This window comes from Myodes glareolus, unplaced genomic scaffold (assembly GCF_982192425.1).
Source record: "Myodes glareolus unplaced genomic scaffold, mMyoGla1.1 HAP1_SCAFFOLD_156, whole genome shotgun sequence".
Taxonomy (NCBI): domain Eukaryota; kingdom Metazoa; phylum Chordata; class Mammalia; order Rodentia; family Cricetidae; genus Myodes; species Myodes glareolus.
In genome coordinates this window covers 41,151-113,239 of record NW_028263306.1, presented here as the reverse complement: position 1 = coordinate 113,239, position 72,089 = coordinate 41,151, and the positions used below count along the sequence as shown (strand labels likewise).

The 72,089-nt window shown below is 39.9% G+C and overlaps 1 protein-coding gene and 1 pseudogene across 1 annotated transcript in view; one reads left to right on the top strand and one right to left on the bottom strand.

Moving 5' to 3' along the window:
- LOC148117050 (NACHT, LRR and PYD domains-containing protein 1a allele 5-like) overlaps positions 1–14,492 on the top strand; it is a 16,884-nt gene extending 2,392 nt beyond the window's left edge. The window contains exons 3-5 of the mRNA XM_087903245.1: positions 826–967; positions 10,148–10,192; positions 13,799–14,492. Coding sequence (XP_087759371.1) covers positions 826–967; positions 10,148–10,192; positions 13,799–14,112 — 501 coding nt within the window. The 3' untranslated portion in view covers positions 14,113–14,492. The remainder of the gene's footprint in view (positions 1–825; positions 968–10,147; positions 10,193–13,798) is intronic.
- A 22,086-nt stretch (positions 14,493–36,578) lies between these two features.
- Positions 36,579–37,876, bottom strand: LOC148117049 (poly(rC)-binding protein 2 pseudogene; annotated as a pseudogene).
- Positions 37,877–72,089: the final 34,213 nt, after the last annotated feature.

The window sequence follows — 72,089 nt, the reverse complement described above, 5'->3', positions numbered from 1 at the left end:
TTCAATGTCAGGTGCCAGGCTTGGGAAACTAGTTCAGCAGGTTACAAGGCTTCACAGTAAATTGAAATTAGGGAGAAAGCAATTGGAACTGGGATGAACAAGTATACATCAAAGTTTGGTGGAAAGCAAGTTAAAGAATCACACATTAATATAGAAGGCCTGAATAAATGAGGAATTTGAATCAATAAGGCACAGAGAAGTGTTCAGCGTAACAAGGCTTAGAGAAAAAGCCCAGGCTCAGGCTGTGTGAGCAGGACTTGCAGACTGAGCTCTCAGTCATCCATGGATTAGGATTTGAATCTGAAATGTCTCCTACAGGTGTAATTGTTTAAACATATGGTCTCCAGACAGTGGTAGTATTTTGGAAGTTTTTGGAAACAAAAGGTCTGAGACCTGGCTATTAGAAGCCACAAATTAGTGGCAAGCTTTGAATGCTTGTAGTCATGACTTGGTCCCCATATCAGACTTTCTGATTCCTGATCCTCTAAGATATAACAAGCTGTGCCCCAAGCTCCTGCAACCAAGAGTGGAATTCCAGCTTCCATGCATTCCCTCATCATAAAACTAAACAAAAAACCCTTCCTTGAGTTGCTTCCTTTCAGGATGTTTGTCAGTGATGAAAAAAGTAAAGAGAATGATGGTGATTCTAGCTGAGTCCTCAACCTTCAGAATGAAGATGTGTGCTCAAAACAGTGTGTTACTTCAGTGCAAAAGATATACAAAGGATAATGTGATGTGCAAGATCACAAAAATTTGAGAGTGTGAATAGCCCTCCTTCATGGGATGAGTATTAGATGCTCACAGTACAACTTTTTCTTTCTTCAGGAACTGGTGTTGTGCTACAGGAGCCCCAGAGAAACCCAGCTCTTCTCTGAGATTTATGTTGGCCACATGGGTTCAGGGATTAAGCTACAAATCAGAGACAAGAAGTACAGGAATATCTTATGGGAAGTCTTTTTGAAACCAGGTAAAGTTAGTTTAGTTCCAGATACCTGAAATGTTGAAGAAAGGAAATGAGTGGGGGAGGTGTATTTTCATCTTTTTTTTTTTTTTTTTTTTTTTTTTTACCATGAAACAGCCAGGATAGTTATATGGGTTATACTAGATCTATAACAGGTGGTCTGACTACAGTTTAAACTCTGATGTGCGTTAGTCAGCTTTTCCCAATAGTGACAAAATACATGGGATAAACAATTCTTTAAACAAATTCCTCTTGAAAAGAAAAAATATTTGCTTTGATTCATGGTCTTAGAACCAAATGTCAATCCGTGGTCAGCTGCCTCCATCTCTTTGAACCAGAGGTGAGACAGGATATCATGGACTGGGAGCTTATAAGAGAGGGGCCTGTTCACCTGGTAGCTCCAAAGCAGAGGGGAGAGAGAGTGAGAGATAAAAAGGCACTGGGAGAGAAAGAGGAAGAGGAAGAAGAGTGTGGAAGAAGACCATGCAAGATATTCTATTCCAGGAAATGCCTCAGGTGGTCTACTTCCTCCAACTGTACAGTTTGATATAGTGTCCACTAATGACCTTAGTACTCATGCAATTATGAGAGCATTAGCATATGAGTTCATTCATAAAATTACAGCCCTCATGATCAGTCACCTCTGAATACTGATGCAGGACTAATCCTTCAACACATGATCATTATCAGAAAACACATCAACACATCATATTGAAAACATCTCATACCCTAAGTCCTATTTTCTCCTGTATCCTGATTTCCTCCCCCACTGCCCTTAAAGTGATAGATTTGGAGATGCACAAAGTATTTGACTCCAGTTCACATAGTAATTCAACTTTAAAATGAAGAGATTTTGTCAATATTAGATACTCATTCTTGAATCCATTCAGAATTTTTATTAATAAATGTTGTCATTGACAATTTTATGAAAGCATACAATGCATTTTGTAACTCCACCCAAAACACACATTATTATATTCTTCCTATTTCTGATAGCACCTCTTCTTCAACATAAATCTCTTCTCTACATTCATAAAGTTTTGTTTTGCACCTCACAGAGTTTAACTGGTACCATTCATTTGGTCTTGGGTTTTGTATCATCTAGCAGAACGTAGTGAGCTCACCAGCAGGTATACAGATGGATTGTATACTCCCCTTTCCCCAATAATCAATTAGTTTCCAAAAAAATAGCAGTAAGTGGTACTGTTTCTGTGGCTGCTTCTCCATGCTAGCTGACTGATGGGCAGGTCCTACTTGTGTGGGTTCAGAGACTATGAGTTCATGATTTCCATGGTCATGTCAAGGTTTGAAGAGAGCACTTCACAACTCTTCTCCATAACTTCTGTTGCTGCATTTTTCTGCATCTTCTACAATGTTCCTAGAGCATTAAGGGTGTAAAATAAATATCTACTTATACATATGATTACTCAACCATCCCTTTATTTTCAGTATCCTGCACAGCTGTAGGTATCTGCCTTAACCTCCATTCACAGCAAAGAGAGGCTTTTTTGATGAAAGCTGAAAGGAGCCTTTGTATGTGGTATAAGCATTGATACTTGGAAAGGCATTGATACTATGTCCATTTAACTAGGCAGCAACAGTATTTCTCTCAAGGGACCAAAACCTCCACAGATATGGTTTTGTGTGTGTGTATGTGTATGTGTGTGTGTGTGCGTGCTTACTAACTTTATAGTGATAGGGATGGATACTATCTTGTGAAGTGGGCCTGAAATGTATTCAGGGAGCTACTGGTTGCTATGCCATTATTACAGCAGTGGGACCATCATGCCTGACACGATGGTTTGAAGATCATAGAGTATATAGCTGTTGTTGATGCCTTTTCTTCTTTAGCAGCCAGTACAACACTATGAAACCTTAGTAACTGGAAGCTTCCAACTCAGTTCCAGCTTGAATTCTCTATACCATGTTTCTAAGATATATGGGGTCATCAGCAATAAGGTATTATTCACCAGTTTTAATGGGTAATAAAGTAGAATGAATGTACCTGTATTGTCTTGGTAACCTCCAGGACCTCCCTGCTCAAAAGCTCCTATGTGGTTTTCCATGCCTGGAACTGTTTTTTCTTTTTTGTTCAGAAACTACTTCTAAAACCTCCCATTTTAAGCATCATAGGTTGTCTTGTAAGCAAATTATTTCATGATTTTTATACTGAGTTACCAAATAATAGGGTTCCTTGTGGTTTTTATATACTGTCTTCATTTTTAATACAGCATCATGCTTATCCTCTCATCTCTTCTATCTCCCACCCCACTTCCTGTTTGAATATTTCTGCCCCCATTACTCCCCTCTCTAGCCCCATTTTCCCTCTACCGCTACCCTCATGACACTACTGTTCTCCTTTCCTCCCTAAGGCCCTGCCCCTTTCTAGTCTTCTGGTTACCATGGCACATTATGTTAACACCACACAAATAAAGACTCCAGGGCAAAAACTGATATGATAGACATGGTGGTTTTTTTTCTGGGCCTGAGTTATTTAATTCAATATTTTTCCTATTTTGTATACTTAATTTTCATAATGTCATTTTCACATCTGAATAAAATTTCTTGGTATATATGTGGCACATGTTCATTATCTAATCATCTGTAATGGACATCTAGGCTGATTATGTTTCCTAGCTGCTGTGAACAGGATATTATTGAATGAGTATGATTGTGCAAAAAATTTCATGATGGGATATAAATTCCCTTAGATATATTACTGGTAATGTTAAGGTTGAGTTAGATAGTAGTTTTATTTTTAGTACTTAGGAAGATTCCAGGTTGATTTCCCCAGAGGCTATATAAATTTACACTCCCAGTGACAATGTATAAGTGTTCCTCTTTCCCCACATATACTTGAGTATTTATTATCATTTGTATTCCTGATATTGGATATCAGGATATGAGGATATTCTCAAGATATGAGTAAATTAACCTGCGTATCTTTACTAGCTAAGTGTTTTCTAGTCATATGTTTTCCTCCTTTGAGAATTTTCTGGTTGCTCCTATGCCCCCCTTTATAATTAGGTTATTTCCTTAAAATTTAGATAATTTTAGTTTTGTGTACATTTCTGTTAGTAATCTTCTGTTATATGTTAGTTGAGAAATAATTTATCCCACTCTTGGCTGCATTTCACTCAATTAAGTTTTCTTTGCTATACAGAACTTTTTTAGTGTAATTAGATCTGATTTATCAGTCATTGGTTTAAATTCCTGCGCTATCAGAGTGTAACCACCCGGTTCTGTGGCACCCTCTCCCAGTATGGTTCCATACCGATCACGAGCTTGGGGCAAAGGCCTGGGGATTGAAATAAAGACACACACAAAGAGACCTGGGTCATTCGTCAAGAGATAGCTGAATGCCACTTTATTTAGCTTTCTGCAAAGTTAATATACCTTTGCCCCAGTAGTGGAAATCCCCTCCCAGACAGATGGGAAAGCACAGCGCAAGGAACCTGGTGCTTTGTGGGGATTTCTTCCCAGGCAGGGGGTCCGAGGCAGAGAGCTCAGCTACAGACAGTGAAGAGGGACCTTGGTGCAGTGTGATCTCCCGGAAAGGTGGGAAATTACCATACCAAAGGTGGACTGAGCCCTGCAGCTAAATCACCAGGCTAGCAGAGGTGAGCACAGGAATTAGCAGGAAGCTTAGTTGGCTAACCAAAACAGTTCTTGCGATTTGCACCTCAAAGAGCAGGGGAAAACCCGGGATCCTACAATCAGAGTCTTACTCAAACAATTCTTACTTAAGCTGCTGTGTTGAAACTACTTCCCACTTTTTCTTCTACCAGTTTCAGAGTATTATATCTTGTAATGAGGCTTTTAATCATTTGGAGTTGATTTCTAAAGGTGAGATATAGGCACCTATTTTAATTCTTCCATGTGTTACTGTGTAGATTTTTCAGTTTCATTCATTGTTTTCCTATTCTTCATCAAAGACCAGGTAGTTGTGGATTTGAGGACTTTTTATCTAGGTCCTCTATTCTATTCCTGGGGGTTTTGTGCACATATCATGCTGTTATATTTACCATGGCTGTAGTATTAATTTAAAATCTGATGTTCTGATGCATCCCACAAAGTTCTTTTTGTTAAGGATTAGCTTAGACATCTTTTATCTCTAGTAGTGCCATATGTATTTCAGAACTTTTTTATCTTCTGTTTGTAAAGAATGACTTGTATCTTGATTTGGACTATTTTGAGTGTGTAGTATGCTTTTATTAAGGTGCCTAGTTTCACAATATTGATTCTTCCAAATGAAGAGCTTGGTGGAGGTATCTTTCCATCTTCTAAATCCTTCCTCAAGATGTTTACTTGATGTATATATATCTTAAAGTTTTTTTAATTCTTTCATTTCCATAGTTATACTTTTTAAACAGAATGTTTTGTATTTGTGTGTTTGCTTGTTTCTCTGCCTATACATTTAGTTGTTTACTTGCTTAATGGCTATTGCAAGTCATCCATATTTTCAAGTTTGACATGGAGAAAAGAAAACCAAACAGAGAACTTTCTTTAGTGAAATACAGTACAATAAATAGTTAAATGCCCATAATGCCGAAACAAAGCTCCCATAATCAGTATCTCTGGGGATGCCCAACCTTGTCAGCTATCACACAGTGGTGGTTTCTTCTTCTGAGCTGCTAAAAACAGGCTATAGCAGGTGGTCAATGAATAGTCTTTGTTCTGTCTTGGCTTGAGTGAGCCACAGGTGGAGAACTGATCTGCACAGCAGAAGACCAGGATTTAAATCTCACTCAAGCACTTATTCATCAGAAAACTACAACTCATTTTTTCTTCCTTATTAAAAATTTTTAAATAAATCTTTTCTCATTTTACATAGCTGTCCCCATTCCCACTCTCTCCCCTCCTGCTGCCCCAACCTTCATCAGATCCAGCCCCCATCCACTCCTAGAAAGGATAATCTCATCCTCATCCACCCCATGAGGAGTTAAAAAAGTCTGACACTTCACTTTGAGACAAGACCAAGGGTACCCCTTCAAAGAAAATGTGTTTCTAGAGGTCAGTTCAAGCACAAGGGATAAATACTGGTCCCACTGCCAGTGGCCCCACAGACTGTCCAAGCTTTGCCCTGGGCCTTTTTTTATTTGGGAGACTTTTGATGACCACTTCTATTTCCTAAGGAGTTAAAAATCTATTTAAATTGTTTATCTGTTCTTGCTTTAATTTTGGTACATGGTACTTATCCATAAAATTAACTATTTCCTTTAGATTTTCCAATTTCGTGGAGTTTAGGCTTCTTAAGTATGACCTGATGATTCTCTGGATTTCCTCTGTGTCTGTTATGTTTCCCTTTTCATTTCTGATTTTGTTAATTTCCATATTCCCTCTCTGCCTTTTGGTTAGTTTAAATGAGGATATGTCTGTCTTGTTGATTTTCTCAAAGAATCAACTCTTTGTCTCATTGTTTCTTTATATTGCTTTCTTTGTTTCTATTTTATTTATTTCAGCCCTCAGTTTGGTTATTTCCCATCATCTACTCCTCCTGGGTGAATTTGTATCTTTTTGTTCTAAAGCTTTCAGATGTGCTTTTAAGAAGGTAGTGCGAGATTTCCCCAGATGCTTTGTGTAGGCACTTCGTGTTATGAAACTTCCTATTAACATTGCTTTCAAAGTGCCCAATAAATTTGGGCATGCTGTGCATTCATTTTCATTGATTTCTAGAAAGTCTTTAATTACTTTCTTTAATTCTTTCTTGACCCAAGAGTGATTCATGTGAGCATTGTTAAATTTCCTTGAGTTTGTAGGCTTATACTAATAGTATTATTGTTGAATTCTAACTTTAAGCCATAGTGATCTGATAAAATACAGGGGGTTATTCCAATTTTTTGTATCTGTTGAGGCTTCCTTTGTGACCAGGCTTGTGGTCAATCTATGAGATACTAAGAAGGTTTATTTCTTTGTGTTTGGGTGGAATGTTCTATAGATGTCTATAAGTTCATTTGAGTCATGGCATTTATTAGTTCTCTTATTTCTGTTAAGTTTCTTCTGGATGACCTGTCCATTGGTCAGAGTAGGGGGTTTGATGTGCAATTTAAATTTTAGTAACATTTCTTTTACATATAAAGGTGCTCTTGTATTTGGGGCATAGACATTTAGAGTTGAGACTTCATCTGGATAAATTTCTCCTGTGATGAGTATGAGGTGTCCTCCTCCATCTCTTTTTATTGACTTTAGTTTGAAGTCTAATTTGTTAACTATTAGGATAACTATGCCTGCTTGTTTCTTAGGTCCATTTGATTGAAAAATCTTTTCTCAATCATCCTTTTACTCTGAGGTAGTGTTTGTCTTTGAGGTTGAGATGCATTTCTTGTTTCACAAAAGGATGGATCCTGTTTTTCTATCCATTCTGTTAAGCTGTGTCTTTTTATAGGTGAATTGAGCCCATTGATATTAAGAGATATTAATTCCTGTTATTTTTGGCAATCGTGTTTGGGTGCTTCTCTTCTTTGGGGTTTACTATTGTGAGATTACTTATTTCTGTATTTCTGTGGGTGCAGCTAACTTCCTTGAATTTCAGTCATCATTTTAGTACTTTCTTTAATACTGGATTTGTGGATAGGGAATGTTTAAATTTTGTTTTGTCATGGGATATTTTATTTTCTCCATTTATGATGATTGACAGTTTTCCTATTATAATAATCTGGGCTTGCATCCGTGATCTTAATGTCTGCAGGATCTCTGACCAGGACCTTCTGGCTTTCAGAATTTCCATTGAGAAATCTGATAAGTCTGCCTTTATATGTTACTTGGCCTTTTTCCCTTTGCAGCTCTTAATATTCTTTTCTTTTATTCTTTAAGTTTAGTATTTTGATTATTACATGGCAAAGGAGTTTTCTTTTCTGGTCCAGTCTATTTGTGGTTTTGTAAGCTTCTTCCACCTTCAAAGGGATATCCTTCTTTAGTCTGGCAAAGTATTCTTCTATGATTTTGTTGAATATATTTTCTGTGCCTTTGAGTTGGACTTCTTCTATCCCTATTTTTCTTAGGTTTGGTCTTTTCATGGTGTCCCAGATTTCCTGGATGTTTTGTATTAAGGATTTGTTGAATTTATCATTTTCTTTGACCAGTAAATTTAATTGATCTATCATATCTTCAACTTCTAAGGTTCTCTCTTCCATCTCTTGCATTCTGTTGGCTGTGCTTGCATTTATAGTTCCTATTTGTTTGCCAAGATTTTACATTTCCAGAATTCCCTCAGTTTGTGTTTTCCTTATTGTCTTTATCTCAATTTTTAAGTCTTGAAATATTTGAGCCTCTTGCTTCACTGTTTCATTATGTTTTCTTGGGTTTCTTTAAGAGATTTATTGATTTCTTCCAAATTTTTGTCTCTTTTCTTTCATTTTTAAGGGATTTTTTCATTTCCTCTTTAGGGGTCTCTATCATCTTCATAAAGTTATACCACAGGTCATTTTCCTTTGGTTATTCTGGGATAGGATGTTCAGATATTCCTGTTGTAGTACCACTAGGTTCTGGTGGTGCCATATTCGTCTTTATGTTGTTGGATATGTACTTACACTGCCATCTGCCCATCTCTTCCTCCAGAGGGTGCAGGTGGGGCCTGTGTTTCAGAGAGTCTCTCTTCCTCCAATCAGTGAGGGTGGGGCCTGTGACTTAGATAGTTGCTCTTCCTTTCAGTGCTGGCCGGTTTATGCCTCTAGTGGATGCTGATAAAGTTCTGGGTCTCCTCTTCAGGGTCAGTCTGAATTAAGATTCTATCCATGGGTATCCTAGCCCAAAGATTTGTCCAGAGGTAGTCTGAGTTAAGGCTCTGGTGGTCAGAATTGATGGAGGATGGTAGTAGGTATGTGGAGGATGTTCAGTGTCTCCAATGGGGCATGGGTTGTACCTCCCAGGGTAAGTGCCTAGAGAGCTGAGCCCTCCTAGTGGGAACCCAGATGCTTATCTCTATAGGTGTAGTCTGGGTCAAGGCTTCTGTGGTCACAGATGTGGTGGAGGATGGTAGCAGGTGTGTGTGGAGGCTGCTTGGTGGGTGGGATTGGGCATGGGATATTCTTCCCAGGGCAAAAGCCTAGAGAACTGAGCATCCCACATGAGAACCCAGATGTTTACCTCCCAGGGGTAGCCTGGCCCAAGGCTCCAGTAGTCACAGATGTGGTGGAGGTTGATAAGAGGTCATAAAAACTCATTTGAGTCTGACATTCTTCATCTATAATCTGAAAGTCAGAGTGAATAACTGTTAAGATAATTAGAAAGGTTTAAATGCTGTTCATATACAGGTCATGATGTGATCCTTAACTGATGGAAGCAATTATATATATTGAACATATATATATAAGTACACATATTAAACCAAACTCTTCCACATATTTTTCTTAGTTCCGTTCTTTAGGACTCATTAAGATCTATACCTTTCCATGTGAGAAAGTATTGCAACACTAGATTATAATCATGGACCTCTTGTGTCTTCAGTCTTATATTTTAGCTTTTAAATTCATTGTCATTCAATCACTTTCTTCATTAGATGCTTCAGTTTATCTACATGTCAGAATGCATAAAGATGGTCTAGGTAGAATGGAGTGTAAGCAATATCATCCTTCCTTCATACAAATGAAACCACAGCTTCTAATACTTACAAACTTGTCCTTCAGCTGACTTCCCTAGATTGTTAGATGCAATTAGTTTAGGGTCTTCTCACAACCTTGAGGCTTACACATGAGCTGTAATTTATTAATCTCCTTCACTGTTAAAATTGATCTCCTTCACTTCTAAAATAAGCTCACTGTTCCCACATACTCAGTCTTGCTTCATCTTGGTTCTGCCATCAAATAAAGAAAACACATGTATGGCATGTGATTATAGGAGGTCAAACAAGAGCAAGAAAGTAGCTTTCTACCAATAAATAGATGTCAAATGATTTAAGCCTTCTATCAAGGGACTTAGTTTGTTATCCACAGAGAATTCTATCTAGGATAAAATTGAGACATAATCATATGGGGAAAATGTCTATTTTTCATTCTTCTCTTTCAGTGATGATAGCCCTGGTGTCTAGATTCCTTGTTTAAATAAGGTAATATTGATATACCTTCAAGATTATGCAAGAATTTCTGTAGTTCATTCTTAAAATCTTAAGCATGGTTGAGAGTTTCACAGAGTCTACTGAGTGTTGGTGACAGTCCTCATTACAGATCCTTCATCTCTTTTTTCTTCCAGGGGACCTCAGACCTGCACCGCCCATAATCCCTACAGCCCACAAAGGTCAGTAACAACTATACAAGGCAAGAGAAGCCAATAGTATTCTGCTGGTAGGTCATCTGATCCTTGAAAGAAGGGCAGTGAGAAAGGAGAGAGCCTTGCTTTGCAAATATCACCATAACTGGTAGAAAAGGTGCATGCCTAGGTTAGAGTTCCTCTTCTGTCCCTTGCTGCTTCCCATGTTGATAGTAACTCCACCCACTCCCACCTTAAAACCCTACTATAAAACCCTCCTCCTGGTCGGAGTATCCAACTAGTAATTGGCCTCAAGAAGGGTAAATGTATTTTTTCAAATGATCTTCTGTGGCCAAGCCCTAATGTCTTCCTTGGGGGAAGGGGTAAGAAGGCACAACATCAATGGATATAGATGCTGGGAGTCCAGTGAAAGGGATACAGCAAAGTTGCTTATTTAGCAACAGGGAAAACCTTATATACCCTCTTAGTGCCCAGTTGTTTCAATCTGTTGGCAAGGCATGGTTGCCCCTCATTGGCTAGGTATGGTTAGAACCTCTGACAGTGCCTGTTGCTAGGCTCTCAGGCAGCATTTTATGGTCACCCCTCATTAGCTAGTCATGATCAGAACTTCAAACAGTGCCAGACAGACTCCAGGTTGGCTGCTCTTAGTTTAGTAGGCTTTACCTTCCTACTCCTCTTTTCATTGTTGGAGAGCCCCACTTGCCCATGCATCAAGGTTAGGCTTACTCATGCGGCTTGAGATCTATTACAAAATGTTGTGGCCATTCTAGCTACCTCCAGCCTGCAGCACCATGACCCTCAGAAACTCTTGTTGGCAATGATCCTCTGGACACCCAGGAGGTTTGGGGGAGCATTATGGCAACTTGGGCCCCTATTATGGATACTGTAGGAGGAAGAACGGGCTGCATCATGGCCGGCCAGCTAGCTTGCACCTGGGCCAGCGGGCTGCTTGTTGGGGTTTCTGTCCTGCCCAGTTCCCACAGCCAGCAATCTCAAAGAAAATCACACAGAGGTCTCCATAAGATTATAAACTGATTGGACCATTAGCTCAGGTTTTTATTAGCTCTTGTAACTTATATTAACCCATTATTCTAGTATATGTTAGTCACATGGCTCAGTACCTTTTTCAGCAGGGCAGGTCACATCCTGCTTCTTTGGTGATCTGGGCAGGACTGGGAGGAATGGGCTTCCTCCTTCCTAGAATTAGCCTGTTCTCATCGCCGCACCTCTACTTCCTCTCTGGTTGAGGATATATCAATCACATTCTAATCTGTGTAAAGTCACCTTTAAGTTTGATCAATCCTTCCAACTTGGCCTTAAGGCTTGAATACAGGCATGGAGAGCATACGTATGAGAGCCAGATAAACTTGTCTTCCTCTTTTCTTTAAAGAATACCCAGTCCCTCTGGGTGGACTCTATCTCATTCCAGGAAATGGTTGTAAGATTCACAGGAAATATTGACAATCACTTGCCCCCAAACAAGATCTTAGCATGGTTATCTACATTTCCGACAAAGGTACAGCCCCATGCAGTTCCCTGCTCCACTCCCATCCCTCTCACCACCCTGGCCTTTGCAGATTACAATAAAAACAGATATGGTGTTCTTATCCAGCATCATGGCTCCAAAAATGTTACATGTATTATCCCTAACCCTGGTTCCATACAATTGTGTGAGCTATTGAACCTCCTCAAGATTCTAGTGGAATGCCAGACTGAGCCTATTAACATTTTTTTTCTTACAGCCAGAATACTGTACAGGCAATTTGTGCCCTGCCCTTTTCTTGACTCACAAGCACCAAATCCTCTGGAGTTACTCAGGCTGAGCAATCTGCCAGAATTTCAGCATCCATGACTCCCTCTCCCATCCCAAAGCCCAGGATGCTGTTTGGGATGCTGAACCCACCTGCCAACTCTTCCTACCATGCCACCCCTGGCCCAGCTTGTTTTGCCCCATGTTTAAGTCTATTTTTATGACCGCAACGCAAAGAAAAAGCCATCTAGCTCCTCAGTCACCACTACAATTTTGTCTATCATTTTTGCAAACTTAAATATGTTCATGTGATAATAAATACATGTTCCTCCTTTGTTTATGCCCTCACCCTTTCTGGGGAGAAAGTCATAAATGCTACCAAGGCCCTCAAGTTGGCCATAGTATTTATATGGGTACCTTCAGCACATAAGACTGATATGCCTATGCCTCTCAAAAATTTAATAACTTTCTGGGGTCTTGGAAAGTTTTGCATACCACTGGCATTCCCTGCAATCTTCAGAGAGAATATATTGTGTAAAGAACCAACAGAGATCTTAAGGAGCCAGTACTATTTCAGCAGAGGTTAGGAGAGATCCTCATCTGCCTTAACAGACATTCTTTTCCATATGATTTTTCTCAGTTTTGGTACCAAGGGGCTCAGCCAAGCTTATAAGCACTGGGCTTCTCTGCCAATTCATACACCTCTGTCCCTGGTGAGATGGAGAGGTCCTATCTCTCTGTAGTGGCAGCCACCAGCTCGCTGCTAACCTGTGGGAGATGGTTTGCTTGTGTTTTTCCTCAGACTGCCATGATACCAATATGGGTCCTGGTAAGAGATGTTCACCTGGGTACAGATCAGTCTACTTTTACCAAGGAGGAAATAATCCATGATGGGTAATATTCCTCTTTCTTGTTCTTATTGACCCCCCCCAAACAAAATGATTTATTAAGGACAGAATTTATTAAGGGCCTTTGACAATTCATGTTTTGAAAAAGTTTGCTGTATTATAAAAGGTTATTTGATCTCCCATGGATGCTCACATATGCATTAATTGGTAGAGTTGTATTGTTAATCCTTATTCTTTTTGAATGTATCCTGCAGCAGATCCAACAGCGGTGGACAACATGTGCTTTTTTAGGTATTAATAGCTCTTTGGCATCCTTCTCCCAGTTTTTCAGAGGAAGTTATGCATATCTGGTCATATGTAATTCAAAAGGCATAGTCTCCCCACCCTGACACCTCTCCAAGAATGAATGCTCTTCAAGGGCAGAAGGTCAATTATGGGTAAGAGCTTGTTCAGCAGGCCAGCATAAGACAGGCACAGTTCAGTTGCTGAGCCCTCCTGAGATGGGGTCAACAAAGCCTGAGCAAAGAATTCTAGAATCTACTGAGTACCCATGTAATAAATAAAAAAAAAAATGTGAATGTGTAGGAAGTTAAGGCTTACCAGACCAAGAGGAGCCAACCTGAAATCTGCCTGATGCTATCAGAGGTCCTGATCATGCTGAGCCAATGAGGGGCAACCATGTAATGCTGCCTAAGGGCCTAGTAACAGGTGCTGTCAGAGGTCCTGATTGTGCCTAGCTAATGAGGGGTAACCATGTGATGTCAATGGATTGAAACACCTGGATGCTGGGAGAATATATAAGGTATTCCTTGTTGCTAAATAAATGAGTCTATTGTATACCTTCTACCTGACCCTCCATGTCTGAACCATTGACATTATGTGCGTTCTCACCCACTTCCCTGAGGAATACATTAGGATTCAGCTACAAACTTCAAGAGGAAAAAGGGAGTCAGGGGTACAGATGAGGTATGTGAAAAGAATAAGTAGTTGGCCAACAGTGGGAGATCCCATGGAGAAATTTTCTTTGCTCAGTAGCAGGCTCATCCTCACCCCAAGATGTTGCTGCCTCACTACACTTCTTGGATCAGAACCGGGAGCAGCTGGTGGCCCGAGTTACATCAGTGGACCCTCTCTTGGACAAGCTGCATGGTCTGGTGCTCAGTGAAGAGGAGTATGAAGCAGTGCAGGCTAAATCCACCAATCAAGACAAGATGCGGAAGCTTTTCAGCCTCAGACGGTCCTGGAGCTGGACCAACAAAGACCGGGTCTACCAAGCTCTGAAGGAGACACACCCTTATCTGATCATGGACCTCCTTGAGCAGTCAGGCAGTCTCTCTGTGAGGTCCTGACATCTTAGTGTCTGGGGAGTGAGCATTCTCCCTTGAGTCCCGGTGGTCTGAACTTCCTTTGGCCCTTAGTTTCTCCATTTATAAACCAAGGGACATCTGAGTTGATTTTCTGAGGGCACTGTTTCGAGGACACCATTTGGGAATGCAGACGTTCCCTCTTGGCCTTTCCCAGCCAGATATTCATGTGGGATGATAACCTCTATAAATGGTCAGTGGAGCCAGTAAGTCTATAAAGGCCTTATCAAAACCACCTAATCCACCACGATACAAGCAGGATTGAGGAGAATGGAAATGGAGACAATAGGATGATACTTTCCCTGAAAAATAAATGCCTTATGAATATGAAAGAAAGGGGGCTTATTAAACATTTTCCACCCTCAGTTTGGGAGTTTTTATTGTTTCTATTTCTATTTTCAGATCTTGAGTAGCTTTAATCATTTTCTTTCTACCACATGTGCTTTTCTGGATTTTTTTTTTTTGGTTTTTCGAGACAGAGATTTTTCTGGATTTTTAAAGAACTCTATTTCCTCACACTGTTTATTGATGGTTTCCAGGATTTCTTTGAGGAATTTATTACTTTCTTCTCTGGGGACCCTTATCATCTTCTTCATAAATGCTTGAAGGTCATTTTCTTGTGCTTTAATTTTGTTGGAATATTCAGGGCCTGCTGTAGTAGGAATAGTGGGATCTAGTAGAGACACTTTTACCTAGTTATTATTGATTGTGTTTTATGCTGACATCTAGGAATCTGGAATTGAGATATTTATAGGTCTAGGTGCTGATTTCTGAATTTGTTTTTGTTTGGACAGGTTTTTTTTCCCCTTGGTTTCTGTTTTTCTCTGTATTTGAGCAGAGTGTGATAGCTATTTGCTTTCTGGTAGGAAATATTATAGACCTGATATGTGTGGTCACTGGTATATCCTGATAAAATGTATTACTGATCACTGGAAGCTGATGCTTAGGAATGAGCATAGGCTAAGAGTCTAAAGGAGTTCACAGGAGGGAGGAGATCACAGTGTTCAACAAAGATCAGCTTATTTGATCTCTTTGAAATGAAGGGAGGGACAGTGAAGAGTGGTCAGTTCAGAATGTCTGTTATAGCACTGGGCTGAAGCTGGAGGATTTGATCTAGAAGAGAAAAAAAAAAGGAAAAGCTATAGAGAGGTTACCTGCTTGCCTGTTAGGAGTACTCTATGGGCTATCAGCATGCCTGCTAGAATTGGGGGCTGGGATAAGGTAACAAGTGAGGAAATGTGGGTTGGAAGGGGAAGGTCTATGGCCTCCACAGGAGGTTTGGACAGAGCACGAAGAAAGGCTGCAGCAGGTGCTCTGTGGAAAATATAGGGATGATACTAGGGGATTGGATTTGGAGGGAAGGAGGGAGTGTTGAAGGCGTTCAATTATCTTACCTCTTTCCATGACTGCTTAGCTGGTGTATTCACAGGTAATGAATGTCTGCTGGTTTGGAGGCTGAGATACTGTGATGCATTTGGGGGAAGGAAAGTTAGAGGAGAAGATCTTTGAAATTTGAAGAAACTAGAATCAGAGGCGAACGGAGACTACAGCAGCTGTTCTGCTACAGAGTTGGAGATGAGGTTGAGGGTACTAGACCTGAGGAGAAGAAGGAGACCTGCAGTCAGTCTAGCACCAGGGAGTATGCCTTCTTCTCTACAGCTCATGGAATTTTTTCAAAATTCAAACCAAAGCAATCCTCAACAGGTAAGGAAAAATGAAATGAAATAAGTGCCTGAATCCTATCAAACAACCATGGACTAAAGCTGAATATCAACAACAACAGAATGCTTACAAACTCATGGAAACTGAATACAAATAAAATGGGTCACAACAAAAATAAAAAAGGAAGTTAAAGACTTTCTAGAACTCAATGAAAACGAATCCACAATATAACTAAACTTTTGGAATACTAAAAGGCAAGTTGATAGTGCTAAGTGCCTACATAAAAAGAAATTCCTAGAGAAATCTAATACTGGAAACTTAATAGCACACCTGGTAGTTATAGAATAACAACAAAAAGTAATCAAATTCAAGAGGAGAGGATGACAAGAAATAAACTCAGGCTGAAATAAATAAAACAGAAACAAAGAGAAAAATATAAAGAATCAATGAAACAAAAAGTTTGCTCTTTGAGAAAATCAGTAAGATTGAAAAATCCTTATCCAAACTAACTAAAAGGCTGAAATAGAATATCCAAATTAATAAAATCAGAAATGAAAAGGGAGATATTGTTGTGAAATAATGATCTTGTACACTGGAAAGATTTGTCACTCATATTGTTTTAACAAAACCCTGATTGTTCAGTAGCCAGGCAGGAAGTATAAACAGAGCAACCAGACTAGGAAAATTCTAGGAAGAGAAATGGAAAGATAGTCACCAGTCAGATCCAGAGGAAGCAATATGAGAATGCCTCACTGATAGCAGTTTCCAAGCCACGTGGCTAAACATAGATAAGAATTATGAGTTAATTTAAATTTTGAGAACTAGTTAATGATAAACCTAAACTAATAGGACAAACAGTTTATAATTAATATAAGCCTCTGTGTATTTCTTTGGGACTGAATGGCTGTGGGACCACGAGGGACAGAAACAAATGTCTGTCTACAAATAGCACCCAAATGTTTGGCAAGAATTTCTACATAAAGCCTGAGAAAACTTTAAAAAAGGATTCTAGACAAACAAGAACAGAGTCAAGAATAGCTTCTTGGTAACGGTCTTTTCTTCAGAAGGCTCTGTTTGCTAGAGGCAAGTAGAGGTGTGGCTACTTTAAGAGAGGATTCCTGATTCAACTTTAGCTGCAAAAACCACACAGCTCTTTTAAGATTTCCTGCCACCAAATACTTAAATAGTGTTCATGTGCAGTCAGCAGCATGCTTCTTGCTAGTGGCAGGAAACTTGAAACTCCCCAGAGTTGTGGCAATAAACATGGCTCCCTCCAGTACCTCTGCCATGAAGTTAGACTCTCAGAAAGCTAAGCAATGGGGTAGAGCCAGGTGCCAAAGACACAGCTTTAATCCTAGCCATGCTGCTTAGCAGATTTAAACCTTGTGTGCTCAGAAAAAAAGATATACAGTAAAGAGAGATTCAGATGGAAAAATATCCTCAAAATGGTTTATAGTGTGTTTCACAATATAGGTAGGATTGGGAGAGAAAAGAAAAAGGATAGAAAGAGTCATTTGAAAAAGAAAGAGTAGCAGGGCATGGTGGGCACATGTCTTTAATCCCAGCACTTGGGAAGCAAAGGAAGATAGATCTCTGTGAGTTCAAGGCCAGCCTTGTCTACAGAGTGAGTTCCAGGACAGCCAAAGATACACAGAGAAACCCTGCCTCACACACACACACAAAAAAAAAAAACAACAAAACAAAACCAAAAACAACCCACCAAAAAATAAAAACAAAATAGAAAAGAAAGGTACAACAGACAATGGAAAATACATAGAGAATCTGGATACTGTATGTTATTGTGTATTGTGTTGTCTTTGAATTGTTTGACTGCTGAGGAAGGAGCAACAGCTGCTAAAAGACATTTGGTTATAAATATTGCTGGATTAAACAAACCTATATATTTTGAAAATGACTTAACTTCAAAATTTAAGTCAAAGATATGTTTCAAAGAAACTACAATCTACATGGCATAAAAGCAGATACCTAGGATATCTAGATAATCTAAAGCATACTTTTAAAAACCAGTACTCTGCCAAAATAAAAGAAATTGATAATTTTCTCAACTTAACTTTACCTTACTGAAGCTAAATCAAGATCAGATAAGCAATTTGAACTGTAACCCCTAGTAAAATAGAGGCTAGCATTAAAATTCCCCAACCCTACAAAAAAAAAAAAAAAAAAGGCTAGGGTCAGATAGTTAGAAACATTGCCCAAATTATTTTATGAATCCACAGTTACCATGATACCCAAACTACAAAAAGTCTCAACAAAGAAAGAGAATTACAGACCAATTTCCCTTATGAACATTAGTACAAAAATACTTATAAAATTCTTGTAAGTCAAATATAAGGACACATCAAAAAGATCACCAACAATGATCAAATATACTTCATTATAGAGTTGCAAGGATGGTTTAATATATGAATATCAATAAAGGTAATACACCATATAAACAAACTAACAGATTATAAAAAGAAAACACAAAAAATTAAAATTAAATAAAAGAAAATACATGATCATTTCATTAGAAGCATAAAAGACCTTTGACAAAATTCTGCTTCCTGATAAAAGTTCTGGAGACATTAGGGGCATAAGGAACATATCTAAACATAATAAAGGCAGTTTACAATATGCCAATAGGCAGTATCGACTTAAATGGAGAGAAATTCAAAGCAATTGCACTAAAATCAGGAACAAGACAAGGTTATCTACTTTCTTTATACTTATTCTTTGTGGTATTTGAAGTCCTAATTTGAGCAATAAGACAACTGAAAGATATCAAGGGAATATTATAAAAAAAGGAAGAATCCAAAATATATTTATTTTCAGATTATATGATAGTATACATGAGTGACCCTAAAAATTTCACAGGGAAACTCCTACAGCTGATACACACTTTCATCAAAGTGGCTGAGTACAAAATTGATGGGGGTCATGTGGATTCTTTGAGCAACAAGTTCTAAGAATATCATGAATGGCTGTCCTTGTGGCAAGACCCTGGAGAACCTGACCCACTAGGCAAGGATCTTTGAACAATTCACTTCACAATTCTGGCCATGTCTCCATGAATGTATGTGCCACATGGTCTCTTTACTTTCTCTATGCTAGCCATATGATTGCCCTGAATAAGTAACATTATGAGGTTTAATATTACATTTTTGCGAAACTGTTCTGGAAAGAATGGTTTTAACCACAAGAGTCTTTGAGAAATATTGCTAAATAGATAATATAAAGAATTGGAACAGTCTAGGAACAGAGAACGAAGCAGAATCACAGAAACCCATGATTCCCTCATTTATAATAACTGTATCAATATCCTATAAAGTTAAGAAAGATAGACATAAGAACAAGGGATGGACAGTTTAAGAAAAAGTTTACAGGTTATGTTGCCTATAGGATAAAAGGAAAAACCTGGTATATTCTCAGAAGATATGAAGTAGTACAGAATATAGAATGAGTTGATCTAGCTTTGACTTGTGAGGTAATTATGAGAACCCAGACCCTACCAGATATAAATATTAACCACAAGAAAGAAAGCTCTTATCTTGCATGACACTATAACTGAATATGCTGTCAACTAGACACACTCTTCTAACTATAGGTGTGCCTAGTTAGAAGACTTCCTTCATAGTTTATAAGAGTGCTTATATTTCTAACAGTAGAGATATAAACCAAAATGGAAATGGTTACCATTGTGAAAGTTGGGCAATGGAAGGAGAAAGAGGCTAGGAACAAACTGGTAATTATTGCACCATTTTTAGAAACTTAGGGAAATAAAAACTGATTATAAAACTGTTCATGAAAACCATTGAAAACATATAAATAAAAATGGCCCAGGTTATCCAGGGCTACTTGTTTGAACAAAAACAGGTGGTCATGATATTTTCATGGTGCCAGCTTCATATAGCCATCCCAAGTCATTGAGCCTGACTGAAGCAATGCTTATATCACAAAATCACCTCACAAAAATCTGTAGCCCTCCTATGAAGAAATAAAAAATACACTGAGAAACCAAACAAGAAAACAATAATACCTTAACCTCAAATAATAAAAAAATAACTTGAGGTAACTCTGTCTAAGGAAGTGAAACACTAGTATCATAAAACTTCAAGTCTTTGAAGGAAGAAACTGAAGAAGACGCCAGAAGATGGAAAGATCTCCAATGTTCTTGGGTAGGTAGGATTAAAATAGTAAAATTCACCATCCTACCAAAAACAATCCACAGATTCAATGCAATCCCCACCAAAATTCCTGCATAATTCTTTGTAGACTTGAAAAGACAATTCTTAACTTCCTATGGAAAAAAATCAAGATAGGTAAAACAATCCTGAACAAAAAAACACTGCTGGAGGTCTCATCATTCCAGATTACAAGTTGTACTACAGAGCTAGAGTAATAAAGACAGCATGATATTGTCATAAATGCACATGTGTTGATCATTGAAATCAAATTAAAAATCAAGACTTAAATCCACACACCTAAAGACATCAAATTTGTAAGGAAAGGCCAGAAATGGATGCTGGAAAGAAGACAGTATCTTCAACAAATGGTACTTGTCAAACTGGGTGTCTACATATAGAAGAATGCTAATATATCCATACTTATTACTCTGCACAAAATTCGCATCTAACCAAATTAAAGATCTCAATAAAAAACATGATACACTAAACCTAAAATAAGAAAACTTGGGGGAATATCCTTGAATGCATTGACACAGGAGACTACTTTCTGAACAGAATGCCAATAGTACAGACACTAAGTTCAACAATTAATAATTGGGACCTCATGAAATAAAAAAAAAAACCTTCTGTAAAACAAAGGACGCAGTCAATTGGACAAAGTGGCAGAGCATGCAAAATGGAAAAAAAATATTTATCAACTCCACATCTGATAGGAGACTAATATCCAAAATATATAAAGTACTCAAGAAACTAGATATCAAAACCCTGAATACTCCAATTAAAAATGATGTATAGAAGAAGTTGTTGCCCAGGTATGCCAGGTGGGTCCTTGGAAGATAAGCAAATATGTCTTAGAAGAGAAAAATATGCAAAGTGGTCTATGCATTGTGGAAAGAGGCGAAACTACAGATGACCAGACAGTGAAGAAAGGCTCTGATGTAAGTGACCTACATAACTGCTTGAGACCATGTGATGCCCAGACCCTGCTGCTGCTGAGGAACATAATTGGATCCATTACCATTCCTCAGCCACGGCCTATATTGATGTCCATGGCACATGTTATCATCAAAGATGGTCAGGAAACCTGTGATCTGGGCTGATACCTTAGGCCATGTTCATAACTAAGGGCAATGTGCTTCCAAAGTCATACAAATTTTAGTGGTCTGGAATGCTACTCCAGTCCATGTTGCTATCCAGGCCTAAGCTGAGGTCATGGGCTATGTCTGGGTCTATAGTCTTAAAACAACTAGGGTCTATGTTGATGTCCTATCCTATATTACCACCCAGGGCCATGTAAATGCCTAAGGTCTAGTTTGCCACCTGAAGTATTTTTGATAACTAAGAACCATGCTGAGATGCCCCACCCCTTGTTGACCATTGGAGAACTGGCCCCACCCTTTACCAGCCACACCAGCCCTCAATGACCTTGGGAGAGCTGACTCCACACCTCCTGGTAGAGCTGGATTTGGTTGCTTGAGATGGAGGAGAGCTAACCTGACTCCTCAATGGTCCTGGGATAGCTGGTCCCAGACCTCAACCACAGTCATAGCTGGAGAACTGGCTTTGGTGGTATGGGCTCAGGAGGATTGACTCCTATAGCGGGACTTTAGGAGATCCAGTTCTACTCTTCCACAGCATCCATGTCTGTGTTCATGGTGTCTCCAGTAAGGGAGAACTGTCCCTTTCCCTCACCTGAGGAGGGCATTCCCTACAGAGGCCCTGATTGATAAGCCCTGATGAACTCAGCTACCACCCAGGTGCTCATCCATGGCATAAGATGGAACACCCCAGCATTTACCACATTTGATCTACTGGAGCACAAGAAGGAACATGCCCTGCCTAACCATGGATGCATAATCTTCATGATGTTGGACACCAGCAAGATATTCAAGAGAAGTTTTAGTGAGGGTCCAGTACTAATGGTATACCAGAATCAGAGGCCTTGGACCACACCAACATCCCACTGCAAGGAACATTTGCAAGGAAAGCTGTTTGGGCAAAAGGATATACAGTGTGACACACCACACCTCCCAATGCCACTAGGACAAATAAACAGGTGATGGAGAGGCAGGAAAGATAGAGGAGGAAAGTGGATTATTTCTTGTTTCGTTTTGTTCTTTTCTAGGGAAAAATGCAAAGATGAAGGTCAGACATGTAATGAGTGGGAAATGAGTGTGATTGGGGTACATGATGCAAAATTCCCAAAGAATCAATAAAAATTATACTAAAAAAATTTTAATCCTCAAAAAAATGTGGAACAGATCAAACAGAGAACTCTCAACAGAGGAATTACAAATGGCCGAAAAACACCTAACAAAAATTTTCAACATCCTTAGCCATCAGGTAAATGTAAATCAAAATTACTTTGAAATTCCAACTTACACCTGTCAGAATGATTAATTTCAATAACACAAGTAACTACCCATACTGGTGAGGACATGGAATAAGGGAAACACTCCTCCATTGCTGACAGTAGTGCAAACGTCTACAGTCCCTGTGAAATACAATATGGCAGTTCTTCAGAAATCTGTGAATTCATCTATCACAAATTCAGCCTATACCACTCTTGAGCATATGCCCAAAAGATGCTTCATCCTACCACAAAGACATTTGCCCAAACTTATTCATTGACATTTGAATCATAATAGCCAGGGATCAGAAACAACCTTGATGTCCCTCACAGAAGAATGGATAATGAAAATATGGTACATTTACACAATGGAGTATTACTCAACTGTTAAAAAATATCATCAAATTTACAGGCAAATAGATGGAACTAGAAATAAATTATCCTGATTGAGGTAACCCAGGCCCAGAAAAATAAGTACAGTATATATTAATTTATATGTAGATATTACCTTTTAATTAAATTATAACCAACCTACAATCCACAGAACAGATATAAACACAGAGACCCAATGAAAGGAAAAATAATAAAACTTAAAAAAATTTCCATCTTCAGCTCCCAATTTCCAAACTTTTTATATAATTCTGGATATGGAGCTATATAAAATAGTATGTAATTCAAACATTTTTATTAAAAATAAATCTCAAAAAAACGTTTAAACAACTCTTTGCTGTAATATAATTTTACTAAAAGGTATATAATGTTAACAAAAGAAGAAAAAATGAGGTCAAGAGAGACCTTGCAACACTCAATTCTAAATAGGGTACCTCCATCGAATCCTCTCCCCACCTAGAGCTTTCAGAGAATGATGGGGATGGAATGTAAGAGCCAGAGGGGATGAAGGTACCAGGAGAACAGGTCCACTGAATCAGCTGAGCAAGGCTCACATGAACTCACAGAGACTAAAGCAGCAGGCACTTTTCCTACATGGGTCTGCACCATTTCCTCTGCATATATCTTAAAGCTTCAGGTTAGTATTTTATGGGGCTTCTAAGTGTGTGAAGAAGTTGGTCTCTGATTCTTCTCTTTTTCTTCTGTTGGTTTCCCTTGTTCAACTTTGATGCAATGTAGCAGTTTTTGCTTTTTCTTATTATATTTTTAATTATATTTGTTTGCTACATCTTAGAACGTTGTTCTTTTCTGGTGAGAAACAGAAAGGGAGTAGATCTAGGGGAAGAGGAGGAGAGAAACTGAGTGAAGTATGAGAGGGAAAAACTATACTCAGGATATAAGAGAAAAGAATCTATTCCCAATAAAAGGAAAAATAGTCAAAAACTTTAAAAAAATTTCCATCGTCAGCTCCCAGTTTCCAAACTTTTTATATAATTCTGGATATGTAGCTATATAAAATAGTATGTAATTCAAACATTTTTATTAAAAATAAATCATAAAAACTATTTTAAACAACTTTTTGCTTTAATATAATTTTATCAAAAGATATACAATGTTAACAAAAGAAGAAAAAATGAGATCAATGAATTTGATTAATTTGCATAAGGAACTGAACCTTAGTTGAATATTTAATGCTGTAGACATAGGGAATCTTCAGTGTTTCTCAGAGTTGGTGGATGTTTTACATTCATGGTACTTTACACAGATGTGCAGTGCACATTCCGGAAGCTGGTGGAAATTCTGTCCTAATCCACATCAAAATTCACTGAGTATCTCTTTATGTAGCTCAAATCAGCGACTCAAAACACAAACTTATAAACCCAAGTGTTCTCCCATAATACAATGCAAATGCATGGTAACTTGATACTTACATGCTAAAGAATAAAAATAGGAAAATATTTAAATCTTTATAGGCCATAACAAAGCTACCATGTTTCTATAAGAGCAGATGATCTTGTATATACTGGGGAAATGCCATAATCACAGCAAATGATAGCCTAGACCTGAGCCAAGTTGTTTCAGGAGCACAGTTGGAGTTGTGTGGTGTGAGGGCTCATGCAGTTAAAAGTACTCAGGCTATGTGCTCAGAAGCACAGGTGTGAGGAAGTCACATGATGCAACATGGTACACACTGCAGAAACATCTCAGATTCAGTGCACATTTGAATTAAGCTTAGCCATCACATATGCACAAACCTTTTATTCTTGGCAAAATGTTGCAACTGCAACAGTTACATCATCCCATATGAAGATGTCATTCACAGTTTAATAAATTGATGTACAGTCAGGCAGTGATGGTGCACACCTTTAATCTCAGCACTTGGGAGAGAGAGATAGAGGTGAGTGGATCTCTGTGAGTTAGAAGCCAACCTCATCCTCAAAGTGACTTCCAGGACCACCAGTTTTACACAGAGAAACACTGTTGAAAGAAAAGAGAAAAACAGGAATGAAGGAAGGAAGGAAGGAAAGAACGAAGGGAGGAAGGAACGAAGGAAGGAAGGAACGAAGGAAGGAAGGATGGAAGGAAGGAACTGATGTACAATTTTAAAATGTGGCCAGACATAAGGCTCAGCAATTAAGAGCATTTGCTACTACTGCAGAGGAAGAAAGTTCTACTCCCAGCAGCCACATCAGTCAGGTGCACAAACATACACATGCTCACACACACACACACACACACACACATTTTTAAAAAATTTTTGTAAAAGAATTACAAAATGGAATCCTCTACTGCCCACCCATCTACTAGAGTAGAATTTGAGACTTGGGAGTGTGTATGTTTGCCATAAGAACAGGTTTGCCAGTCTCTTTCACCAGGCCATGTGGTTTCCATTTGGATCAAATTTCTGTGCCCGCATTTGCCAGGCCCATGGTCAGTGCTGTTAGTCTGTCTTTTCATTGCCTCCCACCTTTTCCTCTGGGTTTTACAGGAACACTAGCTCTTCCTGTATGAATCTCTGAAGTTCTCCTTTCTTAATCTCTTGTAATACAGTATTTTCCTCATTCTAACCCCTGCCCATCACTGGGTCACAGGCAGCCAGCTTCTACCCAAACTTCTCACCCAGAATCCTCTAGAGTTTTATTTGACAAGAGATAATTTCAAGTTTTGACCTCCCTTTCTGCTATATTTATTTCATTGGGAGTTTAGAATAAAACTAAGTAAATTGACACTCAAATGGTCTTAACTTATAGCTATAGAACATCCCACTTAAACACAAAAAAATACCTTTTTCTTAGCACCTCATGGAACCTTCTCTAAAATCAACCATATATTTGGTAACAAAGCAAACTTCAATAAATACATAAAAAATGGAATACCCACATATATCTTATTGGATAATCATGGCTTAAAGTTAGAACTCAACAACAACACTAGTTGTAAAAAGCCCACAAACTCATGCAGATTGTACAATACTCAACTCAATAACTCCTAGGGGCAAGGAAGAAATAAAGAAAAAAATTAAGGACTTCCCAGTATTCAATAAAATGAATGTACTACATACCCAAATTTATGGGACACTATGAAAGCAGTGCGAAGAGGAAAATTCATAGCACTAAGTGTCTACATAAAGACCTGAAGAAATCTCATACTACTGACTTAATAGTACAGCTGAAGTATCTAGAACAAAAAGTAGCAAAATCACCCACGAGGAACAGATGATAGGAAATACTCAAATTGATGGTTGAAATCAGTAAAACAGAAACAAAGAAAATAATGCAAAAATCAATGAGACAAACAGTTGGTACTTAGAGAAAATCAACAAAATAGACAAAATTTTATCCAAACTAACCAAAGACAGAGAGAGAATATCCAAATTGACAAAATCAGAAATAAAAAGGGGAACATGACACTGAGGGAAGCCACAAAATTTTAAGGTCATACTTCAAAAACCTGTACTCCATAAAATTGGAAAATATAAAGAAAATGGAGAATTTTGTGAATAGGTACTACATACCAGAATTAAATAAGACCAGATAAACAATTTAAACAGATCTATAACACATGAAGAAGTAACATAAGTCATCAAAAATCTTCCAATCAAAAACAGGCCATGTCCAGATGGTTTCAGTGCAGAATTCTACCAAAATTTCAAAGAAGAACTAATAACAATACTCCCCAAATTGTTCTACACAACAGAAACAGAAGGAAAATTGCCAAACTCATTTTATGAGGCCACAATTACCCTGATACCCAAACTACACAAAGACACAACTAAGGAAGAGAATTACAGACCAATCTTTCTCATGGACATTGATGCAAAAATACTCAATAAAATACTGGCCAACTGAATACAAGAACACATGAGAAAAATAATCCACCATGACCAAGTAGGCTTCATCCCAGAGATGCAGGGATGGCTCAATATACAAAAATCTGTCATTGTAATCTGCAATATAAACAAAATGAAAGAACAAAAGCACATGATCATCTCATTAGATGCTGAAAGAGACTTTAATAAAATTAAAAACCCCCTCATGATAAAAAGTCTTGAAGAGAGCAGCGATACAAGGAACATACTTAAACTAATAAAGACAATGCACAGTAAGCCAACAGCTAAAATCAAATTAAATAGAGAGAAACTCAAAGCGATTCCATGAAAACAGGAGCAAGACAAGACTGACAACTCTTTCCATATAGATTCAATATACTACTTGAAGTTTTAGTTAGAGCAATAAGACAACAAAAAGAGATCAAAGTGATACAAATTGGAAAGGAAGAATTCAAACTCTCGCTATTTGTAGATGATATCATAGTACACATAAGCGACCCCCAAAATTCTATGAGGAAACTCCTATAGCCGGTAAACACCTTCAGTAATGTGTCAAGATTCAAGATTAGCTCAAAAAATCAGTAGCCCTCCTATATATAGATGATAAACAGGCTGAGAAAGAAATCTGAGAAGTATCACCCTTTACAATAACCACAAACAACATAAAATATCTTGGGGTAACTCTAACCAAAAAAAGTGAAAGACTTGTATGACAAAAACTTTAAATCTTTAATGAAAGAAATTGAAGCAGATATCAGAAAAAAGAAAGATATCCCATGCTCTTGGATAAGTGGGATCAACATAGTAAAAATGACAATTTTACCAAAAGCAATCTACAGATTCAAAGCAATCCCTAACAAAATTCCAACACAATTCTTCAGAGACCTTGAAAGAAAAAATACTCAACATCATATGGAAAACCAAAAAAACCTCAGGATAGCCAAAACAATCCTGTACAATAAAAGAAATTCTGGTTCATGTTCTCCCTCCTTCTGCTCCTCATTTAGACCTTGGGGGCTCAGTCCAGTGCTCCAATGCGGGTCTCTGTCTCAATCTCCATCCATCAACAGGTGAAGGTTCCCTCTGATCTTGCCTTCTTTACTCACGTTCTCTTTCCTTCTGCTTCTCATTTGGACCTCGGGAGTTAAGTCCAGTGTTCCAATGTGGGTCTCTGTCTCTATCTCCATCCATCGCCAGATGAAGGTTCTGTGGTGATATGCAAAATATTCATCAGTATGGTTATGGGCCAAGGCCGGTACAGGCACCCTCTCCTCTGTCCAGAGAACAATCTGGGGATCTCTCCTTGGACCTGGGATCCCCTTTATAATCAAGTCTCTTGTAAACCCTAAAATGACTCCCTTAGTTGAGATATATACTTCCCTGCTCCCAAGAAAGGCAGGACCGTGAGGAGTACATTCACCCACTGATACAAGGGGACTGATCTAATGAGAATTTACCAAGGCCAGTTGGACTGGGACTGAACGAGCACGTGATCCAACCAGATTCTCTGAATGTGGCCGGATTCTCTGAATGTGGCTGGCACGGGGTCTTTCTGAAAAGCCATTGACAATGACACTGGGACTTGTTTCCTCTGCATATACTGGATTTTTGGGATCCAGTCTGTTTGGATGCTCATCTTCCTGGACCTGGAGGGAGGGGGGAGGAACTTGAACTTCCCACAGGGCAGGAAACCCTGACTGCTCTTAGGGATGGAGAGGGAGGAGGAGAGGGAGTGGGTGGAGTGGGAGGGTGTTGGGAGGAGGGGTGGAAATGGAAACTTTTATAAATTAATAAAGTTTTATAAATTAAAAAAAGAAATTCTGGAAGCATCACCATCCCTGACTTCAAGTTCTATTATAGAATTATAGCAATGAAAACCTCTTGGTATTTGACACAAAAACAGATAGGTGAACAAATGGAATCAAATTTAAAAACCCTGATATTCATCCACACAGCTCTGAACACCTTATTTTTCATAAAGAAGCTAAAATTATACAATGAAAAAAGAAAGCATCTTCAATAAACAAATGGGACTGGGCATAACTGAATGTCAGTATGTATAAGAATGCAAATGGCTCCATATTTATCCCCATGTATAAATCTTAAGTCCAAATGGATCAAAGGCCTTAACATAAATTCAGTCACACTGAACCTCTTTTAAGAGAAAGTGGGAAGAACCCTTGAAGGCATGGGCACAGGAGACCACTTCCTAAACATAACACCAGTAGCACAGACACTTAGCAACAATAAATAAATGGGACCTCCTGAAACTGAGAAGCTTCTATAAATAAAAGAACATGGTCAACAAGAATAAATGGTAGCCTACAGAATGTGAAAAGATCTTCATCAACCCCATATCTGACAGAGGACTGATCTCCAAAATTTACAAAGAACTCAAGAAACTACACTGAATACTAAATAATCTGATTAAAAAATGGAGTACAGATCTAAACAGAAAACTCTCAACAGAGGAAGCTCAAATTGCCAAAAGATACTTAAGGAATTGCTCAACTTTATTAGCCATCAGGGAAATGCAAATCAAAACAATTCTGAGTTACCACGTTACACCTGTCAGAATGACCAGATCAAAACCCTGATGACAGCTTATACTGGAGAGGATGTGGAGTCAGGGAAACACTTCTCCACTGCTGGTTGGAGTACAAAATTGTACAGCTGCTTTGAAAATGAGTATGGCAGTTTCTCAAAACACAAATGTGAATCAATTTACATCAAGAACCAGCAATATCACTCTTGGGTATATACCCGATGATGTTCAATCATATCACAAGGACATTTGCTCAATTATGTTCATAGCAGCATTATGTATAATAGCCAGAACCTGGAAATAACCTAGAAGTCCCTCAACCAAAGAATGGATAAAGAAAATGTGATTGATTTACACAACAGAGTACATCTCAGTGTAAAAAAAACAATGGTATCTTGAAATTTGCAGGCTTCATCACTGCCTGGGGCAGCAGCACTGACCACCAATATCAGCATGGCCTCTAAAAGAAGAACAGGAGATCAAATCCAGAAAATGAAATGTTCTTCATCTTGGACATCCTGTCATTGCTCAGAACCCAGGCAACTGTGCATCTTGGCATCTTGCTGGGTAGCAGAGTCTGCACAAGCTCCAGACTACTGGACACCATCCTACCAACACTACTGGGCATCAACATATTACTCCATCAACTGCAGCTATCTTTCACACCTGTCACAGCTGTGGTGTCCCTGGTTCTGCCTCTCTCCACCAAACATTTACCATGTCATTCCTCCATTTTTCCCACTTCTGCATCTTATACCCATTTGTCATAGTGTCATTAGAAACTGCAATGTCACAGAGAATACTTTTTGTTCAAACTGCTATACATGAAAATATTCATTGCAATAAGTTATTGGTCTGATTCTAGGTTTCTGATTTCTGACACATCATAGATAGTGGATCATGACTGAGACTTGTCATGGATATTTATAGGAGCATTTAATCTAGTTTGAACTTGTTCTGTGGTAAAAATGAGCTGACTTTTTTGCAGCTTTGCGGCGCGCTTCCTGACCAGCAGGAATGAACGGCCACGAAAACGAGATTCCTTCCCTATCACGTCTTTATTCGGAGCACTCGGTTGAGGTTGAGGAAAATTGGGGGAAGTGAAGAGAGAAAAAAGACAGAGAAAGGGAGAGCAAGGGAGAGAGGAAGAGAGAGCGCAGGGATGAGAGAAAGATTAGAGAGAGCTTAGAGAGAGAGCAGAAAAACCCAAAGACAGTCGCTTTTCTAGGATGAGAGGCTCGAATGCTGATTGGTTGATGCCATTCTGCTAGGGCCCAAGGCCACAGGACAGGTCAGGAAACCAAGTCTCTGAAATACAAAACAAGGCTCCAAGCACACTGGCCTGTGCGGCAACATCAAAGGATTTGTATACCTCCAGGCTGTAGGACTGTTGGCACTATCTCGCCAAGGCGACATCCTGGCAGCTCCCTACACAGCTTGTCTTACAAAGGGGAGAAATTATTGGTTTTTTTGCATTAGTCTGTGTAAAAGGAACAAAGCAAGTCTTTAAGCATTTTACAATCCTTGTGGGACAATGGATCCAGTTATGAAGCATATCCTAGTATATATTCTATATATCTAAATTATACAACTTAATGAGAAGTTAAGAAATTCCTGGCCATCGATGGATATATGTGCCCATAATATTGAGATGCAACCATGAGATTGCATATACACATCACATGAGGTTACACATAACAACATAAATATTGGGGAGACATCATTGATATCTTTGCACATGTGAATTTACAGATAGGAACATTCAGTGTTTATAGGCAATATTTTCATAAGCCTCCCCTATGGATTTCCTCCAACAGATTAATTAGTGTATCTCCTGATAGGTTGGCCTTATAGTTATCAGCTGTCACTGCTATAATTGTGTCATGGCCCATAATAGCTCTCCTGACACAAATGTTTTCTTCAAAAAATTCCTGATAAGAGCTTTTGGTATGCAGAAATTAGCTTGTTAGAGGTGTTATTTGTGTAACAATAAAGGAGGCTTTTACAAAGCCATGAGAAGTCAGTCTATGGAGACTGATTCCCCCTGCTGCATTTGCTAAGCCTGATTTGGAGTGAACCTCTTTTAAGAACTGACCCACACAAAACAGAACGCCCACAGAGAGCTGTCTGGGAATAATGTGAGCTTTTAAAGCCTCACTACCCACTCCCTTGAAACACCTTCTCCAACAACACCTTCTAATCTTACCCATACAGCTTTACTAAATGGGAACCAAGCACTAGCCCACTTCAGCATGTGGACCTGGCAGACCTTGTCCTTCTCCCAATTCCCTCTGCCTTGATAAAATCAGTTATATTGTATTTGAAGCTAGTTCTGAATGTCCATTCCCTTATTTAAATAAGGCAAATATGGAAGAGCCGTGATGTTTCAGAAACGGGTTAGCAAGCTTCTACCTAATAGAAAGTCATCCCAAAAAGTGGTAAAGCCAGTGCAAATGTCCTGAGGTAAATAAGTTCCTAGGGTGTTCAAGAAGTTGAAAGGTAGAGTAGATAATTCACAGCAGAGTGAATGAGGAGTATAAAGTAGGATTTACTGCCAGAAATAGGGTGTGGTCAGATGGAGAGAGTCATGCCGAACCTCATGAATCACTGAAAGGAACCAGTATTTCACTCAGAGTGAGGTGGAAGGATAAGAAGATTTGACTAAGAGGTAACTTAAACTAATTTACATGTTAGGTATGTGACTCTGGCATCAAGGCTGAGACTAGACCATGAAGCAACAGCAGAGCAGGTTTTTTCTGAGTTTCTATCCCACCCAGTCCCCCAGCCCGGTTACCACAGTCATTAAATCACAAAGAAATCACACAGAGGTCTACATTAATTATAAAACTGATTGGCCCAGTATCTCAGGGTTCTTATTAACTGTTATAACTTATATTAGCCCATTATTCTTATCTGTGTTAGCCACATAGCACAGTACCTTATACAGCAAGGCAGTCACATCTTGCTTCTTCTGAGATGGTATCAGGACTGTGGAGGAATGGGCTTTCCTCTTCCCATAATTCCATTCTCTATACTCACCTCTGCTTCCTGTCTGGTTGTCCTGCCTGGCTACTGGCCAATCAGTGTTTATTTAAAACATAATTTACAGAATGTAGACAATTCTCCCATACCAAGCTGAGAGAGGTAGGAAGCTGGAGAAAAGACCCAGGATGCTGGCTGGACTAGCCGTCACGTTGGACACAGTAAGAAGAGTCAGATTACAGATCTGTTTAAAAGCCAGTGTCAGAACTGAGTAGAGGGCTTAGTGGGTAAAGCAGTTGCTATGCAAGCATGGGGACCTGTGCTCTGATCCATAGCATCCTCACAGATGCCTGCTGGCATGGCAACAGGCTTGTGATTCCAGAGCTCAGGAGGAGGAAAAAAGAAGTATTCACTACTGGATGAATTAGCTAAAGTAGCCAAATCCATAAGCCCTCAGGTCACACATATGTGATTCCACATGAACATGCACACACTCCATACACCTACAGAAAAAATGTTAGTAAGAATCAAATACCAGATTTGAGATATACGGAACTTCATAAATAAAAAAATTCCTAATGATGGGAAAGGACATATAACTAATGTTCCTTTGTCCTTTCTTTGGGGCCTCTAGGAAAGTCTTGGGTCACTCTAACCCCCTACAATTGTCCATGTGGCTCTTTGGTTTTCTGAGTAATTTGCTCTTCCAGCTTAATTGGCTCTGGATAGTAGCCCCTGTATAGTACTCAGGGACAGGATACTCTAAATTCATTCAAAGAGGTGAACCTAAACTCAGACTGAGCTCTTGATTCCCCTCTGTGCTGCCTCTCCCTACTCTACCTTCTGTTATGGTAATGACTGAAGGATTTATATCTTTAGAGTAGTACAATAGAAAAGGAAGAATCTGAGGAACACAAAGTAGTGAGTGTCCTGCAGGTTCTGTCCCTGCATCCTCCATCCCTGTCTTCCTATCTTCTCAGCTCCTGTTCCTGTAATCACAGCATCACTTTTCTCCATCCCCAACCCTTCACCCTTGATTAGCATCCTCTAATCCTCCCAGCTGGCATACTCCATGCCCTGCATCCTTCCATTCTCTTGCTTTCCCATCCCTACATTTCTCCATCCTCCATTCTCCAGATGCCACCTTCCCACTCAATCATTTTCCATGGCTAGGACTGAGCCAAGTCTTTGCTGCTGTGGTTCTCCAAAGTTAGAGACCTAGATCTCCTCTCTGCTGCTGCTGGTGGGAACTGTGCCCTCCTCCAGGAACAGTGCTTCTTCGGTACCAACAAACACAAGCTGGTCAAGAGGACCCAGACTTAATTAAGGACCAGACAAACATTCAGTAACAGTCATCTTCCTAAGGATGGGCTTCAGGTTCCCTCCCACTCTGGATCCTCCCCTTGATCTCTCCATTCTTCTTCATCCTTGTCCTTTCATTTTCCCTGTCCTTTAAAAGTTTCACACAAGTTCCTCCTGGATCAAATCACTGCCATCACTAGGTTCACATTAGGACAATGGTTAACCTGGCTGGGAGCTTACTTCAGTCTTATCTTACTCACTGTAGCTGCTGTCTAATAACTGTTCAAAGATTTCTCCAGGAGTAAATGACAGCAATCACACAATTCACTAAAATAGATCAAGTTAATTCCTTTCCTGGTTCATGAAGTCATGCCAACCTATGTCCCCTTAAACCCTAGAGACAGAGACTAGCCCTATCTCCATCCTCTTCTTCCTGCAGGAAACAGTCAGTGAGAGAATGTACCCTCCTTACTTTTATTAGTCACCAGGGTCATAGAAATCACTTTGATGACCTGAAAGGAAAAAAAACCTTAGATAAGCTGAGAGCCCCCAACACAGCATATCAGCACACCTGTCTGACAGGAAAGCCACTGTGGTAAAAAAAAAAAAAAACAAACAAAAACAAACATCTGTTGGAGGAGGCCATTTGTTGGTTCCTGGCCACCTGGATGGCTTAGACCTGAAATAATCACACAGAAATTGTATTAATTAAATCATTGCTTGGCCCATTAGCTCTAGCTTCTTATTGACTAACTCCTACATCTTAATTTAACCCATTTTTATTAATCTGTGTATTGCCACATGGCTGAGGCTTACCTGCTAAAGTTCCCAGTGTCTATCTCTGGTGGCTCCACCTCTTTTATCCCAGCATTTAGCCTAGCTTTTCCCACCTAGTTCTGTTCTTCACTGCCATAGACTCAAAGCAGTTCTTTATTCATTAACCAATAAAAGCAACACATAGACAGAAGGACTTCCCACATCAAACATCTGCTGGCATTGTTGATGAAACTATAGAGAAAACATCCACTGATAAAATTCCCTCTTTTGCCCTATTAAGGTCAAGCCCTGTACATGGACACATAGTCTACATCTCCAGGAGAGACTGGAGTCCTTCAGTTGTTCTGATGAGAGGTCAATCTGTCCCTGTAGAGGCTGCTCTGCCCTTTCTTTATTTCTAGCTCTTCTCCATCAATTTCAAACAAACACCAATTTCCTGAACATAAATGGCTGGCAATGAAGAGAATCCACTGGCCTACTGCTTGGAGCAACAGCAGAAAGGATAATTGAAGCAGAACCAGTGTGCCCTTCATAGCCAAGCATTACCTGAGACCTCTACCACCATGGAAAAAGCTCAGTCCAAAATGGAGAGTGGCACAGAGGAGGCTCAACATAAGCATCAGCAACTCTTGGACCCCACCCTTGACCTGTACCTGCAGCAGAATAAATCTGAACCAGAGAAGGGCTTGATGCTAAATAAGTATACCAAGGACCCCAACCCACCACTACTGTGACTTCTCCTTCATCAACACTGAGCTCTCCTGCCAAGGTTTCCATGGGGAAACTGACATTCTGTCAAAAAAGTTCACGGGCACATGAAAGCCTGGAACCAGAAATCATGCAGAAACCCCCAAATGAACCTTAGAGCCCCAGACCCTCTCCTACAAGAGTGCATTCTCAAGACCCTGGGAATGAACACTCTGAAGGTGCAGTAGTGGTGAGAGGCTGGCATTCAGAATGGCTCTGAAAGGGGTGAGCACAGGGTTCAAGCTAGTTCCAAATAGGAGTGTTTAATTTGACAAAAGATACTGCCAAGTTTTGCCCTCCCTTTGTGCTATAATGAGTTCTTTGGGAGTTTAGAGACAATTTAAAACTAATCAAATTGAGTATGACAAGTGAAGTCAAGGTTCTTAAATGTGTACAACAGATATAACACACAGTTTATTTGTAAAGAGAAAAGGCTAAAATATCAATTGCTAAATATAAATTTTATGGTCTGAGTATCTTAAAATCCATAAAAAGAATATATTTAGGTCTACTTATTTGATTTCATAAATTATTGGTATATAAAACCAAGTTATGTCACTTTCATTGGAATGCAAGGTCACTGAGTGCTCTAGGTAACCCATGCCTTCTGCTGATGTGGTTAGGATGCTCTGAGAAACAAGCTGTGACAGGACAGACTCTGTGTCCAGCAGCAAATCTGCACTGACACAGTTCCCATACCTGAGGTTCTCAACTCGGCTCCTCCAGAGGACATCACCTGACAGTGGCCAAGGAGTTTGTTGCTTCAATCAGATAATGGCACATTTTAAGATAAAATTGTTAGAGAATAGAATATTTCAGTATTAATTTTCCTTCTGAGAAATGTTATTATGCCTTTCTGTGCTGGGGTCTCAAGATGTGATCTGTGCAGCCCACACAGCTATTGTCACTTTAGTACACGCACAGTGTGGTGTCACCAAGTGATACCTGATTCTGCAGTTAGTCTCAGATCCTTTAATAAGTCCCAAAGGGACAATAAGTATTTAGAAATGGAGATCTTAAAGTATACTTTCATCCAAAACAAGCCAGTGCTTTGGGGGAGATATGTTTTACACAATGAAAAAAAAAAAGGTTTACTGACAAGTTTAAACTGTTTGTGTTTATGATAATTAAATGCTTTAAAGGTAAAACTTTTAAAAATTGAACTTTAAGATAATTAAGGGTTAATCCTTTTAAAATATACCAGAGTCAATAGCTTGTGTAAGGGAAACTTACTTGACATTAGGTTGTAAAATAAAATGCCAACTATCCACTTATGTTGGTGTTTGCTGGGGGAACAGCCTTTTTTTTTTTTTCTCTGAATGCCCATTAATGAGGAGTGTTTTGTTTCAAGTTACCAGTTGTGGTTTAGTTGTCAATAAAATGTGTTTATTACTATGATCTGACACCAATAGCCACAACAGAGAGCAAAGGGAACCTGCTTCTTTGCTGGGAGTGTGTGGATAGCTATATTTTCCTACCTGATCCTTTTTTTTCTAGTCCATCTTTTAATTTTTTTTGAAAAATTCTTGACATTACAGAACTAAACTGAAATGTATTAATATTCCACTCTTACATTTCCATGACAAACAAAAATTCATGAGCCAAAAAAACCCCAAAAAAAGGAAAAGGGGGGAGAAGCTTATAAAACTAAATATGGATATCTCATCGTAACTGCTGAACAGAGAAAGAGTTAAAACGCTTTTAATTAAAAAATCATGAGTGGATGATAAAGTGTGTAGAAACTGAAAATTTACAAACTATTTAAAACCTGGAATTGCTGACTGTTCAGAAACTATACAGATGGATCATGGGTGGTGGTGAACAGCAGAAAGGGATTATGGGTGAATCTGCACTGTTCTAGCTGCTCCCCATGCCACCTGTCTCCGAGGAAAGCCTGACATTGATTAGATACTGAGCCAGGCTGATGCTGGCAGCAGACCCAGTGATGGTGACCTGCCTATCAGTAGATCCTTCCACTGGGTTTGCAATTTTGATCTGCGCCCCAGACATCTGACGGATCTCATTGATTTTGGCACCCTGACGCCCAATTATGCAGTCAATCAAATCATTTGGAATGGTGAGTTCATGAGAAGTAGTTTGAGCAGATGCATCCAAACCTGCCCAATAGCCTTTCACCTCTGGAGAGCTGGATTCAATGCCACTGAATCTGGTGTTGCCATGGGTCATGGGAAAATGAGACTGTTGCATTGCCAACTGGTGCAGCTTGGTCAAATCTGGCTGTGGAATGGCATACTGTCCTTGAATGGTATAGGCCTGACCACCTGCAAAGATGACTGGAGAACTCGAGGGCTTGGGCTGGTACGGGATGGTCACGCCCTTCGGGGGGGACTCCAACATGACCACGCGGATCTCTTTGACACACTCAATGATGGATTGTGGAATGCCAGCAATAGTGATTGCCCGCTCAGTTGAGTTGGGGAGCATATCCCCTGCCACCTGGACCTGAGCCCCTGTACTCTCTCTTATTTCCTTGATCTTGCAACCACCTTTTCCAATGAGAGAGCCACACTGACTATCAGGGACCACGAGCCATAAGGTAACTGGGGGTCTGCTGGCAGCTGTGCTATTGGTCATAGGGCTGCTTATGTCCTCTTCCAGTTTATCAATGATCATAGCAAAGGCTTTGAAGATGGCATTAGTCGGTCCAGCCAAAGTGATAATTCTCTCAGGACAATTCCCTTCTGAGATGTTGATACGTGCACCACTCTCCTCGCGCATCTTCTTAACAGATTCTCCTTTCTTTCCGATGATACTGTCAACTTCCTTTCCATGCATAAGTAGCCTGATAGTAAGAGTGACATTTAATCCACCTTCAATCACACCGGTGTCCATGTCTAGTAGTTACAGGGAGTTGGACTTTTGAGTGGTCAAGTCTTTGGTCACGGGTGGGAGTGAATGCCAAAACTGGAGGCGCGAGTCGACTGAGGGGAAAAGGGGAGCGGGGGGGAAGGGGAAGGGCGGGAGGCCGGGGGCGGAACAATAGGGGTGGGCGGGAAGGCGAGGGGGGACCCCGCTGGCGGGCGGAGGAGGGGGGTGGAGGAGGAGGAAGGGGAAAGAGACCCCGGGGCTGGTGGAGGGCGGCAGAGGGCGGGCGGGCGGGGCCTGATCCTTTCTTAAGTTGTAGAATGCTTGATTGAACATTTTGTGTCTTCTGGAGGAAATATTACAAAATTAAAAACCACAATTTTTGGCTCTTGACATTTCAAATATGTTTCTTTTGTTTTTCCAACATAATATTTTCATTGATTATTAGGGAATTTGACAACATGTACCCCAACCACACGCACTCCTCAATCAGTCGATGTCTACTCCCCAGCCTTGTGATCTCCCCTATAAAATAGAAGAAAAAAAGGGAATAATGATGAAAGTTACAAAATAATCCCATACTAGCTCAGAATCGAGTATAATATCGGGTTATTTATTTATGGGTAGACTCACAGATCACAGTCCTCTGCAAGAACAGGGAATAAAAACTGAATCTAGCAGCTGGAAGAGAGAGGGAACATGCGATTTTTGTTGGCATTTATAATATAAGAGGCTGTATCTTAAAGGGGGGCTGTATGTGTTTTTCCTCCAGGAGTTGATAAACCAATTTGGGTGCCAGAGCGGTGAATAAGGCCAGTGACCCAGGATGAAGACCACAATGCTCCTTCTGCTTCAGGTGATGACTCTGGTAACAACAACAGAATTATGAGTGATGGGGAGTCTGCTGAGAAACCCCCCACTTTTAATGCCAGTTAGTATTGCATAATACATATGGTCCCAAACCTGCTCCTAGGTGTTGGAATGCTGATAGAGACTTAAATCTCCACCCGGCAGTTATGTGGGGATAATGTATCACTCAAGAGTCTGATCTGTTATACTGCTGGACGCAATATGACTATTTGATCCTCTGCTTGTGTTCCTTCCCCATTTTTCTTTGTATTGTGGAATGGCACTTTGGGGGGGGGGGGCAATATTCTTAATTGTTCTTCCAGCATCTGCAAACTGAGTAATTGATGGGACAGTTCTGATGGAGCTTTGATTGTTCGAGTGCCTGCTGTGATTCCTCTGCCAGTGCTGGTGTCTCACAAACATCAGGAGATCCTTTATCGACAGTGGGCGAACAGCTGCAATTGTTGCTGCTACTGCTGTCACTGCCACTGTGGCTACGGTTGCTGGAGTTGCCATTTTGCAGACAACTGTGACTACAGAGACTGTGAATCAGCTGTCTGGAAGGGTTAGCAAGTCCCTGCAGACACAGAGTGCTCTGGACTCTCATATTGGACTTGGACTTTTAAATTTAAATCAACAAACTGTCTCTATCTGGGGGAGTCCTAAGACAGGAGCTCTCATGCTTTTAAAATAAAAAGGGGGGAACTGTTGGGTCCCTAGAGTACAGGCTTTCGCACCCCCACTTGCTCTGTTTTGCACTCTTGTACTTGATTGAAAACAGGAACAAAAACAGGAACAATCTGTTGTTTTCAGCAATGTTTCTAAGGATGTTTACCCCTAAGCCATTGAGTTATGGTGATGAACTTCCTGTGTTTGCTGTCTTAGCCTCCCCTGCTGAGGGCTATATATACTGTGTGAGAAAGTGGAATAGAGGCTTGTCTGCAGAACCTGACGTTGTGTTGTGTGTTAATCCCGATGTCCCTTGCTCAGAAGAACGACAGTTGCTGTGCTGGCGCGGCACTATAGCTTCTGGGTCTGTTATTCCTATTTGTACAGCCTTAGTTAATCTTTGTAAAAAGTCACTAAAGGTTATCTTTGGCCCTGTTTAAACCTAATATATGATTCAATTCATTTTTCTAGTTCTTGAATCCTGTCTCAAGCATCTAAGGCTGCTGTGTGGCATAGGGACAAGATTTGTTCATTGTAAAGAGCTTGTTCCTGTTTGTCAGCTTAAGTGCTCTTTCCAAAAATTTGATCTTGGGAAGCCTCAGGTCCCTTTGCTTTTCCCTGTTGTTCTAATTTTTTTTTGCCTGTTCTTGTTAATATTATTTTTACAATAGCTGTGGCCCATCTTCCAGGACCGCTGAAACTAATTGAAGCCAATTGTGTGGGTAGCCTTATTGCTGGAATCTCATATCTTTACCATATTCCTAACAAATGGTGAATGCAAACCATAAGATACTACTTCTTGCTTAATTTCTTTCAGATCATTCATACCTTTAGGTACTCATATATATTCTTTGGATCTTTTTGGCATTTAGAACGTGATACTTTTTCAGAGAGGACTACATGATAAGAAGCTAAAACCCTGGGTAAGCCATCTCTGACTCTGACACGTAGTGGCCATGTTAAACCTTATCCTTTTACTTTTCCTCCTTGCCCATCAACTCCTCAATCTTTTCAATAATTTCCTCAATCTTTTCAAATATTTTAATGCTGTCTTTTTATAAAGCCTGAATCTCTTGTCAAGTATACATTTCTAGTGATGTCATTGAGGCACCTAGCCTCTAGTCCTCATTCTGCCCATGTGATTCCAAGGTCTGAAGTTTTTCCTTAAAGATACCATCTCATCCTTGGGCATTATCTGGATAGTGTGCAGATTGCCTTCTTGAAGAGATACTCTATCTGCTGACCTATCATAACTTTGTAAAAGATTTAATTGTCAAATTCAACAGTAAGAATTCTTTTAGATAATTTTAGGTATCCTTTTACATGGATTGAATTTTGTCTGTCAAATTAATGTTATCCCTTTCAATGGTATTTTTTCAGCTAACTTTTGATTTTTGGTGGTATTAATCCTGTCAGTGAACTGTTCATTATTAGTATGTAAAGACTGCATCATTTCTACAAGTTTCCAATTCTTGACTCTGCTATCAAACCATTCTTTTAAGGACATAATACAAAAAAGAAAGCCAAGTCTTAATATCCAATAAATAGATGTACAAGAAAAACCATATAAGCCTTGCAGAATGCCATCTATAGTGTAAGCAAAAAGGTTATTAAATTTCTGGATATTAATATTGTCTTCCATTTTATAACTTTCAAACTTATTGATTTATATTAATCAAATAACAACTTTGTTTTGAGATTTCAGTAAATTGTTGTAAGTGTAATAATCTGTATTGGCCAGCAGGTGTCATGGTTGTAGCCACATGGTAGTGAGATACAATCAGTGGCAGCATGAACAGTTCCACACTGTTTTGGTTCCACACGTTGTACCTGGTTAAATACTGACAAATATGCTTTACTCTTTGCTTAAGAGCAATTAAATCAATTCTGTACATGGAGTTTTTTTTGGATCAAAGAGCCTAGAACTCATGATCAGGGAACACAAGCCAGAAGCTGATCAAACACTGCACCAGTCACCAAGCAGCAGGGAAAACAGTAGGGGGAAGCATGCATGATCCTGGGAAAATTTCAAGTCACCACGATTAACTCTGCTGTGGTGGGGTTTTGAAAAAACAACAACAAAAACAAAAACACTTAGTAGGTGAAATCAAGTCAGACAGGACTGGGAGACTTTCTGAGTCACAGACCTTTTGGATCTTTTAGGCTGATCCATCTGGTTACTCATAGAGTTGGGATTCATGTTGGATGCCAGATGAGGATGGAAATTACAAAATAATCCCACACAGTTCAGAAGTGAGTATAATAAAGGGCTATTTATTTATGGGTAGACTCACAGATCACAATCCTCTGCACAAATGGGGAACAGAAACCAGAAGAAAGAGCAAACATGCACTTTACATCAGCATTTATAGTATAAGAGGCCATGCCCAAATGGACTTGTATCTTAAAGGCTACTGGCTGAAGGAGTTTTTACAACAAGGAAGGAAGTAAAGAAAAACTACAACTCAAATTTCTGTTGTTCATATCCACAATGGGGCACAGTCAAACTTGCAGTGGCCATCCCCTTACGGAAAACAGACTTTCTCCATCTGTATCCCCACCAGAAGCCATCAGTTGTAGAGAGCTACACTTCAGCATCCTTATCACAATTTTAAGAGTTATCTTTGATAGCTTTCTTTTAAGGTTGCTACTGTTTTTAGGGAGGTTGGGGTATAGTGGTTGGCATAGAAAACTTCTATGTTCCTCATTTTCAACTGTTTCTTGGCAGCCATTGATACCACTACAAAAGTAGCTTCCTTACCCTTTAAAGTCAGGGGGAGCATTGATCATGGGCTTTCACATGGTTTCTACTGAGAGCACAGGTCATAGTCTGCAACACCAGCACATATTAAGAACCTCTACTTGGTCTCTGGTGGCAGTGCAGACCAAGGACATCAATATGGCCCTTTGCCAAAGCACAGGGCACAGACACCATCATAGCTTTCAGCAGCAGCACACGTCAAAGATATCACAATGTCCTCTTGTGATCATGAACACAAATATGGATCTGAGTGGTAGTTCAGTCAATGGACATCAACATGGCCCTAGGCAGCAGCACAGACCCTAGCCATAGCTCTGCAATGGATATTAATATGGCCCCAGTGCAGGCACAGGTCACCCACATCAACATGGCCCTTGGTAGCAGCATGGCCCACAAATATCAATATGGTTCCAAGAAGCAGCATAGGCTATAGACAGTCTTCCATGGATATAGGGGTCTCAGATATCAACAGAGCCCCTGACTGTAGTACATCTAGGAACACAAACATGGCCTTCTGCAGTAGCCCAGATGACAGACAACAACATAGATTCAGGCAGTAGCCCAGATCACAGACATCAGCATGGATTCAGGTAGTAACATAGACCGTGCACATTCACAGGAACCTCAGGCTTCATCACAAACTGGGGAATCAGCACAGACCACTGATATTAACATGGACTCCAGTGAAAGTGTCAACCATGGAGGTTTTGCAAAGAAGATCAATACAGAAAATTAACCATTCTTCATCTCAGACATCCTGTCCTTGCTGAGAGCGACAACAATCATACTGGACAGCTCGTTCAGGGGATGAGTCTGCACAACCTCCAGGCTGCTGTATACCACCCTGTCAATCCTACTGGATGATAACATGTTCCTCCATTGACTGCAGTATTCTCTCATACCGGTCATAGCTGTAGCATCTCTAGTTCAGCCTTTCTCCACCCCACATATACTGAAGGGGCAAGGTTGATCAGTAATTAATGATCCTCCAGACTAGCTTAATACAAAAGATACAGCATTAATAAACAGAAGGAAAACGTACACCAGAATCCCAACGGTCTGTCCGGAACGTAGGAGCCAAGCGAGAGAGTGAGTGGAAGTGCACCCATCAGGTTTATTGGTAAATTTTTGTCTTAGGGCAACATGCCCCACGGACAGAATGTGATTGACTGAACTCCCCTATCATCTCCTTCTTTTTTCTAAAATAAGACAGAACAAAACCAAATGCAACTATATACAATAGAAATAAATAACAAAAGTTTTACTAAACATTCTATTTCAAGGAGTCTAAATAATGTAGATGGTAACTACAACTATCTAATCTTCAACTCCATCAAAGATCTGAGAAGGAAAATAATTTTACTCAAGCAGTCTGGAAGTACAAGCTAGAAACTTCCGAAATGTGCAACAAATGGAAGAGACAACAGATTACCTGGGCAATCACCCAAAGTCTCGTTTGCAATGTTGAGTCAACCAACTTTGACTAAGGCATGATGTAACTGACATGCGATTTTTCAAAGGCAAGAAACCTTTTAGGCCTCTCTTACCCTGTCTTGGCAAGATAAGACAATCCTGTTTTTATCCATTTACAGATATTCTGTAATTTTGTCAGTGGTCAAGGTATGGGCTTTTTCTTTATCCAAAGGCCAGTTCTGCCAGGAAGAAGACAAGCTCCAAGTGGAGTGTCTTTGGTGCTCAACGTTCTCTCAAGAGTAGAGCGGTGATGCCAGGAGAGATTGTGTCTCACTACTATAGAACTCTGAGTTAGATTAAAGGCTATTTTCTACAGCTCTTCAAAGAGGTTGAAGATTATACTATCTATACTAAATATGATCTCTATGCACCTAAATGACCTGATTAGCCTAAATATAAGTATGACAAACATATATGACTATTGATTTATCTCTATCTAACTTGAAGACTAAGAGAATGAACAACTGTGCAATGAATGAGGACAATGTCCTCCAAATATAAACAATGTATACAATATCTTAATCAGAGGTAGAAATGTAAATATATGTATATATATATCAATACAAATAGAGGTAGAAGCATACTCACACACAATAAATAGAGGTAGAAGCATACTCACATACAATATTCAATATATCAATGTACAAGAATCAATTTCTGCCACGGACCAACTCAGGGGAGCCACTCAGACCGTGGGGGAACAGGATGAAGGCTCAGGAGTAATCAGGATATGGTCATGAATGACAGGCAGACACCCTCAATGTATTTTGAAAATGCTGCTGCGATTTTACTTTTTTAGTGCGAGGCTTTTATATTTTTACAAACAAAGAACTTGGCAAAGGCATACATCATCAGATCATTAAAAAAAGCATAAAACAGTTTACAAAAAGAATCTTTGAAAATGCTTTGACTTGGACACAAGGACTTTCGTCCAGTCTGTACCAGGCGGCTGGCTGGGCTAAGTGACCTTGTGCTCAGAATATCTTGGGGTGTGAGAGGAGAAGGCCACTATCTTCCTGGGAAAACTTTCTGCTAGGAAATTTTAAAGACATGATCTCAAACTTGTCTGAAACTGGTCTCATACCATAAATCTCAACTTTCTTCCCTCCCCGACTCTCAGGGTCAGATGTTGTAACTAGCCTAGGTTTATTCTGGCCATAATGAAGGCTAAATAGGCCTCCTGCACGTAATTCTCAGGCAAACATCTAGTGTTGCTGCAGCTGTTTTCCTACAGAAGGCTTCTAAGGTTTCTCCTGATAAGAGCAACTCCTTTTGCTCCACATGATTAAGGAATTATTTTAACGATGACTTCCCTATTTCCAGAACTGGCTATTTCCTTAAAGGCTTTAATGAATAGTGAGGCAGAGCTCAAAAATGTCCTCAGCAGTCTTGTTTGTATCCGCAACTGCCTGGAATAATCTGATCTGTTAGCAATATGCAAGGATCACAAAGAACACAAAAACAAAGAAAAGGACACACATATGGCTTCCAAGGACAGCCAGGTCGAGTCAGTACAAATGGCGACTCAGGTGGCATTACACCACAACTGATTGCCAAGGGACAGCCTGGAACACAGCTCCGAGAAGCACAGATCCCAATCCTCCGGCAACACCTGCCCATCCAGTCAGCATTTCTGTTACACTGGCAAGACAGTCGTAGATGTAGCAAATGCCAATACAATTTTCTAAAAATAATAACTCACAAATACCAATATATTATTATCCCATTACCAATCAATCCCTTTTTTAATAATGATAAACATCCCTGAGCTTATAAAATACCTCCCCCATCCCCTCATCCCTATATTGATTATAACCAACCCCTAAATGATGTCCCTAAACCTGAGGGCAAATTCTACTGGAAGAGGGGATGTCATCCTCTAAAACTGCTTCCAGCTCTCATGGGGGTGACGTTTTTCTTAGGGGGTTCTGTGAAAATAATTGATGGTAAAATTCTAATATTAACATTTGGTGTGAGAAAGTTGTAAATAGTCTCTGATTAGTTTGAGGAAGTCTGGCCAGAGTATTGTCAAAATTTGTGTACCATTTGGAACTGTCTTGTGTAGATGGTACAAAAAAAAACAGGTCTAAAGTAGCGCTATCAACATTATGATGTCATTGTAACCAGGTGCAGTTGATGTTGTGGGGCCCCATCTTCATCCTAGAAACTTTAAAGATTACTGCAGAAAAATTTATTGTTATGGAAAAGTTAAAGATTATCTATGAAGACATATACAGACATATATATTAATAAAGACAGAAACAGATATGGGGAAAGGCTAAGAAAATTTATCAATTATAATTATTCTGTCCCATATCTTGGCTCTTGACATGAGACAGAAACTCTGGGATATCTCTAATCAACGGATTTGGAAATGAAGAGGGACTGAGCCATAGTCCAACTCCAAAACCAGTTCTACATATTTATAAATAAATGCATATTAGTACATATTAAAAAATAGCAATATTTACCTAAACTATTTGGTTTTATTGTTGATCCTCTTTGGGTCGTAGATGGTTTCTATCCATCAGTATTCAAATATCCAGGGTCCCTTGAATATGAGTGTTTTTCTGTGGAGATAAGAAGAGAACCCTGCCCCCAACCTATATATATTTTTTTACCTTTGGTGTGATTATTATCCTTGAGAATGAGTTATTTATCTCTTCCAAGAGGCTTCTCCTCTTCAAACCGAGCCTTTATTAATTTTGATGGTATCCACAATTTTTCCTTTCCTGTGGAAACTAGAGCAAAACCCCTTCCCCAATGCAGCACATCTCCTGGCTTCCAATGTGAGGTCAGCAAATCCTTGAAACAAATTGATTGATTTAATTCAGCAGACTTTTTCATTATCCAATGTCTTTCTGCAGCCATTGTCCCCTTCTCATTAGTGTTGAGAAAATTCAAGGTTAATAAAGCATTATGTAACCTATTCCTGGGGGTATTTTCCACCCCTTTATGTTTGTCCTAACATCTTTCCCACCTCTTCATCACATGTTCACATATCCATTCATCAGAGTGGCATTCAAACTGCGGTGTGTCACAAAACATACTATTTTTTGCCCAAGCAGCATTATATACAAATATTCACTGCAACAAGTCCTTGGTCTGGTTCAAGGTTTCTGACATACAATGGATACTGGACCATCACTGAGACTTATCTTGGATATCTTGCTGTTGCCCAGAGTCTTGGTGTTCCTGCAGCTCTGGTGGTACAGGACAAGCTCTTTAACATGTTCCAGCATCTAGTAGATGGTGTAGATATTGGGGTGGACTCTTTCAAAGTTATGAATCTAGGCCTAGATAGTAGCTGAATTGTCCAGCCTCAGCTGCTGCCTGAAAGGCCTGCCTAACTACAGCACTCGTTTTTATCTGTCTGTCTGTCTGTCTGTCTATCTATCTATCTATCTATCTATCTATCTTTACAGCAAATATCTTTTTTTTTTAGTCAAAACTGAACACTCGTTTATTTTCCCTAAAAATAATCATGGTTAGTCAGGGAAAATGAGCTCATATTGTATAAAGTGTGTACAGGGCCACTCCAAGGTATGGTTGAGGGAAAGATTCTATTGAAGGTATGAGAGAGAGTACAACCAGAGGCAACTGGAAGAGTCCAGAATAGGGAGAGAATTCTTTAGACTAAACATGGCAAGCAGCCTGAACTTGGTCATGAGAGGGCTCAAGAAGAACATGAGAATAAAACCAAAAGAGAAAGACAAAAGAGAGAGCAAAATGAAAGTACATGGCAAAAGGAAAGACCTGTACAGAAAGGAGGAGCTGGAGAAGGGAAGTCCATGAGCAGACATTTAGGCTAGGGGGTAGGGTGAGAATACCTAAGAGAAACCACAGGTACCAGGTGAGCCTGGAAGTCAACCTGTGCCTACATATACCAGTAGGCACCACACACAGTCTTTTGTATCTTATGGTAATAATGAGGAATGGACCTATGAGAGAAAAATGGGCATTAGAAATTGGGGGACTGGATTTCCTTTAAACCTGAAACATATCTTCAAATTTTTCCCTTGAAAGTAAACTTCTCTGTACAAAATCTAAATAATAACAGTTTAAAAGAAGCCATAATCTAACATAACTCAAGAAAATCAGTTGTTACTTCAAGCTCTTCTCTGTGAACCATCATTGCTACATTGTTTTCATTTAGTAATATCTGGTCTAATTTTGTATGTCACTTCATTCTGATGTAATTTTAAACTGTGACAACTTCTAATACCATATTGACAAAGTCACCAAATCCTAGAAGTATATTAACAATTTCTTTATCACTCTTCATCAGTGTCAATTCTTGATTCTATACACTTGTCCAAAAGCTCTAGTGGCAGGAACTGCTACAGGTTCATGGTTTCAATTTAAGCAATGGCTATGCAGAAAGTATATTTTACTTTAACAAGTGTGCAGTGCTTCTTTCCAGGTGTGGCAACCATGCTTGGTCTGGACACAGCAGCTATGTAGGACTTTAAGGCTTAGTAGGCCAAAAGGAGCCAACCTGGAGGCTGTCTGGAGCTGTCCAAGGTCCTGTCTGTTCCTAGCCAATAAGGAGCAACCGAATGTGGTGTTTTCTGAGTGCCTAGCAACAGGCACTGTCAGAGGTTCCGGTCGTGCCTAGGCAATGAGAGATGAGCATGAGATGTCAACAGTCAATGGATCAGAATGCCCTTTGACTCTTGGATGCAGCAGTGACCACAGCTTCATGCTACTGCTGTCTCTGTACTCCCTTGACTACCGGGGGCTGATTTTCAGTTGGGTGTTGCTGGTGCTTGAGCTTCTCATCTGGTGCTATTGGAACCACTGCCTCAAGGCCAGCTGCCTGTGCTGTGTGCTGGCACTGTTAAAAGACAAGGAGCAAGCTGTACACCTGAGGGTGCAGTGCATGCCTTCAATCTGACAAACTGGGATCATTTTTCAGACACCAAAAGAGTAGAATGACTAAATAAGATGGTAAAGGACATGTGATCCTTTATTTGTCACATTCTAGAGAAGCTCTTTTGAGAAATCATAGAACCAGCTGTTTGGGAACAAATGCCCACCTCAGTACCTTCAGCTTCATAAATGTAAATGTGGGTCAGCAGCCCCTTAGAATCAATGGTGTTAAGGTTTATACTAAAAATGTAAACAAAAGACAAATTATTCTGGGCCTTCAGATTAGTTTTGCAGGAAATTTTGAGATTGATTTGGAGATCAAATGATATTTTTGTAGAACCAGTGTGAAAAGTATTCAGATTGATGGGACAATGTAGTGATCCTGGAGCTCTTGATTGGTGGCTTGCCTTTATTTGGAGAATTGTCCATCTTCTTCCTTCAGAAATTACTTTTAGAGATTAACTGGACAGGACTGAAAAATTTCCTGGATATCCTTGAACTAAATGGTTTATTTGATACTATCATTTTGGATATAATATCAAACTAACTGACAATCACTTGCCATTAACAAGATATTAGCAGGGCTCCCTACACTTCCAATAAAGATACAACCTCATTCAGTCCCTTCCTCCACTCCCATCCCTCACATGACCCTCGCCTTCTAGATTCAAATAAAATATCAGAGAACTGAGTGCTGGTACATATCACATATTAGATCTCACTATATATAGCTCTTTATAGGATGGGCTTTAGTTCCCTCCCACTCCGGCTCTTCCCCTTGATCTCTCCATTCCTCCTCATCCTCGCCCATCCATTTTCCCTGCCCTTTAAAAGTTTCACACAAGCTCCTCCTGGATCAAATCACTGCCGTCACTAGGTCCACATTAGGACAATGGGTACCCTGGCTGGGAGCTTATCAGATCCCCTGTCTTCAGTCTCATCTTACTTACTATAGCCCTTGTCTATTAACTGTGTTTAAAAGTTTCTTTATGGGTGAATGGTAGCAATCAGATGACTCACCACAGCAGATAAAGTTAAAACTCTTTTCCTGTTACATAGAGTCAAACCACAAACTACACACCCTTAAACTTTAGAGAAAGAGCCTAGCCCCACCTCCATCATCTGCTCCAACAGGAAACAATCAACAATAAGAATACACCTATTCTTTTCATCTGTCCTCAAGATCAGATATGACCTTAATGATTTAAATTAAGAAAGCTTAGACACGCTGAGAACATCCCAACTCATGATAATGATAAACACATCTGCCTGACAGGAAAGCCAACACAGTTATCAGAACATTCATTGATATCATTCTGCCTTGAAATTATAAAGAACACATCCATGCTTAAACCTTATTCTCTAGAGTTCCCTCTTTTAACCTGTAAGGCCCAAGCCCTTGCACATGGACCTAGAGTCTCCACCTCCCAAAAAGACTGGAGCCCATCAGTTTTCTAATCAGAGGACAATCTCCCTGTAGAGGGTGCTCTGCTCTTTCTTTTATGTTCAGCTCTCCTACATCAGTTTCAATCAAATACCCATTTCCAGATCAGAAATGACTGACAGAAACAAGAATCCACTAGTGTCATACTTAGAGAAACAACAGAATGGAGAAGCAAGAACACAGTGAGCTATATAGCCAAGAACCATCCAAGGACTCTATCACTAGGAAAGAAACTCAGTCCAAGAAGGCAAGTGGCACAAAGGGGGCTCGGCATAAGGGTCAAGAAGTCTTATACCCCACCAAAGACAAGAGGAAGCAGATGAACCTGGAGCTGCACTTGACCAAAGCCCAGACAGAGTAAGACTTGATGCTAAGTAAGTACACAAAGGACCCCTACTCACCATTACTGTGACTCCTTCATCATCACTGATTCCTCCTGCTAGGGTTTCCATGGGCAGGTTAACTTCCTGTCAAAAGAGTCCCAGGCCAAGGAGAGCCTGGAACCAGAAACCATGCTAAAACCTCTGTGTGAACATTAGAGCTCCACACCCTCCTCCACAGTAGTGCATTCTTAGTTCCCCAGTGATCCTCACAGCCCCTTGTAAGGAGCACTCGGAAGCTGCAGTAGTGGGGAGAGGCTGGCATTCAGAATGGCTCTGAGTGGCATGAGCATGGGGTTCAAGCCAGTTCAGAAAAGGAGTGCTTGGTGACACTTAAGTTACAATTCCAGACTTTAAACTTGGCAGAGGCAGACTCCAGTTATGGCTATAAGACCCTGGACAAATCACTTTACAGCCCTAAGGCTCCATGTCTCCGTTTGGGAATCAGGAGTAAATTACAAACCTATTTCCTTGGACTGTGGGAGTAAAGTGACAATCCACATTAAATATTAAACAGTATAATGTTAAGCAGTATAGTATTTAGGTATTATAAGTACAAGGCCATGCAATTACTGCTACTGTTATTATTATAGTTTGTAACCCTTTGGGACAATAGCTCAGAGCCCCAAATGAGAGAGCTGGAACTCACAGATGAGAATAAAGGAACTTGTTAAATGGGAACCTCACCAGCCTGGATACAGAAATAAAGAAAGGATAGATTGGGAGCTGTGAATAGGACTTAAAGTCTGGATAGATGGCAGTTCTTCATAAGTGAGCCTTTACTTGTATGAATATTTAAATAAGAGACTTAAATGGAAGTGCAGAGCAGCCATGGTGACTAAGAGTCACAGTTTAGAAATGATCCCTCTGAGCTCTTCAATGTTGAAGTTTCATTTGACACAAGAGGAGTCTGGAACCAATGGGGGTCAGCAGTGAACCTAGACCAAGTAATACACAGAGCCCAGTTCAAAATATGAGTGATCCCTGAAGATCCCAGGGATCATGGAGGTCCTGAAACTCCAAGAAGGTCTCTTCTGTTGAGATGGACCCCAAGAAGATAGTAGACCCCTGCCTCAGCTTCAGTAAGTTTCTTCTACTGACTCCCTTATTTCAGCTTTCCCAGGCCACATCCTTGTTTCTTCCTCTTCCCAGGTATCAAAGTAGCTACCTCTCTCCAATGCCTGAGGTCAAGGGAGTGAGATTAACTTGTCCAAGATCATAGCACATAGAGATAGACACAGGGCTGGAATCTAGAATGCTCAATGCCTGGGAAATTGATGACTCCTCTTTCACCCAGCAACTACAATGTGAACATCCTTTCTAATGTCTTTCCCTTCAAATTCCATTATTCCTACTCCACATTAAGCTTTGAAATGTTGACTAAAGAATCAAATGTCATTGCCTTCTCTGGTCACACTGATTTTATTTCCTGTGTGGCAAGAAAAGCCATTCCACCACCTGAGGACATTGTAGCAGAGATTAGACTGCTGGTCTCACACAACTCTCCTGTTTTTCCTTTAAATTACTTCCACTCCATCCTGAACTTCCATGCTCAAGTTCCATTGTGGATCAAAACTGTGTTTTGAAAATGCTCACCCTTCTCCCAATGATGCCACTTAGATACTGTCAGTTATTATTTGAAATACGTATTTAAGTCCCTAAGACATTTGTCAGAATCTCTATTTCTAATGGCCATATATTCACCAAGAAGTTTCAGATCAAACACTAAGAAAAATCATAAGACTTCAAAAATGAGGTTATTAACTAGTCGTGGACATATTCCTATACTCCCAGAACCTGTAAAATTAATGCAGGGGGAGTCTGAGCTTGAGGTCCAGCCTGAACTACACAGTAAGATGTTACCTATCCCTGTGGGATAGAAATTCAGAGATCCACATGGGGAGCTTAAACTCAGAAAGGAATGGAATCTCACACAAGTACTGGAGTAGACCAGCATAGGTGTGTGAACTTCATGTTCCCAGAGCAGAACCATTTCCCGAAGCACATGTAATAGCATCATTCTCCCCATGAGACAGTGGAGGGGGTATTAGGGTAAGAAGAAAGGACTCCAGGCTTACTTCACTGACTCCTACTGCTGTCTCTCTGACAAGCATACAACCACTATCTCTTCCTATAGCTTGTTCTTCATCATTTCTAGGATACATAATGAGACCCCACATGGATCCCTATGTCTCCCAAGGCTCCTCATTAAGCTCAGGTCATAGAACTTAGAGACCAATTAAAATGCCAGGTAAGGGACTTGTTAAATGGGAATCTAAGGAGTCTGGATTTATAAGCAGAATAAGCTTAGCTGGCAGCTTTGGATAAGACCTCAAGTGTACATAGATGATAGTTTTTCACAGGTAAGCTTCCAGCTCTGTGGTACCCTGGGACCAACAAATTAAATAGAAGATCAGAGGAGCCATGGTGGGGTGCTAAGGGTCACAGGCTTGAAATGATCATTCTGGACTCTGCAATGCTAATGTTGCATTTCAATACAGGGGAACCTGGAAACCATGGGGTCAGCGGGGAGCCAAGCCCAACTGACACCCAGAGCTCAGTACAAAATGTGAGTGGAAACTTAGGATGCTAGGGCCAAACAGGTTCTGAAGCTCCAAGAAGTTTCTTGTCTTTTGAGAAGGAAGAGGGAAGTCTTCTGCCTCAACTTCAGCCTGACTTCCTTTATTTCAACTTACCCAGGCCACACCCTTGCCTTTTTCTCTTCTCAAGCATCAAAGTAGCTACTTCTCTCCAGTGCACAAAGTCTAGAGAGAGAGGTTAACTTGTCCAAGCTTACAGCACATAGAGACAGACAAAGTGCTGGAATCTAGAGCAATGGGAGTCAGAGAAATCATTTCCCCATCCTTCATCCCTTTGCTGCTCTGTAAAATTCCTTCCCACACCGAAACCTTGTCTTTCACTTAAAAATCCATTCTTCTCACCCACATTAGGTTGTAGAAGCCTGAGATTAAGAACAACCTTAACTACATAGACATATCCTATTAAAATTTATTAGCCCATGGGTATTAATTACTTGACATATAATTGTACAAAAAGCAATCTAAAGCAGAAAGGGTTTATTCTGTTCACAGAGTAAGAATGTTATCTTTCATGGCTGAAACTACATAACTACAGCCATTGAAACAGCAGGTCATGCTGTGTTTAGTTGGAAAACAGAAATAGACGAATGTTATTTCTCAGCTCACTTTTTCTTTTCATTCAGTTCAGGACTCCAATCTTCAAATGGTGGTACCTTCTATTAAGGTGGACATATCTCAGTTAACCTAACCTATACCTCACAAATCTTCTCAGGGACATGTCTGCTAGGACTTTTGTCTCTGTGACCTTGACAGTAGTAGTTATCACACCATCTCACAGAACACTGTGGTAGTTCAAAGTAGTGTCTGAAGCTCAGTGGGTGTTAGAGAGCTAACTGTTTCTTCCTTGTCTTTTCTCACTGGGAAAGCCCTACTCACATCTTCACCAAGCCTTTAGAGTCACACCCCCAACCATGAGTTTCCAGGTCAAAAGTCACCCAATCTTCTAATATCAAAGGGGGTGTCTGAGGACTGAGGACCTTCTTCCAACTTCTAGTACAGCAATCAGGAAGCTTCTGGTATGATGTGGCCTCCATCTGAAAGTCTAAGTTCACTGTTCAGATGTAAAAAGGTCTGAAAGGTGACACAAAGACATGAGCAAAGTCTCAGTTTCCTGGAGACAAGTGCCAGAACAGTACCTGAGACTTGCAGAGCCCAAGAGAGTAGCTTAGAAATCCTGACCCTGGAGTCCAAATGTTGGGAAAGGCACTGCTCCCAGGAGACACTTGGAATTAAGGGCAGTGTCTTCTCTAACACAAGAACACAGTTGGCATTCTGGACAGGGAACTGACAGACAGGAGAAATCTCTTACTACAGGATCTGTCATCACTCACCTTCCCAAGTGGCCAAGGAGTCATCAGGTGTTTGGTGAGCACCCACCTCATGTCAGGTCCTATTTCCAGGACTTCATCTATATCTCACTTGTACTTAAACATCGTAAACACTGTTGAGAGATAAACTGCTGTTGTCCTACCTTAGGGACAAGAAGAGCAAGGCTTAGAGATGTGAATGCTCACAGTTGAAGAGCTTTCACTGTCACAATTCACACACTTAACACCTCTGTCTCCCTCTCTCTGATATCATGGCAATGAAGACAGTCACACAAAAGACAGGGAAGTACAGGGTCTGAGTGCCAAGAGTCTGACCTTGAGCAATACTTTCTCTCAGTGCTAGGAGATGCCACCTTTGAAATCTGAGCAACACTAAAAAAAATCATTCCTTCTACTGTCAGCTTATAGTTACTTTCTAGAATCCAGGACCTTAAAATATGATCCAGGCTTAAAGAGCATCAACTGACTTAATTAGTCCTGCCACATCCTATTCAAAATAGAAAGGGAAGAAGAAAAATAGGAAGAATTCCAGACATCTTATAGAAACATACAAATGCAATAACATCTGTGCAATGCAGTAATCTCAAAAATTAAAATAGCAAGTATAAAATCTTCAAGGACTAAAAAGTAACTGAACCTGAACAGTTCACTGTATTAGAGGATCCTGGCAGTCAGTGTGATGAGGAAGTGGTTTCTGTATTAGATATTATCAACAGAGGAGAAAGACCAATGAAAAAGAAAGGCACTTTTCATTGATTCTATGTTCTGACAGTGATGTCTCATCTGAGAACTTGAACAATGTGTTATCCAACAACAGCTTCATAACAAATGCTCAATTCATGTGTCATGCTTTGTGATACATCAAGAGTAAAAGGCAGGATACTCTGAATAAAGGACATGATGGCTGATATTGTAGGTTTTGTGGGACTGTCACACCTGTACAGCTTCACTGACATAGTCTCAAAGATGAACAGATGGCAGAACCACAAATAACCTTGATGTTCTCTAGTTGATTGTTTTTACTCTTTACTCTTTGTTCTTTATTTTTGGGAGTCTACTACCCAATTTCCAAACAAACCACACAGAGTTCTATTCTTTCTGATGAATTCTAGCCTTAAATTGTCTTGTTTCTTGCCAGATTTTCTTAACTTAAATTATCTTTTGCCTCCGGGCTTTTGCCTTTCTCTATTTCTGTATAAATTTTTTGTTTTTACTTCTTAGTTCAAGTCTGACTGTGTGGCTGGTGACTGACATTTTCTTTTCTGACTTCTTGGTCCTTTTTTCTCCAGATTCTCATACTATTAAATTACTGCCTGTCAACCCCACCTGTTCTTTCTCCTGTCTTGCTATTGGTCATTCAGCCTGTTATTTGACCTATCAGGTGTTTTAGAAAGACAAAGTAACACACATTCACAGAGCTTAACAAATGCAACATTAAAGAATGCAACACATCGGTATCATTAAAACACATATTCCATAGAATAAACAAATGTAACACATCTTAAAATAATATTCTACATCATTTCATTCTTTTGTGTAAATAAAAAATAAAATGTTTAAACTTTAATGTAGTAAAACTGTACATGACAAAACAGTTACCAAGTAAGAATTACAATTACAATAATTAATTAGCAAGTCCTGAGAAAACACTCCACCATCCATCCCATTTTAGTTACTCCAAAATTTTATACCTAATTTAATTTCTATCATAATTAAGTAAAACTAAATCTCTCTCTATATATGAAAATGTCATGAAGCCCATCTCTATATGCTAACCAAAATAAAGAAGGAAAGAAAGAAACCAAAGAAAGAAAGAGAAAAAGAAAGAGAAAGAAAAGGGAGGAAGGAAAGACAAACATGACATTTTCCAATACCATAGCAAAACATCAAAACAAAAAAAAGTAGTGTTCATAAGCACTGCATCATTGGTGGACTATTGAGGAATATTATTTTAAGATATACTTCATTGTGTCTTATCCTTCATCCTGTCACACTCTGATACTAGGAATTAACTTTTTTTTTCCTTTTTTATTACTTTAGAGAAGACCAATCCAAATTCCCACTTCCTCCCCTCTTCCCATTCACTTCCCACTCCCTCCACACATCCTTCCTCCACCTTCTCCAATGTTAAGAGAGGGCAAAGCACCCTGCCCTGTGGAAAGTCCAAGGCCCTCCCCATTACATCTAGGTTGAGCAAGGTATACATCCAAAGAAAACAGGATCCCAAAAAAACTAGTACATGCAGTAGAGAAAAATACCAGTGTCATTGTCATTGGCCCACAGTCTGGCCCAGGCATACAACTGTCAACCACATTCAGAGGGACTAGTTTGATCCCATGATCATTCATTCCCAGTTCAGTTGGAGTTGGTGAGCTCCCATTAGCTCAGGAACATTGTCTCAGTGGGTGAGCCTCTCATGGTTTTGACTTCCTTGTTCATACTCTCCCTCCTTTTGCTCTTCAACTAGACCTTGGTGGCTCAGTCCAGTATTCCAATGTGGGTCTCTGCCTCTGTTTCCATCTGTTGTTGGATGAAGGTTCTATGGTGATATTTAAGATAATCATCAGTCTGACTACAGGACAAGGCCAGTTCAGGCACCCTCTCCTCTATTGATTAGGGTCTTAACTGGGGTCATCCTTATGAATTCCTGGGAATTTTTCTAGAGCCAGGTTTCTTGGTAGCCCCATAATGACTCCCTCAATCAAAATATCTCTTTCCTTTCTCTCATACCTGTCCTTCCTCCATCTCAACTATCCCATTCCCTCAAGTTCTCATCAACTCCATCAACTCTCTCCTTCTCTCTTCTCTTCTCTTTTCTCCTTCCTTCTACCCCCGTCCCCATACTCCAAATTTTGTCAGACAATCTTGTCTGTTTCCAATTTTCAGGTGGGTCTATATACGTTTCTCTTTTGGTTCACCTTATTACTTAGTTTCTCTAGGATCATGAACTATAGGCTCGATGCCCTTTGTTTATGACTAGAGTCCACTTATGAGTGAGTATATATCATATTCATTGTTTTGGGTCTGGGTTACCTCACTCAGGATAGTGTTTTCTACTTCCATTCATTTGCATGCAAAATTCAGGATGTCATTGTCTTTTATCACTGAGTAATCCTTTAATGTGTAGATGTGCCACTCTTTCTTTATCCATTTTTCCATTGAAGGGCATCTAGGTTGTCTCCAGTTTCTGGCTATTACAAATAATGCTGCTATCAACATAGTTGAACAAATGCTTTTGTTGTATGATTGAGCATCTTTTGGGTATATTCCCAAGAATGGTATTGATGAATCCTGAGATAGGTTGATTCTCAATTTTCTGAGAAACTACCACACTGATTTCCAAAGTGGTTGCACAAGTTTACATTCCCACCAGCAATGAATGAGTGTTCCCCTTACTCCACATCCTCTTCAGCATAAGTTGAAGATTTTTTTTTAATGTTAGTCATTCTGACAGGTGTAAGATGGTATCTCAAAGTTGTTTTGATTTGCATTTCCCTGACAACCAAGAAAGTTGAATACATCTTTGAGTATCTCTTGGCCATTTGAAATTTTTCTGTTGAGAAATCTCTGTTTACTTCAGTACACCATTTTAATTGGGTTATTTAGATTTTTAATGTCTAATTTCTTGAATTCTTTGTATATTTTGGAGATCAGTCCTTTGTCTGATATGTGGTTGGTGAAGATCTTCTCTCATTCAGTAGGTTTCCATTTTGTCATATTGACTGTGTCCTTTGCATTACAGAAGATTCTCAGTTTCAGGAGGTCCCATTTATTCATTTTTGCTCTTATTGTCTGTGTGACTGGAGTTATACTTAGGAAGTGGTCTCCTGTGCCCATGCATTGAAGGCTACTTCCCATTTTTTCCTCTATCAGATTTATGTTGAGGTCTTTAATCCATTTGTACTTGAGTTTTGTGCACAGTGATAGATATGGGTCTATTTTCATTCTTCTACATGTTGACATCCAGTTATGCCAGCACCATTTGTTGAAGATGCTTTATTTTTTCCATCATATAATTTTAGCTTCTTTGTCAAAAATGAGGTGTTTGTAGGTTAATATCTGTGTCTTCAATTCAATTCCATTGGTCAACATCTCTATTTTTATGACAATGCCAAGCTATTTCCATTACTGTAGCTCTGTAATGATGATGTCATTACAGATGGCAATGATATCTTGATGTCAGGGATAGTAAAGTCTCTGGAAGTTCCTTTACTGTATAGGATTGTTTTGGCTATCCTGAGTTTTTTGTTTGTGCTTATGAAGTTGATTATTGTTTTATCAAGGTCTGTGTAGAGTTGCATTGGGATTTTGATGGGGATTGCATTGAATGTATAGATTGTTTTTGGTAAGATTGCTGCTTTTACTATGTTGAACCTTCCTATCCAAGAGCATGAGAGATCTTTTCATTTTCTGGTACCTTATTCGATTTCTTTCTTCCAAGACTTAAAGTTTTGTCAAATAGGTTTTTCACTTTCTTGGTTAGTGTTACCCCAAGAAACTTTATGCTATTGTGGCTATTGTGAAAAGTTGATGTTTCTCTGATTTCCCTCTCAGATTCTTTATCCTTTGTGTATAGGAAGACAACTGATTTTTTGAGTTGATCTTGTATCCTGTCACTTGACTGAAGGTCTTTATCAACTGTAGGAGTTGTCTGGTAGAGTTTTGGGGGTCATATATGTATGTTATCAGGGGATTAACTTTCTAATGTATGTTCATTGGTTCCTTGGAGTATGCTTTCAGACTAGAGCAACAGAGGTGTTGGGATGATCCCAGTTCTGGGGTATGTATGCCACTAGAGACCTTCCATCCATCTGCTCCTGACTTTCCAAGAGACATTTGAAAGCACTGGGTACTGAAGATGATTTCTGGGGCCCTATAGGGCCTGTGCCTATTGAAGTGCTTGACAAAGACAGGGACGTCTATTGGTGAGTGAACTCTGCCTGGTAAAGTGTGGTTTTCTCCAGTTATCTTTCTAAAAGGGAACCCCACAGTTAGCACCCATAGTATCTACTGTATCTCCTCCTCCCCAGGAGGCAAGGCCAGGACTGGAATAAGAAGTTTTGGTTGTTATATAAATAGGTGTCTTTATCATGAAATTTTCAAACATTTACAAAGCTGGAGAGCACAAGAAATTCCCTGTCCAATTACTCAGCTCCAGCAGTCATTTTTTCCAAGTTTGTTTCAACTACTCACATTCCCCGTTTGTCATCACTGTCACAGTAGTGTGAGTCCAGGACAGTAGGTGATTTTACTCATAAACATTTCACTATGCCTCCCCTGTACATAAGACAGGACCTCACCTTCCATGACCAGCATTATCATTACCACACACTTCTGAACCAATAGGAAATGAAACACACCAGCTGGGTTGGGAGCAGATATTGTGGTAGTAGGGTTGCTCAGAAGGTAACCTGTAGTAAGAAAACAATACAAAAGTATATATATGCATACATACATATGCATATATATGTGTGTGTATGTATGTATATAAACTATGTGCTCATCTTTGAAAAATTCAAGGGACCCTGGATGTTTGAATATACTAAATCATATTTCCAAATTTATAGAGCTGGTTTTGGAGTTGGACTCTTGGCTCAGATCCCCTCTAATTCCAAGGCTATTGTTACGAGAAAAACTCAGAGTTTCTGTCTTATGTCAAGAGCCATGATATGAGATAGAAAGAAATATGAGTTTAGAAAACATCTTTACTTTTCTTCATATCTATCATACATTTCATTGAATATTTCTTTCATACCTTTCATTGAATATATGTATGTCTGTATATGTCTATATAATTAATGTTTAAGTTTTCCACATGAACAATGAGTTTTTCCTGCACTGACGTTTGAAGTTCCCAGGAAGAAGATGGGGCCCCCATAACAACAATTCCACTCAGTTGATATGACGTCATGATACTGATAGCACTACTACAAGTCCTGATTCAGGTATCAGCTGCACAAATGATTCCAACTTGGTTAGCTGAAATGGTGCACATCTTGTACAACATCTTATACAACATTTTGGCTAGACCTCCACAAAAACAGAGACTGCTTGAAATTTTAAAAGACATTGTTCTTGAAATTTAACTATCATTTTACTTTCACAGGATCTTCCAGAAAGAACGTTGGCCCCATGACAGCTAGAAATAATTCTAGAAGATGATGTCTCCTCTCCCAGCCAAGTTTGTCCTCGGGTTTAGGGACAATATTTAGGGGTTGATTATAATTAGTATATGGTTGAGGATTGGGAGAGGAATTTTATAAGCTCAGGTATCTTTTTGAAAAAAAAAGGGAAAATTGGATAGATAATAATGGCATTTTTGAGTTATTGTTTATAGATAATTACATTGGCATAGGTTTTTTATATGGATACAAGTTAAATTATATTGAATAGTGTATGCATGCATGCTTCTACCTCTGGTTAAAATATTTTTATGTATTGATATACATATTGTATTGATATATGTATACCATATTGCAGTGTACATTTCTACCTCTGATCAAGATACTTATATATTTTTTATGTATTGATATCCATTGCTTTCATTTGGAGGTCATTGTCCTCATTCATTGCACAGTTGTTTATTCTCTTAGATAGGTATTAAGAATTGTAGATCAATAGTCATCTATGTCATATTTATAGTTAGACTAATCGGGTTCTTTAGATACATAGAGATCATATATATATATATATATATATATATATATATATATATATATATATATATGATAGTCTTCAAACCCTTCGAAGAGCTGTAGAAAATGACATTTCATTTAATCTTAGAGTTCTGTGTTAGTGAGACACAATCACTCCTGGCAACACCGACCTATTCCCAAGAGATTATTGAGCACCAAAGAGACTCCACTTGGAGCTTGTCTTCTTGACAAAACCGGCCTCTGGGCAAGGAACTGACCATACCTCAACTACTGACAAAATACACAGTATCCGGAAATGGATAAGCAGAACTGTCAAATCTTGCCAGGACAGTGTAAGATGGTTTTGAAAAATCTCATGCCTGTTAAAAATAATCTGTCAGTTATTCTAGGTCTTAGTCAAAGTTGGGTGCTTCAACGCTGCAAACATGACTTTGGTGATTGCCCAGGTAGCCAGTTGTCTCTGTGATTTGTTATGTGTTTTGAAAGTTGTTTGATTGTGCTTCCTAATTACTCAGGTAACATTATTTCCCTTCTCAGATCTTCTTTGGGTTTGAAGACTAGATAATTGTAGCTACTTTTCTCTTATGACTTGGCCAAGTTATTTATTATGTGAGACTTAGGTTAGTTAGGATAGGATATTTGTTCTTATTGTATATAATTTTGCAGTAGGTTTAGAACTCTCTTACTTAAACAAAAGGGGGAGGTGCTGCGGGAGCACCTTCCACCCCTTCAGCCAATAACTGCTGAAATACCAGCCCACTGGGGCCTGGTCTATTTCTCTTTAAAAAAGAGCGGCAAGCCTCGGCTTACTATCTTGGTTCCGGCGCTTGCTTCTGGTTCCTGCTCCAGCGACTAGGCTCCTTTCCTGATGGTTGGTGTTTTGTAAGTTTTACCCCCCAAAATAAATACCCCTTTAAATCATAACTGGTGTGGGATTGTTTCACACATTAGATGAGACCATGACCATCATGGCAGGGAGCATGGCAGAAAGCAGGCAGCTTGGTGCTCAAGCAGTAACTGAGAGTTTACATTCTTATTGCCAAGGAGGAGAGAGAAAGGAAATGGAAAATATCACAAGCTTTTGAAACCTCTAAGCCCACCACAATGACCCAGTGTCCCAGATCCTCTAACAAGGTCACACCTCCTACTCCTCCTCAAACAGTTCCACAAACTAAGATGGCCATTCTCATTCAGACCACCACAGTCATTCTAAATATTAGAGTGTTATTTTTCAGGACAAATATGGCTCCATAGAGAAACTAAATCTATATCTTTGAATCTGTTCTTTCACAGAGGAGCAGGTAGACATCTCCTTGTTCCATGTGGCCCACTTTCAAGAACATGGGATGGCTCTAGAAAAGCCAACCAGAGTTGAGCAGTGCTATGCAGTCTTCAAAACCCCAAGCTTTTCCCCAATGGGAGTTCTACTGAGAATGATTCCTGCTATCAGGTACCTCATCCTCATCACTGCCATCACACTGATCTACTATCATCTCAATCTTGAGGAAGTCACCCATCATCTCTACCTGATCCTCAATGATTGCACCATTCGGAAGGTGACACTAAAGATCACAGAAGTGTAGCCAGGGTGGGATAGCAGAAAACATGAGATGCAGCCAGTGAGTCCCTTGGAGAAATTCTCCACTTGAAGTGGAGATACAGTTCATAAAGAGAAGACTGGGGTTTATGATTCTACCCACTTCTTGGCCCTCTTACACCAAAGACCTTTATTACCCCTTTATCTCTGCATAGCCTTCTATGACCTCTTTCCACCTATCAGAAGGATGGAAATGCTCCATGCTCAACATGTAGACAATTCCTTTCTTCTCTTACAGGGACCCTGTTCCCTGAATGAATATGACACAGACCAATAATTAACAGTGCGGCAGAACACAAGGCAGAAGGGTACCCAGAAGTTGTTACCATCCCACTCACACAAATGTACTTATCGAACCCCTACCCTTATTCAGACCAGATAGATGTTGTAGCCCAGAAATCTAGCTAAATCAATGTCTGCAATATTCTCTAGGCCATTGATGATGAAGAAATGAAGTTTTAGTCTGCTCAGATAAATAAGCCTCCCCCACTAGACTCTCTTTACATTGGCTCCAGATATACAGTGTCTGCATCTAAGAAGCTGGAAATCATTCCAGACATGAGCATCCAGGTGTTTGGTACTCTTCAGGGTCAGATGCAGGCTTTGGAAATCTGTGGGGCAGGTTAGAAAACATTGCAATAAACTGAGATTGGGGAGGAAATAGTTGAGATTTGAGATGAGCAGAAATACATACAAGTGAAGCCTCTCGTTGGAAGACAACAAAATTTGTCACATCACTTGAAGAAGGACCAAACCACCACCCAACCTGGATCTAGACTGAGCAAGGTATCCCTCCACAGGGAATGGGATCCAAAAGCCCAATTCATGCATCACCAAGGTGTGGATGGTCGGTGTGGTGGGTGGAATGTGGGGAGAGCTGGAGGAGCAGAAGGTGAGGAAATTGGGATTGATATGAGAAATAAGATTGTTTTAAAAATAAATTTTAAAAAAGAAAAAAATATTTCCAAGTTAGGTGGAATGCAATTTAAAGAACCACACAGGAATACAGATGGCTTGGAGAACTGAGGAATTAGATTCAATATGGCACATAGAGAGAACCAGACTAATGTATTCCCTGACTTAAGCAAGCCTGAATTGTGTCTGAATGTTCATTCAGACATTCAGAATGAACTCTCACTTGTCATGGTTTTAATCTGAAATGTCTCCTACAGGTGTAAATGTTAAACACTTGATCCCAAGTGTTCTAGTATTTAAGGAGTTTTGGAAACAAATATGTGAGGCCTGGCTATCAGAAGCAAGCCATTAGTGGTGGTCCTTGAGGGTCAGAGCCATGCCCTGCTCCTCACCTCTGACTTGGATTCCCGATCCTCTGGATATAACAAGCTGTGACATGAGCTCCTGCCACCAAGAATGAAGCTCCAGGTACATGCATCTCCCAACATGAAACTAAACAATATAATCCCATCCTTCAGTTGCCTCCTGTCACAATTTGTCAGAGTGATGAGAAAAGGATGGCGCGATGGGTTCCTAACTGGGTCCCTTAGCATTCTCCATATCTTCTATTGCTACATTCTTTCTATTTCCCCTTCCACAATGTTCCAGCCTTCTGAGTAAAGATGTGCATACAAAGGCTGTGGGTTACCTCAGTGCAAAACGCAGCTTGTATCTCATGTGGTGAGCAAGATCAAAAAAGTATGACGTGTGGAAAGACCTTGTTCACACATGTAGAGGCTTCTCACACACTCAGACAGCTTTTCCCTCCCTTCCTTTCTCTATCCATCCTTCCCTCTCCAACTCCAGGAACTGGAGTTGTGCTACCGGAGCTTGGGGAAAACCCAACTCTTCTCTGAAACCCACATTGGTCACATGGGTTTAGATGTTAAGCTGCAAATCAGAGAAAAGAAGTATAGCAATCTAATATAGGAAGCCTTGCTGAAACCAGGTAAAATTCATTTAGATTCAGATACCAAAACGTTGAAGAAAGGGACTGAGAGGGGAAGGTGTGTTGTCATTAATTCTTGGTGTCATGAAATAACCAGATTAGTTATGTGACTTTTGCTAGATCTAAAACAGGTGGTTAGAGTTAGAGTGAGAGCAAGGGGGAGAAGAGAAACAGGAAAAGGTGAAGAGAAAGAAAAAGAACAGAAGAAGAGTGGGAAGAGGAGAGCAGGAAAGAGTATAGAAGGTAGAGACGAGAGAAACAGAAAGACCATGCAAGATGTTCTATTTCAGGTCATGCCTCCAGTGACCCAATTTCTCCCACTACATACTCTCAAATAGTTTCCATAAACATTCTCAGTACTTGTGCAATTATGAATGCACTAGTATTCTAGTATTAACTAGAGTTAATTCATAAAAACACAGCCCTCAGTCACCTCTGATTACTGCTGCAGGACTAATCCTTCAACACATGATCTTTACCATGGAACACCTCATATTTAAACCACTGCATATCCCAACTCCCAATTTCTACTTCCAATGCCCTAGAAATGACAGATTTTGAGACACACAAATCATTTGACACCAGTGCACATTTAAATGTGAGGAGTTAACATCAAGGGATTTTTGCCATCTCTACCCTCATTTTACCAACATACTACTGTCCTCCTTTCCTTCATAAGGTCCTGCCCCATTTCTAGTTTTCTGGTTTTCAGGGGTATGTCAAGTTAAACCCATAGATTTAAAGACTCTAGAATAGAAACTGAGTGTGAGAGATGTGGTGTTTTTCTTTCTGGGCCTGGTTTACCTTCCTCTATATTTTTTATTGTATACACTTACCTTCCATAATGTCATTTTCTTCACACCTGAAAAAAAAACATGGCATATATGTGCTACACTTTCACTGTTGAATTAACTGTTGATAAACATCTATTGTATTTGCACTTCTATTATATTTGCACTTCGTAGTTATTGTGAACAGAATCTCAATAAAGATGGTTGTGCACATGTCTTTATAGTGTAATATATATTCCTCAGAGTATATTGCCAGGAGTGGCTTGCTCGGATATATGGTAGTTTCATTTCTAGTTTTAAGAGGCTTCCATATTTATTTACAGAGTGGTTGCACCAGTTTTCACTCCCACAGTCAGTGGGTAAGTGTTCCTCTGTACCCAAGTACACTTCAGCATTTGTTATCGTTTGTATACTTGATATTGGACATTCTCAAGGGATTAAATGGAAAACATAAATAATTTTAACCTGTATTTACCCAAGAGCTAAGTGTTTCCTAGCCAGGGTATTTCCTTCTTTGAGGATTCAGCTCTTACTCCTATGGCAAACATCAGAATTGTGCTATTTTCCTGTTGTTTAGGTTTTTTAGTTATATATATGTGTATATATATATATATATATACACACACACATACATACCTATTACTAATCTTCTGTCAGAACTGAACTGGGAAATAGTTTGTCTCATTCTTAACTGCATCTTCACTCAATTAGGGTTCCTTTGCTATACAGAACTTTTTGAGTGTCACAATATCCAATGTATCAAGTATTGGATTTACTTCCTGTGACGTCAAAATCTTATTCACATAATTCTGACTTATGCTGCTATGCTGAAATGAGCTCCCAACTTTTGCTCTATATATTTCAGGGTATTTGGGCCAACATTAGGGTCTTTGACTATTGACGAATTATTTTTAAAGGTGATATGTAGGCATCTAGTTTAATTTTTCCAAACAGTGCTATCTAGGTTTTCCAGAACCATTTGTTTAACAGGCTGTCTTTTCTCCAAAATATATTTTGGGTTCTTTGAGAAAGACCAGGTAGCTATGATTGCATGAACTTTTATCTAGGTTTTTATTCTATTCTATTGATATGCATGTCTTTTTGTGTCAATACCATGCTGTTTTTTTACCACTATGGCTGTAGTTTCGTATTGAAACCAGGTGTGATGAAGCTTTCCACAAAATTGTTTTTTTTTTTTCAGAATTACCTTGGACATTCTACGTCTCTAAAGGTTCAACATTTATTTCAACATTTTTTCCACACTCTTTGTGAAGAATATTCCTGGTGTTTTAACTGGGACTGCAATGACTATGTAGTGTGCTTTTACTAGGATGGCTGTTTTCACAATATTGATTCTTCCAAACAATGAGCATCAATGGAGGAATATCTTTTCAACTTCTCAGGCCTTCTTCAATTTCTCCCTTTGATATACATCTTAAAGGTTTTTCTTGTAGAGTGTTTTCATTTCCATGATTATGTTTCTGCTCTGAATTTTTGTATTTTTGTTTATTGACTAGTAATTCATTCATATTTTCAAGCTTACATGGACAACAGAAAACCAAATAATAAAAATTTTTAAAGTGAAGTAAAAATACAGTCTTAGTCCAGCACCCACAATGTCCCCCCAAAACTCCCTTTATCTCTGGGGGTGCCCAGTCCTTGACAGTGGTGGTTCCTTCTTCTGAGCTGCTAGAAACAGGCTCCACATGTTGTCAAAGAACAGGCTTGGCTGAGCCTCTCCCTGAGCTAGCTACAGAACAACTGACCTGTCCCAGCATCAGGACAGTGCTTGAAGCTCATTCCAGCATTTAATCCTTGGGGAATCTTAGAAAATGACTTAACTCTTTTGAGTCTGACCTCCCTTACCTGTAAACTGAATATCAGATGAATAACTAGCAGTATGGTTCCAAGCACTCAAATGCTGGAAGATTAAAATCATGCCATGCTTGTGCTCCCAATCTTACAATTTAGTTTTTAAATTCATTATTACTAAACCACTTTCTTTATTAAAATCTCCAGTTTATCTACAAGTCAGAATTCACCAAGATAATCATGTGGTGTAGGAAATATCATTCTTCCTTCACAAAAAATGGAATCAGGGCATCCGATAATACAAATTGAGTTCTTGTGCTGACTTCCCTAAGCTGTTAGGGCACAGTGAATGTAGGGTCTTCTCAAACTCCTGGGGTTTATTTTTTATTTGAAAATTATTAACTTTTCACTTCATACTAAAATTCACCCGCTCTACCTATGTGCTCAGTCTTGCTTCAACTTGATTTTTTTTCATCAAAACTAGAACATACATTTGTGGCATGTGAGGGTACAAGGTCAAAGAAGGACAAGAAAATTGTTTTCTACCCCAAAACAAATATCAAACAGTTTAAGACAGCAAATGATTTGGTTAGTTGTCCACAGAGAATTCAGCCTAGGATGAGATTGAGGAAGAGGTCATGTAGAAGAAATATCTATTGGTCATTCACATGTCTTCTCTATCAACGTTGTTAGGCCTGGTGCCTTGATTCCCTGTGAGAGTAAGGATTATATCAGAATTTCTGTTGCTTCACTGCTGCAAACATGACTTTGGGTGATTGTCCAGGTAGCCAGTTGTCTCTGTGATTTATTCCATGTTTTGAAAGTTGTTTGATTGTACTTCCTAATTACTCAGGTAACATTATTTCCCTTCTCAGATCTTCGATGGGATTGAAGATTATAGAAATGTAGTTACTTTCCTCTCATGACTTGGCCAAGTTATTTATTATATAAGACTTAAGCTAGTTAGAATAGGATATTTGTTCTTATTGTATATAATTTTGTAGTAGGTTTAGAACTCTCATACTTAAACAAAAGGGGGAGGTGCTGCGGGAGCTCCTTCCACTCCTTCAGCCAGTAGCTGCTGAGATACCAGCCCACTGAGGTATGGTCTCTCTCTCTTTAAAAAAGCAGCAGCAGCCCTCCATTTGCTCTCTTGTTTCTGGCTCTGTTTCTGGCTACTAGACTCCTTTCCTGATCGCGTTGCCTTGTACGGTGATCTGTAAGTTTTTTCCCTTTAAATAAATAACCATTCTATTAATCATAATTCCAAACTGGTGTGGGATTGTTCATGACTTACACCTTCACACTGCATTAGTAGATGAATGAAGTAAGGCTGAGACATGAGTCCTGCACTCAGGAGGCAGGGCCTCTGCAGTCCTGAATGAGCTTGAAGCTCTCAAGTTTTACTTCTCAAGTCCAGGAAATGAGCTGGATAATGTTCAACCTCCATTCCCAGGGTTCAGAGGAAGAACATCTGTGCAGACTCCCTGATGCCTGGCTTCCTGGAGGAGCCAGAGTCTCTTTCACTTTCAAACAATGCGTTTTTCTAGCTGAAGAGCCTCATCCAGTGATACACACATCAGTGAGCCTCCTAGAAGAGAAGGGTGAGTAATGGGATTGGCAGAGTCCATCAAATAATTTGAGTTGATAAGTACTGGCCTCACTGCACTAAGGCATACTGTGGCAGACATGGGGACCTTACTGAGAGCCAGGACTCTGGCTCCAGCTCTGCTTGGAGCATCTGCAGGCCAGCTCTGGGGTGGGAGGTTGCTGGATTCACCTGTGTGCTTCATCTGCCTGCTCCAGTCAAACGCTATCCTATACCTTCCTCTCTCCTGCCTAGCCTGAACCTGCAGGATAAAGGATCACGAATGGGAATGTATTAAATGGAGAGACTGGGAAGAAGAAATAGAGAAGATGAAAGCAGCAGCTAGAACCAGCAGGTCTTGCATAATCAGATTTATTAAGTTAAGCAAGTTTATTAAGAAGTACAGCAGGGAGGTGGGGACAGTCAAAGTCAGCAGAGAACTTAATCAGAAAATGTGCAAAGGGAACACAGGATCCCTCAGACACTGCTGCCTTAGGACTGATAATCAAGCAGCCCAGGGAGAAGAATCAAATCCCCAGAAGCTACAACTTCAGTTCCTCCAAGGCACTGGCTCCAGTGACAGATAGGTCTCACCAAGCCCACTCCTGGGCAAGGACACAGAAATAAAGTTTCATTTTTCCTTATGTTGGGACCTCTGGGAAAGTCTTTGGGTGACTCTAACACCCCACACTTGTTCATGTGGCTCTTTGGTTTTCTCTGACTAATTTATACTTCCAGCGTAGTTGGCTTTGCATTATTTCTCCTTGTGGTGCCCAGGGATAGAAGACTTCTAAATTCCTTCATAAAGATAAAGCCTAGGCTGAACTTTGCCTGTGATCTTGAGTCCCCCGTCTGTGCAGAATATCCCCCACCTTACCCTCTGTCACAGTAATGACTGAAGGATTGATCTCCTAAGAGTGGGACACTAGAAAAGGAAGAATCTGAGAAACAGAATAGTGAGTGTCCAGCACGTTCTGTCCCTGCGTCCTCCATCCCTGTCTCCTTAACATCTTAGCTCCTGTTCCTGTAATCCCAAAGCCCTTTCCTCCATCCCCCAACTCTTCTCCCTTGATTAGCATCCTCTAATCCTCCAGCTGTCATGTTCCATGTCCTGCATCCTTCCATCCTCTAGCTTTCCCATCCCTACATTTCCCCACCCTCCACTCTCCAGATGCCCATCTTCCCACTCCCCCTTCTCCATCACTTTCCATGGTTAGGCCTGAGCCAAGTCTTTGCTGCTGTGGTTCCTCAAAGTTAGAGACCTAGATCTCCTGTCTGCTGGTGGTGGTGGGAACTGCGCCCTCCTCCAGGGACAGTGCTGCTTTTACACCAACAAACCTAAGCAGGTTGAGAGGTCCCAAAGACAAAAACAAGACAAGAGCATTCCAGTGACAAGTGTCTTCCTAAGGATCGTCTTCTGGTTCCCTACCACTCTGTCTCCTTCCCTTGATCTCTCCATTCCTCCTCATCCTTGTCCTTCCATTTTCCTGTTCTTTAAAAGTTTCACACATTTTCCTCCTGGATCAAATTACTGCCATCACTGGGTTCACATTAGGACAACAGCTACCCTGGGTAGGAGCTTACTGGGTCCCCTGTCTTTGGTCTCATCTTACTCATCATAGCCTCTGTCTATTAGCTATTTTTAAGTGTTTCTCCAGAAGTAAATAGTGGCAGCCACATGATCCATTGTAGCAGATCAAGTAAATACTCTCTTCCTAGTTCATGAAGTTACTCTGGCCTATTTCCTCTTAAACCCTGTGCACAAAGCCTAGCAACATCTCCATTATAACCCTTCCACCCTGTTCCTTTCATCAGTCTTCAGGGTCAGATAAATGACTTTAATGACCTAGAAGAAGCAATCTTACACAAGGTGAGAAACCCCTGATTCTACATAGTGATAAGCACTCCTCCCTGACAGGAAAGCCAACATAATTCTGAGAACATACGCAGGCATCAGTCATGAAACTACAGAGAACATATCCACTGATGAACTTCCCTCCCACAGTTCCCTCTTCTGCCCTATAAAGCCCAAACCCCTGAACCTACACACAGTCTGTAGGATAAAAAAAGGCCAGGCAAAGAAATCCACACTAACCCTGGAACCATCCCCAGGACTGCTTGGAATCCTTCAGAAGATAACCTGTCCCTGTAGAGGCTGCTGCTTTGCTCTTTCTTTTACTTCCTGGTCTCCTCCATCGGTTCTGATCAAACATCCATTTCCAGAACAGATAAATGGCAGAGACAAGAATCCACTAACCTACTGTATGGAGCAACAACAGAAGGGAGAACTCAAGCAGGACCAGGAAGAGCCTCACAGCCAAGCCTTATCTGAGGGCTCTATCACCATGGAAGAAGCTCAGTCCCAGAAGACTCGTGACACAAAGGAGGATCAGCATGTGTGTCAAAAGGTCTCAGATCCCAACCATGAAGAGAGGAAGCAATTTGACCTGTGCTGCAGCAGACCAAAGCCTAAACAGAGAATGACTTGATAACAGCATCAAGTAAGTACAATAAGAACTCCACCCCACCACTACTGTGACTCCATCACCACTGAGCACTCCTGCCAGGGTTTGCATGACAGGTTAACTCCCTATCAAAAATATTCACAGGCCCAGGAAATCCTAGAACCAGAAGTCATACAGAAAACCCTAACTGAACCTTAGAGCCTCAACCCTCTTCTACAGGAGTATATTCTCAGGTTCATTGTAAGGAGCACTCTAAAGCAAAAGTAGTGGGGAAATGCTGGCATTCAGAACAGCTCTAAGAGGGGTGAGCATAAGGTTCAACATGGTGTGGGAGAATTGTCTGTATTCTGTCAATCATATTTTAATAAAACACTGATTGGCCAGGCAGGCAGTATAGGCGGGATAGCCAGACAGGAAGTAGGGGTGGAGCAAAGAGACTGGGAGTATTCTGGGACACAGGAAGCTCCCTCCGTCACTCCTGCGCAGACCACCGAAGAGGCAGCATGTAACTTGCCCAGCTGAGAAAGAAACAGAGCCATGTGCTAACATAGATAATGATAATGGATTAATGTAAGTTACAAGGACTAATAAGGAGCCTGACCTAATGGGCCATTCAGTTTATAACCTTATGGAGTCCTGTGTGTGATTGTCTTTGGGCTTGCCAGTTGTGGGGTACTGGGTGGTACAGAAACCCCAACAAGCCAGCCCTCCATGTTACATCAACACAGCTACCATAAGGAAATCTTGGTGACACTTTAGTTACAAGCACAGACTTTAGAGGTGGACAGAGGCAGACTCCAGTCATGGCTCTACCACTCTGGACAAGTCACTTTACAGACTTATGCTTCCATGTCTCCATTTAGGAAACAAGACGAGGTTAAAAACCTGTTTTCTTGGGTTGTTGGAGAAGAGTGATAGTCCACATTGAATATTAATCAGTATATTATTCAACAAATAATCAAGTATTATAAGTACAAGCCATGCAATTGCTACTGTTGTTATCATTGTAGTTTGTAACCCTGTGGACAGAAGCTCAGAACTGCACATGAGAGAGCTGAGGCTCACAGAGAAGACTAGAGACTCACTTAAAGGACTAATGTAGAACCAGGACAAATGTGTGAGCTTCATGGTCCCAGAGCAGGACCTTTCTTTATGAGGAACTCTGAGAGCATCATTCTTC